This window comes from Carcharhinus amblyrhynchos, chromosome 25 (genome assembly GCF_965287045.1).
Source record: "Carcharhinus amblyrhynchos chromosome 25, sCarAmb.v2.hapA, whole genome shotgun sequence".
Classification (NCBI taxonomy): domain Eukaryota; kingdom Metazoa; phylum Chordata; class Chondrichthyes; order Carcharhiniformes; family Carcharhinidae; genus Carcharhinus; species Carcharhinus amblyrhynchos.
This window is the reverse complement of record NC_137348.1, coordinates 1151509-1223597: the sequence shown is the minus strand read 5'-3', so window position 1 is coordinate 1223597 and position 72089 is coordinate 1151509. Positions and strand designations below refer to the sequence as shown.

The 72089-nt window shown below is 45.7% G+C and overlaps 2 protein-coding genes across 3 annotated transcripts in view; both read right to left on the bottom strand.

The window, feature by feature from the left end:
- Window positions 1-4713, bottom strand: part of LOC145358301 (MFS-type efflux pump MSMEG_3705-like) — a 33625-nt gene extending 28912 nt beyond the window's left edge. The window contains exons 1-3 of the mRNA XM_080212211.1: window positions 4459-4713; window positions 1318-1436; window positions 196-343 (exon numbers count right to left, since the gene is read on the bottom strand). Of these exons, the coding sequence (XP_080068337.1) occupies window positions 196-343; window positions 1318-1436; window positions 4459-4673 (482 nt within the window). The 5' untranslated portion in view covers window positions 4674-4713. The remainder of the gene's footprint in view (window positions 1-195; window positions 344-1317; window positions 1437-4458) is intronic.
- A 9224-nt stretch (window positions 4714-13937) lies between these two features.
- Window positions 13938-71527, bottom strand: wdr5 (WD repeat domain 5). 2 transcript variants are annotated; one of them, XM_080211887.1, is made up of 14 exons: window positions 71217-71527; window positions 52588-52792; window positions 51856-51964; window positions 50999-51072; window positions 49210-49299; window positions 47737-47826; window positions 34853-34936; window positions 32545-32600; window positions 31244-31290; window positions 30443-30518; window positions 26403-26436; window positions 21133-21207; window positions 20317-20404; window positions 13938-15782 (listed from the first exon to the last, which is right to left on the bottom strand). In XM_080211887.1, the coding sequence occupies exons 2-14, from the start codon at window positions 52663-52665 to the stop codon at window positions 15682-15684; spliced, it is 1002 nt and encodes a 333-aa protein (XP_080068013.1). In that variant the 5' UTR covers window positions 52666-52792; window positions 71217-71527; the 3' UTR covers window positions 13938-15681. The 2 variants fall into 2 exon arrangements, with proteins under 2 accessions (XP_080068013.1, XP_080068014.1); XM_080211888.1 differs by having other exon boundaries at window positions 71415-71508.
- Window positions 71528-72089: the final 562 nt, after the last annotated feature.

The following is a 72089-nucleotide window of genomic DNA, read 5'->3' as shown; positions in this document are numbered from 1 at the left end:
TCTCTCTCTCCCAGAGAGATGGAGCGAGTGATTGTCCCAGAGTTTTGTCATTGAGATCTAACTCCAAACAAAGTCATGAGGATTGTGTGATGAGAAATGTTCAGAGTTAGTGACCATTGATTGGGGCCCAGGGAGACGGACGGGGATGGTAGACAGTTGGTGAAGGTCTGAGGAGGTGGATGTTGGAGATATTACCTGATCCCTTGCCCGAAGCGTAGAATCAACAAGTGCCAGTAATGTTTGGCAAATCCCATCAACAATGTCATGAGGCTCCAGAGGAAGAGGCTTGCCGACAGGAAATTCTTCCGATTGACAGAATCCGCCATAAATCCAATGGGAATTCCTGAGGCAGAAACATGGTAGGATCGCATTAATACAGAATGGCAGGACCCACGGGCAAAGGTGGAAATCCTGGAAAACCTCTGGCATCAAAACCCCTACAGACACAGATTAAAGTGAGCAGTGACCACACCCAATCCCTGTGCTGCTCAACCAACCCAGGGTCCAGAGGAAAGTGTTCAAAATCAGCAAGAGTTCCTGTTCAGTGACAACAAACAAACGTGGAGGAGGCTGGGATTGCCTGAAATCTCCTCCAGATCTACAAAAAAATCCAATTCTACAGGATATCAGGACATCTGGATAAAGCGGTTAAGCATATGGTATACATGCTTTTATTAGCCAAGGCACAGAGTTTAAGAGCAGGGAGGTGATACTGGAACTGTATAAAACGAAGGTTAGGCCACAGTTAGAGTATTGTGTGCAGTTCTGGAATCTACGTTCTGGGAGGGATGTGATAGGAGTGGAAAGGACGCAGAGGAGATTTACCAGGATGTTACCTGGGCTGGAGAGTTTTAGTTCTGAAGAGAGATTGGATAGACTGGGGTTGTCTTCCTCAGAGCAGAGGATACTGAGGGAGACATAATTGAGATGTATAAAATTATGAGGGGCACAGATAGACAGGAAGGAACTTTTCCCCTTGGTGGAGGGATCAATGAACAAGGGGCAAAGATTTAAGGTGAGGGACAGGAGGTTGAGAGGGAATGTGGGAAAAACCTTGTCACTCAGAGGGTGCTGGGAGTCTGGAACTCGCTGCCTGAAAGGGTGATGAAGGCAAAGACCCTCATAACATTGAAGAAGTATTTAGATACTCACTGGTGACGGTGAGGCACAGACGGATATGGGCCCAGCACTGGGAAATGGGGTTAGAATGGTTGGGTGGCTTATCTTTGACCAGCACAGACATGATGGGTCGAGGGGTCTTTTCTGTGCCGTGGACCCTCTATATCTCTGTGAATGATGTTTTATTGCGACACTGACCTGTGAAGGTGTAAACGAGAATGAAGACAGGACCAGCAATAACCTGATATTCCCATCCAGATCCATCATAGTTCCACTGACATGACTGCGTCTTGTTCTCATTCAGGAGAGATAGGCAGCTGGGAATGAACAGGAGCTTCAATTATATAAAAGAATAAAATTCTCTGAATTCACTGTCTCTCTGACAATTCTGTTCCATTGACTTTCTCCCCAGGGCTAAACAATATCCAATCATCTCATTCAGCGTAGAGGGAAGTAGAGAAAAAACAGGGAACTATAGCCCAGTGAGCCTAACATCGGTACCAGGGAAGTTGCTGGAGTCCATTATCAAGGATTTTATAACTGGGCATTTGGAAGGCAGTGGGATAATCAGACACAGTCAACCCGGATTTACAAAAGGGAAATCATGCTTGACAAATCTATTGGAATTTTTTGAGGATGTAACTAGTAGAGTTGACCGAGGAGAACCAGTGGATGTGGTTTATTTAGATTTTCAGAAGGCTTTCGACAAGGTCTCACATAACAGACTACTGTGTAAAGTTAAAGCGCATGGGATTGAGGGTAATGTCTTGAGATGGATAGAAAACTGGTTAGCAAATAGGAAGCATAGAGTTGGCATAAATGAGTCATTTTTTGATTGGCAGTCAGATACTCGCAGGGATCTGTGCTGGGACCCCAACTGTTCACATTATATATTAATGATTTGGAAAAGGGAACTGAATGTATTATCTCCAAATTTGCAGATGATACAAAGTTGGGTGGGAGGGCGAGCTGTGAGGAGGATGCAGAGATGCTTCAGCGTGATTTGGACAGGCTGTGTGTGTGGGCATGTCCACAGCAGATGCAGTATAATGTGGATAAATGTGAGATTATCCACTTTGGTGGCAATAATAGGAAGACAGGTTATTATCTGAATGGGTGTAAATTGAGAGAAGTAGATACTCAGTGAGACCTTGGAGTCCTCGTGCATCAGTCACTAGAAGTAAGCGCACAGGTACAGCAGGCAGTAAAGAAGGTAAATGGTATGTTGGCCTTCATAGCGAGAGGATTTGAGTTTAGGGATAGGAATGTTATACTGCAAATATATAGGCTGTTGGTGAGACCACACTTGGAGTATCGCGTACAGTTTTGGGTCTCCTTATCTGAGGAAGGATGTCCTTGCTATAGAGGGAGCACAGATAAGGTTTACCAGGCTGATTCCTGGGATGGCAGGTCTGTCATATGAGCAAAGACTAAATCAGTTAGGCTTATATTCACTGGAGTTTAGAAGAAACTTATAAAATTCTAACAGGATTAGACAGGGTAAATTCAGAAAGCATGTTCCTGATGGTGTCCAGGACTAGGGATCGTAGTTTGAGGATAAGAGTATATCTTTTAGAACTGAGGTGAGGAGAATGTCTTCACCCAGGGGTTGGTGAATGTGTGGAATTCACTCCCACAGAAAGTAGTTGAGGCCAAAATGTTGTCGGATTTCAAGAAGAAATTAGATATCACTCTTGGGGCTAAAGGGATCAAAGGATATGGAGGGAAAGGGGAAATCAGAATATTGAATTTGATGATCAGCCATGATCACAATGAATGGTGGAGCAGGCTGGAAGGGCCAAATGGCCTCTTCCTGCTCTACTTTCTATGTAACACAGCCATTAATCAGTCAAACACCATTCGCAGTCACAATCTTTCACTATACTGAATCCCACCTCTCACTGCTCTGTCTAACTAATTTCGTTCATTTCTCAAAGTGAACCTTCACCTCAATGTCTAAAAAACAAAGAAGCTAATAGTAAAAGGTTTAATTAATTTATTAAGAGAGAGGCTGAGGGACATGTGAAGCATTAAAGATACACACAAGTCACTAGTTGATTGAAACTGCAGTGTTGAGGGGGTGCCGCACTGTCAGAGGGTCAGTGCTGAGGGGGTGCCGCACTGTCAGAGGGTCAGTGCTGAGGGGGTGCCGCACTGTCAGAGGGTCAGTGCTGAGGGGGTGCCGCACTGTCAGAGGGTCAGCGCTGAGGGGGTGCCGCACTATCAGAGGGTCAGCGCTGAGGGGGTGCCGCACTGTCAGAGGGTCAGCGCTGAGGGGGTGCCGCACTGTCAGAGGGTCAGCGCTGAGGGGGTGCCGCACTGTCAGAGGGTCAGCGCTGAGGGGGTGCCGCACTGTCAGAGGGTCAGCGCTGAGGGGGTGCCGCACTGTCAGAGGGTCAGTGCTGAGGGAGTGCTGCACTGTCAGAGGGTCAGTGCTGAGGGGGTGCCGCACTGTCAGAGGGTCAGTACTGAGGGAGTGCCGCACTGTCAGAGGGTCAGTACTGAGGGAGTGCCGCACTGTCAGAGGGTCAGTGCTGAGGGAGTGCTGCACTGTCAGGGGGTCAGTGCTGAGGGAATGCCGCACTGTCAGGGGGTCAGTGCTGAGGGGGTGCCGCACTGTCAGAGGATTTGAAATTAAATCAATCACCTACAAATCACTTTGCACCTTTTCCTGGCACTAAGCTGATTCCTCTGGAAAAACGGGGCTGAGAACATTGGGTCTCACCTCAAATAGATGCAATCTTACTGGCTCACCGCACTGATCGTGGCCAATGAACCAAAGTCTGTGTCAAACAGGAACTGCTACATCAATGGCTTCAGAACCAAAACCATTTGGATATTTTCACTTTCTACTTAAGTTGAAAAATCCCCATGAAAAAAATGTTTCCACGAGCCCTCATGTTCATAATCCCGCTCTCCCCATCCTCACCTCGCTCTCCCCATCTTCACCTCGCTCTCCCCATCCTCATTCCCGCTCTCTCCATCCTCACCTCGCTCTCCCCATCCTCACCTCGCTCTCCCCATCCTCATTCCCGCTCTCTCCATCCTCACCTCGCTCTCCCCATCCTCATTCCCGCTCTCTCCATCCTCACCTCGCTCTCCCCATCCTCATTCCCGCTCTCCCTATCCTCATTCCCGCTCTCTCCATTCTCAGGCCACATCTCCTGCCTTTTCTCACCCAGATTTCTCCAAACTCCACCTCTCCTTCCAACATTCCCATGGTTTCCAGCTCTGATTACAGATGTCCCAGATGTTTGACTTGGTGACATCCAGCTATCCACCTCTCTCCCCATAGCCAGGTTTCATGTCCCATTGCTGGGTCTTTGACTCTGTACTCACCTGTCCTGAGAGCTGGCATTGCGACACTGTGTCCTCTGCCCCACACTGTCTCTGGGAAGGCAGCTCTTATCTCCAAACTTAATGTCCTGTGCTAGGGGCTGAATTACAATGGCCAGGATATAGCGGTCCAGTTGATTGAGGAGGTAAGTGAGCAGGAGGCAACTCAGCACGTGAAGCGGGTAGACACCAGCTTGGCAGATACCCAGACACCCCATCACGCTCAAAACCCAATTCAGCTCACGGCATCTCTCAATCCCCTCGGCAGAAACCTTTCCCCAAAATGACAGCAGCTCCAGATGGTGTCAAATAATTAGTGAAACACTGAGTTTCACTTCCTCAATCAAACTCTAACCAAAAACTGAAAGTCCACAAATATAGAACAGCAAGAGAGAGAGACAACAAACCAGCCAACTGCCAGAGACCCCAATCCCCAGACACAATAACTGCCAGAGACCCAACCCCCAGACACAGGCAGCGGACGAGAACCATAAGAGCTCAGAGCAGGAGGAGGCCATTCAGCCCCTCGAGCCTGCTCCACCATTCAATACAATCATGGCTAAACTTGTCTCTGCCTCAACTCCATTTTTCTGCCCGTTCTCCATAACCCTTCAGCCGTTTACTGATTAAAAATCTGTCTCCTTAAATTTACTCAATGTCCCGGCACCCACTGCACTCTGTGCTGGTGAATTCCAGACTCACCATCCTCTGAGAGAAGTAATTCCTCCTCATCTCTGTTTTAACTCTGTCACCCCTTATCCTAAAACTGGGACCTCTTGTTCTAGATTGTCCCACAAGAGGAAACATCCTCTCCGCGTCTCCCTTTGTCAATCCCCCTTATCATCCCGTACACCTCAATTAGATTGCCTCTCATTCTTCTAAACTCCAGCGAGTATCGGCCTGAACTGCCCAATCACACTATATAATGATAAACGCCTCATCTCTGGAATCAGTCCAGTGAATCTCCTCTGAACCACTTCCAATGTAACTACATCCCTCCTGAAGAAAAGGGACCAATACTAGAACAAAGATAAAGAAAATTACAGCACAGGAACAGGCCCTTCGGCCCCTCCAAGCCTGCACCAACCATGCTGCCCGACTGAACTAAAACCCCTACCCTTCCGGGGACCATATCCCTGTATTCCCATCCTATTCGTGTATTTGTCAAGACGCCCCTTAAAAGTCACTACCATATCCTCTTCCACTACATCCCCTGACAACCGTTCCAGGCACCCTCCACCCTCTGTGTAAAAAATCTGCCTCATAAATGTCTTTTAAACCTTGCCCCTTGCACCTTAAATCTGTGCCCCCCTAGTGATTGATTCTTCCTCTATACACTGGACACAGTATTCTAAGTGTGATCTCGTTAATGCTTTCTACGTTGCGGCAACACTTTACTGCTTTTATATTCTAATCCTTTAGCAATAAATGCCAAGATTCCATTTGCCTTCCTTATTACTTGCTGTTCCTGCTTATTAATTTTCTGCGCTTCATGCACAAGGACACCCAGATCCCTCTGCACCAAAGCACTCCAAGGTTTCTTTCTATTTAGATAATCATTTTCCTTTGTGTTTTTCCTACTGCAATCACCCATGATCATTGCCGTCCCTTTCTCACAAGCCTCAGTATTTTTTGGTTTATACTGTGTGCCACTGCAAACTACTGCTTGGGAACCGATAAATCACTCCCACCAATGATTTTTTTCCCTTGTTATTTCTTATTACTACCCAGACTGATTCCATGCCTTGGCCTACAGTGCCTATATCATTTCCCACTGCAGCACCGATCTCTTCCTTAACCACCAAATCTACACCACCTCCTTTTTCTTCAGCCCATCCTTCAGGAATACCGAGTACCTTCGGATATTCAATTCCCAAACCTGGTTTCCCTGCGTTTCAGTAATCACCACCAAATCTGACCCATTTATCTCACTTTGCATTGTTAACTTATTAATTTCATTCCAAATGCTTCGTGCACTCAAACACAAAGCCTTTAAGTTTGTTTATTATCCAATTTCCTCCCTCTTGTACATGGTGTTAAGGGAAAGATCCTGGCATGGATAGAGGATTGGCTGACTGGCAGAAGGCAGAGAGTGGGGATAAAGGGGTCTTTTTCAGCATTGCAGCTGGTGATTAGTGGTGTGCCTCAGGGGTCAGTGCTGGGACCACAACTTTTCACAATATACATTAATGATTTGGAGGAAGGAACTGAAGGCACCGTTGTTAAGTTTGCAGATGATACAAAGATATGTAGAGGGACAGGCAGTAATTGAGGAAGCAGGGGGGCTGCAGAAGGACTTGGACAGATTAGGAGAGTGGGCAAAGAAGCAGCAGATGGAAAACAATATGGAAAAGTGTGAAGTTATGCACTTTAGAAGGAGGAATGGAGGCATAAACTATTTACTAAATGGGGAAATGCTTAGAAAATCAGAAGCACAAAGGGACTTGGGAGGCGTTGATCAAGATTCTCTTAAGGCTAATGTGCAGGTTCAGTCGGCAGTTAGGAAGGCAAATGCAATGTTAGCATTCATGTCGAGAGGGCTAAAATACAAGAGCAGGGATGTACTTCTGAGGCTGTATAAGGCTCTGGTCAGACCCCATTTGGAGCATTGTGAGCAGTTTTGGGCCCTGTATCTCAGGAAGGATGTGCTGACCTTGGAAAAGGTTCAGAGGAGGTTCACAAGAATGATCCCTGGAATGAAGAGTGGTTGAGAACTCTGGGTCCTTACTCATTGGGAGTTGAGGAGGGATCTTATTGAAACTTACAGGATACTGTGAGGCCTGGATAGAGTGGACGTGGAGAGGATGTTTCCATTAGTAGGAAAAGCTCGAACCAGAGGGCACAACCTCAGGCTAAAGGGACGGTCCTTTAAAACAGAGATGAGGAGGAATTTCTTCAGCCAGAGAGTGGGGAATCTGTGGAACTGTTTGCCACAGAAGGCTGTGGAGGCCAGGTCATTGGGTGTCTTTGAGACAGAGATAGATAGGTTCTTGATTAATAAGGGGGTCAGGGGTTATGGAGAAAAAGCATGAGAATGGGGATGAGAAAAGTATCAGCCATGATTGAATGGTGGAGCAGACATGATGGGCTGATTGGCCTAATTCTGCTCCTATGTCTTATGGTTTAAGTCCTGGGTGCAATATGACTTTCATATGACTTGTTGCTATTTTTGCTTTCTGTTGACACTCAGACTCATCACTAACCTGCACTCCAACTTTTAACTTTGACTTTTTAATTTTCCAAACAAATGAACTCTGACCCCAACTATTTAGTTTAAATTCCTTTCTATTAGTCAGATGAACACTGATCTCAGAAATATCCCACGGAGACAGAGACCTGGGAGGGACCCTACCCGCCTCCCCGCCCCGGACACAGACACCTGGGAGAGACTCTACCCCCCAGACAGGCATCTGGGACAGACCCTCCCCCCGACACAGACATCTTTGAGAGACCCTACTGCCAGGCACCTGATAGAAAACCTACCCACTGCCCCCCAGCAGGCACAGGCACCTGGGAGAGACCCTACTCTGAGGATGAGAAAGGGGACCTAGTGGTAGGGGATGGGGATATGGCTAAGGTATTGAATAACTTTTTTGTTTCTGTCTTCACGGAGGAGGACGTGAATAATTTGCCGGGTGTTAGTGATGGAAAGGTGGTAGGACTGGAGGGTCTTAATGACATTACTGTTACTAGAGAGGTGGTGCTCGACAGACTGGAGGGGCTGATTGTGGACAAGTCCCCAGGACCGGATGGAATGCATCCGAGGGTTCTGAAAGAAATGGCGGAGGTGATAGTGGATGCCTTGGTGGTTATTTTCCAGACGTCGCTGGATTCCGGGGAAGTGCCGGATGATTGGAAAACAGCTAATGTTACGCCGTTGTTTAAGAAGGGTGCCAGGCAAAAGGCGGGGAATTATAGGCCGGTTAGTTTAACGTCTGTGGTAGGTAAAATGTTAGAATCCGTCATTAAGGAGGAAATTGCGAGGCATCTTGAAGGGAATTGCTTGATAGGGCAGACGCAGCACGGTTTCATTAAAGGGAAGTCGTGTCTGACAAATTTACTGGAGTTCTATGAGGATGTGTCTAGGGCAGTGGATAGAGGAGAGCCGGTGGATGTGGTCTTTCTGGATTTTCAGAAGGCGTTTGACAAGGTACCTCACAAGAGGTTATTGAAGAAGGTCGAGGGACATGGAGTTGGGGGTAGGGTGTTAGCGTGGATAGAGGATTGGTTGTCAAATAGGAGGCAGAGAGTGGGGGTCAACAGGTGCTATTCGGATTGGCGGGTGGTGACTAGTGGAGTGCCCCAGGGGTCGGTGCTGGGGCCTCAGCTTTTTACCATTTATATAGATGATCTGGAGGAGGGAACCGAGTGTAGGGTGTCGAAATTTGCTGATGACACCAAGATTGGGGGAACGGCAAATTGTGCGGAGGGTGTGGAGAGTCTGCAGAAGGATCTAGATAGGCTGGGCGAATGGGCCAGGAAATGGCAAATGGAATTTAATGTTGGCAAGTGTGAGGTGGTCCACTTTGGTAGGAAGAATGGTAGGAAGGATTATTACTTACGTGGGGAAAAACTGCAGCAGGCGACGGTGCAGAGGGACCTCGGGGTCCTTGTGCACGAGTCGCAAAAACCCAGCTTGCAGGTGCAGCAGGTGGTCAGGAAGGCGAATGGGATGCTGGCCTTCATAGCGAGGGGGATTGAATATAAAAGTAGGGAGGTCTTGCTGCAGCTGTATAGGGCATTGGTGAGGCCGCAGCTGGAGTACTGTGTGCAGTTTTGGGCGCCGTACCTGCGCAAAGATATTTTGGCCTTGGAGGGAGTGCAGAGGAGGTTTACTAGGCTGATACCGGAGTTGAGGGGGTTGAGCTATGAGGAGAGGCTGAATAAACTAGGCTTGTACTCGTTAGAGTTTAGAAGAATGAGGGGAGATCTCATTGAGACGTATAAGATGATGAATGGGATGGATAGGATAGAGGTGGAGAGACTCTTCCCGCTCAAAAAAGACAGTAGGACTAGGGGGCACAGCCTCAAGATAAAGGGGGGGCGGTTTAGAACGGAGTTGAGGAGGAACTTCTTCACTCAAAGGGTGGTGAATCTCTGGAATTCTCTGCCCGTTGAAGTGGTGGAGGCTGCCTCGCTAAATATTTTTAAGACGCGGGTTGATGGGTTTTTGATAAGAGAGGGGATTAAGGGTTATGGGGAGAGGGCAGGAAAGTGGAACTGAGCCACGACAGATCAGCCATGATCTTATTGAATGGCGGGGCAGGCTTGAAGGGCTAGATGGCCTACTCCTGCTCCTATTTCTTATGTTCTTATGTTCTACCCCCAGACACAGGCACCTGGGAGAGACCCTACCCCCCAGTCACAGACACCTGGGAGAGACCCTACCCCCCAGACACAGACACCTGGGAGAGACCTCCCCAGAGACAGATAGTTGGGAGAACATAAGAACATAAGAAATAGGAGCAGGAGTAGGCCAACTAGCCCTTCGAGCCTGCCCCACCATTCAATAAGATCATGGCTGATCTGTCTTGGCTCAGTTCCACATTCCCGCCCTCTCCCCATAACCCTTAATCCCCTCTCTTATCAAAAACCCATCAACCCGCGTCTTAAAAATATTTAGCGAGGCAGCCTCCACCACTTCAACGGGCAGAGAATTCCAGAGATTCACCACCCTTTGAGTGAAGAAGTTCCTCCTCAACTCCGTTCTAAACCGCCCCCCCTTTATCTTGAGGCTGTGCCCCTTAGTCCTACTATCCTTTCTGAGCGGGAAGAGTCTCTCCACCTCTATCCTATCCATCCCATTCCCCCTCCATAGAGACAGCTGAAACCTTCCCAAGACAAAGAGAACCCATGACCCTTACTGCCTAAAGCACAAGGGCAGCAAATATATAAAAACACCACCAACTGTAAGATCCCCTCCATGCCACACAACCATCCTGACTTGGAAATCTATCACCATTCTTTCATATCACTGGATTAAAATCCTAGCATTCCCTCCCTAACAGCACTGCACATGTACCTACACCAGATGGAACCAGCGCATTCAAGAGGCAGCTCACCACCACCTTCTCAAGGGGCAATTAGAGATGGGAAATAGACGCTGGTCTGCCAGCAACACACATATCCTGGGGAATGAATTAAAGAGCACAGTGTAGGCCAATAGCAATGGGGGTTCAGATCATGCAGGCTGGATGGTGTTGAACTGCTTAAGTGTCATTGGAGCTGCTTCATCCAGACCAGTGGAGAGTGTTCCATCACACTCCTGACTTGCGCCTTGTTGATGGTGGACAGACTTTGTGGAGTCGGGAGATAAGGCCAAAGGGCCTGTTTCCACTCTGTATATCTCTATGATCCTGAGTTACTCATCACAGAAATTGAAGTCTGTGATAAGCTCCTTTATGACGTGGAGATGCCGGCATCGGACTGGGGTAAACACAGTAAGAAGTCTCTCAACACCAGGTTAGAGTCCAACAGGTTTATTTGACAGTAAACCCACAAGCTTTTAGAACATAGAACATTACAGCGCAGTACAGGCCCTTCAGCCCTCGATGTTGTGCCGACCAGTGGAACCAATCTAATGACCCTCTAACCTAAACTATTCCAATGTTATCCATATGCCTATCCACTGACCATTTGAACGCCCTTAAAGTTGGCGAGTCCACAACTGCTGAAGGCAGGGCATTCCACGCCCTTACTACCCTCTGAGTAAAGAACCTATCTCTGACATCCATCCTATAATTACCACCCCTTAATTTAAAGCTATGTCCCCTCGTGTTAGCCATCACCATCCGAGGAAAAAGGCTGTCACTATCCACCCTATCTAACCCTCTGATCATCTTGTATGCCTCAATTAGGTCATCTCTTAACCTTCTTCTTTCTAACGAAAATAACCTCAAGTCCCTCAGCTTTTCCTCATAAGACCTTCCCACCATACCAGGCAACATCCCGGTAAACCTCCTTTGCACCCTTTCCAATGCTTCCACATCTTTCTTATAATGTGGCGACCAGAACTGTACGCAATACTCCAAGTGTGGCCGCACCAGAGTTTTGTACAGTTGCAACATGACCTCATGGCTCTGAAATTCAATCCCTCTATCAAGAAAAGCTAACACACCGTACGCCTTCTTAACAACCTGGGTGCCAACTTTCAGGCAGCTATGCACATGTACACCTAGATCTCTCTGCTCGTTGACACTACCAAGAGTCCTTCCATTAGCCCTATATTCTGTATTCCTGTTACTCTTACCAAAGTGAATCACCTCACACTTTTCCGCATTAAACTCCATTGCCACCTCTCGGCCCAGCTCTGCAGCTTATCTATGTCCCTCTGCAAACTGTAACATCCATCCTCACTGTCTACAACTCCTCCAACTTTGGTGTCGTCAGCAAATTTACTAACCCATCCTTCTACACCCTCATCTAGGTCATTTATAAAAATGACAAACAGCAGTGGCCCCCAAAACAGATCTTTGAGGTACACCACTTGTAACCGAACTCCAGGTTGAATATTTCCCATCAACCACCACCCTCTGTCTTCTATCAGCTAGCCAATTCCTGATCCAAACTGCGAAATCACTCTCGATCCCATGCATCTACATTTTCTGCAATAGCTTACCATGGGGAACCTTATCAAACGCTTTGTTAAAATCCATATACATCACATCAACTGCCTTACCCTCATCCACTTCTTTGGTCACCTTTTCAAAAAGCTCGATAAGGTTTGTGAGGCACGACCTACCCTTTACAAAACCGTGTTGACTATCCCTAATCAATTTATTTCTCTCATTTTGGAATGCTGTTTGTTCATCAGGTGAGTGGAACTTTTCACTCACCTGACAAAGGAACAGCGTTCTGAAAGCTTGTGGGTTTACTATCAAATAAACTTGTTGGACTTGAACCTGGTGTTGTGGGACTTCTTACTGAAAGAGTTCCTTTAACCATGGTAGTTACGTGACTGGTCCAGTTGATTTTGGTTGCCTGGATTGATGATGTTAATATTATTGAATCATGAAAGATCTCTCGTTGGAGGTGGTCATTGTCTTGTCGACTAAGAATGTTACTTGCCATTTATTAGTCTTGGATATTGTCCAGGTCTTACTGCATTTGAATATGGACTGCTTCAGTATCTGAGTCGTCGCGAATGGTGCTGAACATTGTGCAACCGTCAGCGAACATCCCCACTTCTGATCTTATGATGGAAGGAAGGTCATTGATGAAGCAGCTGAAGATGGTTGGGTCTAGGACACTGTCCTGAGGAACTCCTACAGTGATATCCTGGAGCTGAGATGACTGAGCACTAACCACCACAACCATCTTTCATGCCAGCTATGACTCCAACCAGCAGGAAGTTTGCCCCAAATCCCACTGACTCCAGTTTCACTGGGCTCCTTGATGTCACACCTGGTCAAATGCTGCCTTGATGTCACAGGCTGTCACTCTCACCTCGAGATTTATATTATAACCATGCTCTTTTTAAAGCTCCAATGGGCCTGAAACTAAGTTGTCCTGGCAGTCTTTCATCTGAATTGGGATTGGGGAGTGGAATCAGCTCCGGTTCCATTCCAGGGACTGACAATTTCATCTTGCTGTGTGAGAGGATGTAATTAATGGTTCTCTTTGATGCCCACGTGGACAGTTACCACAATGATACAGATAGGTCACAAAAGGTAGAAGTGTCAGAGAGTTTTCCAGAGAGGATCAAAACCCGGGATTTCAGCACTCAGGTGACCCATCAATTTGTTGATGTCTGCAGCTAACCAGGAAATGTCACTGAGGATCTGTGGTCTGGTGTGGAGCAAGTTCCAGTGAACATCATAAAACTTCAGAACAGGTACCAGTTTTATTGGAAGGTCCAGCATCAATGGGAGTCTATCATTTGCTGTCAGTCAGCAGTGTTGGTAGTGGGCAACACCCCAACTTGAGGAAAGTCCAGGAAAGATGTGGCCGCTTCCTCCACAAAGTAACAACTCCAACTGTAACTGAGACCATCTGCCCAGAGATTCCCTCTCCCCACACCCCCAATGGCACAACTATTCACAGCATGAGCTGGCACAATTTATTGCATTGTTAACCTCAACATTAAACTGTAATTGCTTCCCCCAAATACACAATAAGAGTGAGTGTCAGTATGTGTGGGACCTGTACCCCAGTGAGTCAGTGTGTGGGAGCCGTACCCCATTGACAGTCAGCGTGTGTGGGAGCCATACCCCAGTGAGAGTCAGCGTGTGTGGGACCCGTACCCCAGTGAGAGTCAGCGTTCGTGGGAGCCATACCCCACTGAGAGTCAGTGTTGATGGAATGCGCATGTGTTAGTGACAGACTTGCATCCACTAGTCTTGAATCTCAATGTTACACTATGAGAGTAAGCTGATGTTGAGTTGCGCTGTCCAATCACATCCTGTGTATTAAAATTGCTCACAGTGAGATTTATTTCTCGATGACGTATCGCTTTCCTCTCCAACAATAAACAAACACACAGGTTTTTATGTTCAAACCTCTTGTATTAATGGGAAATCAAGGGGAAAATTACACCTAAACCTCAGATAGCTGGAAGTCTTGACCCCAGCAGAGATCGTCACAACTATTATTCACAGGCAAGGGGAAGTTATTCCCTCAGTGTCTTTGTATTACACAGTACCATCAGCAACTCAGACAAATATTAAAGGATATTGGCTGTACACAACCAAAACCCGGTACAAAGCGTTGCCCAGGAAAAGCTGTCAGCACTGGAGCTCACAGGGAAAGTGTTGGGGCAAAGCCACATTTCAGCACCAGTCAAATCTTTTAATCGCCCGATACCTTCCTGCAAACAAACTCCACAGAGTTTGCCATCAATTGCCTCTGTAGCTCATGCAGTTACTCAAACTGGACAATCAGGAAGTCCCTTGTTCCATGGCTGGTCTGTGACATCAGCTCATTTCAAAGCTGGACTCCATTGTCCAGGCATGGAAGGTTCTGCTCAAGAGCAGAAACCTTGGCCAGTTCAATTTTCCCCATCCTCAGCTCAGTGACTGAGACTGGTCACAGCTATCACTCACCTACACTCAGCCAACAGAGCCAGGAGCAAACAGGGCCTTGTGTGTTCCCCGAGTCCCACACAAGAGCTACTCCTACCCTGATCGAACAGCTCCCCATTGCCGTGTAGTCTCAGAATGGTGGATTTGCAGGTTTGAGGTTGCTATGAAGATCAGTTCTTCTCATAGTTTGAAATTGGGACTGAATGATCAGAACCACAGGCTGATTCCCAGTGACAACAGGACCCCTCCACAAAACCAGTAGTGATGACAAGAGCCCAGAGTTACAAAGATTAATCATCTCCTGTGACACACTGGTAGATCTGGTGACAGTGGGAGCTGTTCCAATCCAGGTGCAGGATGATTATTCACTGCCAATGGACTGTCTACCAACACTGTGAAAATGGGTAGGGAGATATCCAACACCGGTCCAGTTTTATTTGATGGTTCGAATTAGGACAATCACAATTGATACCAGCCTGTGACACTGATTCCTTAATGAGCTCATGTCCAGGGAACACGCAGGATAGTCGGTGTGCTGTGGGTAATGCTGGAACAGATCTGGACATAACAGCATTGAGGGTACGTTCACTAGGGAATCTTCCTGCATGACACACTCAGAGGCTGGGCAGGGGCTCAGCAAACCAGAACCTGATGGCAGGACTATCCAAGGTGACAGGAATCAGTGACCAGTTAGTACAGTCAGGCAGTTACCTAGGGCCACAGCTGGAACAGCACTGGGGAATAAGGACGGGGGCTAGAGTGGATCTGGAGACAAAGAGACACACAAAAAAGGAATTTAAAAGACAAAGATGGTTACCTGGCTAATTTAAACTGACAGCCAACCATCAACATCAAGGTTACAAAAACATTTTATCAACAACTAAAACTGCTTTTAAAAAATGAGTTTTCACAGGAATCGAGTTGGGGGAAAAAACCATAAGTGATTTGGTCACTTAAAAACTTCAGTAAGGTGTGTGTGCATGCACGAGTGTGTGTGCACGTGTGTATGTATTTAAGCGTACAATAATTTGCTAAGTGTTTTGAATCCACAGTAAAAATGGGATTTGTTCCGATGCTTCCACTCAGTCTGTAATCCCGTCACCAGTTCAGCAGAGTCTGCACAGTCTCAGACAGGAGTTCAAGGGGCCTGTCCCCATGTTGGACAGGTTGGGACAGGATGTCTTTCTCAAAGTGGAGACACTGCTCTCTAACAGTCACTCCTCCACAATTTGATTGTCTTGTCATTCTCCAACGCTGCCGATGCGATGATGTTCTCTGTTGGGTGACAGGCTGTGGAGATCACAACATCTGGAATGGAACCAGCAGAGACTTAATGAGACAAACCTCTCTGATAAATGTCACAACCCCTGAAATGAGTCGAGACATGTTGGAAACTCTGAATTCATCACTAAACTTCCACTCAGTCACCACAAGGCAGCCAGTTTGATTTGGGCCATGGTTTCATGACACCAGTGGCTTTATCTGACACTGAGGATGACACTGTCCAGAACACAGGGAATAGCTACATAATCAGAGCTGGATCATTCGGGGCTAATACCAGAAAGTACTTTTTCACAGAGCTGAATCTCCACCTACACTAACACTTTCAGTTGTGGGTAACTCAGCTCAGTCCAGAGGAATTAAGCTAAACTAAAACTAGTTCCAACTAAAAGCACACAGATGCAATTGAAGAAAACGAGAGTTCTCAGCCTAAGTTAATTAACGGGAGATAATGTTCAAAACTCAGGCCTCCACAGCACCGTTATTTCATATGTGGCACCCAATGATACCCTCAGGGTGTGCAGAAGTTACAGACATCAGCAGCAAAGTTTTCAAATAAACTCCAGTCTTTTTTAGCTCTTGTTAATTTCCATTTCCTCATTATATCGCCCATACTTTGTACATCGCGACCACAAGATTCTCTTCCTCTTCTCAAACATCTGATTTCTTTCCTGCGTCGTGATGTAACGAGTTATATTCCTGAGAAATTTGTACTGGGGCTTTCAGACATTTAACATTTGCATCAATGACTTGAACGAAGGAGTAGAAGGTTGTACATACAAGCCTGCTAATAACAGCACACAGAGCAAAAAAAACTTGTAAAAGTTCTGATGAAAAGTTAACTGTTTCACTGCACGGATTTCCAGAATTCACAATATTTTGCTTGTGAGAAGTTGTAGAGAATGATAGGAGTCGCGATTGGTACTGCACACCTTGCATTCATCAGCCAACATCCCCACTTATGACCTTTTGTTTGATGGAAGGTCATTGATGAAACAGTTGAAGATGGTTAGGCCGAGGACACTCGATTGATTCCAGGGATGAAGGACTTGCCTTACAAATTGAAATTGAGCAGTTTAGGCCTTTACTCGCTGGAGTTTAGAAAAGCAATTGATCTAATGGAGGTTAACAAGATGCTAAAGGGGATTGATAAGTTTGATGCAGACAGAATGTTTCCCCTTGCTGAGTATTGTACAGCTAGAGGCCACAGTTTCAGGCTAAGGGGAGGCAGATCTAAAATACAAATGAGGAGTAATTACTTCACTCAAAGGGTTGTGAATCTGTGGCATTCACTGCCCCAGTTCACAGTGGAAGCTGGAACACTAAACAAATTATAACATTAAGAACGAGGAGCAGGAATAGGCCACCTGATCCCTCGAGCCTGCTCCACCATTCAATAAGATCATGGCTGATCTTTTCATGGACTCAGCTTCACTTACCCACCCGCTCACCATAACCCCTAACTCCTTCACTGTTCAAAAATTTATCTATTCTTGCCTTAAAAAAATTCAATGAGGGAGCCTCAACTGCTTCACTGGGCAGGGAATTCCAGATTCACAACCCTTTGTGTGAAGAAGTTCCTCCTCAACTCAGTCCTAAATCTGCTTCCCCTTGTTTTGAGGCTATGCCCCCTAGTTCTAGTTTCACCCGCCAGTGGAAACAACTTCCCTGTTTCTACCTTATCTATTCCCTTCATAATCTTATATGTTTCTATAAGATCTCCCCTCATTCTTCTGAATTCCAATGATTATAGTCCCAGTCTCCTCACTCTTTCCTCATAAACCAACCATCTCAATTCTGGAATCAACCCAGTGAATCTCCTCTGCACCCCCTCCAGTGCCAGTATATCCTTTCTCAAGTAAGGAGACCAAAACTGTACACAGTACTTCAGATGTGGCCTCACCAGCACCTTATACAGCTGCAACATAACCTCACTGTTTTTAAATTCCATCTTCTAACAATGAAGGACAAAGTTCCATTTGCCTTCATAATTACCTGCTGCACCCGCAAACCAATTTTGTGATTCATGAACAAGGACACCCATGCACCCATTTAAGAACAAAAATGGATAGGTTTTTAGTAGAGTGATGAAGGGTCATAGGGAGTGGGCAGGAAGGTAGCGATGAAGCTGAGGGGAGATCAGCCATTATCCTACTGAATGGTGGAGCAGGCTCAAGGGACTCCTAATTCTTACATTCATGTTATATTACTAGCAGGCAGCACGGTAGCACAGTGGTTAGCACTGCTGCTCCACAGCTCCAGGGATCTGGGTTCGAATCCCAGCTCGGGTCATTGTCTGCGTGGAGTTTGCACATTCTCCCTGTGTCTGCATGGGTTTCCCCCCACAGTCCAAAGATGTGCGGGCTAGGTTGTTGGCTATTCTAAAAATTGCCCCTTGCATCCCAGGATGCGTAGGTTACAGGGATTAGTGGGTAAATATGTAGGGATATGGGGATAGGGCCTGGGTAGGACTGTGGTTAGTGCAGACTTGATGAGCCGAATGGCCTCTTTCTGCACTGTAGGATTCTATGATACCTGAGAATCTCCTGCACTGATATCCTGGAGTAGAGATAATTGACCTCCAACAACCACAACCATCTTCCTTTGTACCAGATGGAGTCAGGGCATTAGGAAGCAGCTCTTCATACAAAGGACAGTGGAAATCTGGAACTCTTTCCGCAAAGGCTATGGGCTAAGTGCTGGTAGACGGGATTAGGTGGGAGTTCAAGTGTTTCTCGCGAATCGATGGGCCAAAGAGATTCTTCGCAATGTATGATTCCATTAAAATGCTGCTGAGGCTGGGGGTTAATTGAAAATTTAAAAACAGATTGAAAGGTTTTAGTTGGGCATGGGGAGTAAATGTTAAGGAATCAAGGTGGATAAATGGCGTTATGAGACATCAGCCAATGTCTCACTGAATGGAGAAACAGGCCTGAGGGCAATACTCCTGTTCCCATGTTCCTTGTTTTGTAAAGCGTTGAGGGTTTTAATTTTATTTGCTCATGTTGCTAAGAGTCAACCGAGACAGAAAGTAGAAGGTCAAGCCTCACTCCACACGACAAATACTTCAGTGAAAGTGGGGAGTGTTTGTATCATTTTTGAGAACAGTGTTTGATGTACGCTGTATGGACACGAGATCCCACATTTCAGACTGGTCAGAAAAATAAAAGCTCATGGGACCCAAGGGAAGTTGGATCCAAATTGACTCAGTGGCAGAAGGGTTATGGCTAGTGGCAATTTTTGAGATTGGATGGCAGTTTCCAGTGGAATTCCACAGGACTCAGTACTGATCCTTCAGTGCTTGTGGTATATATCAATGAATTAGACTTAAATATAGGGATGTGGATAAGTACTACTGTCTCACAGCACCTGGGACCAAAGGTTCAATTTCAGCCTTGGGTCATCGCCTGTGGGGAGTCTGCACATTCTCCCCATGTTTGCATGGGTTTCCCCTGGTTTCCTCCCACACTCCAAAGGTGTGTGGGTTAGGTGGATTGGCCATGCTAAATTGCCCATAGTGTCAGGGGCAGAGAGTTTAGCAGGGTAAATATGTGGGGTTATGGAAATATGCCCTGGGTGGAATTGTGGTTGGTACAGACTCAATGGCCCGAATGGCCTCCTTCTGTACTGTAGGGATTCTATGATTCTAAGTTTGCAGAGATGATACAAAACTGGTCATTCAGTTGATAGTGAGGGAGGAAACTGGAGACAACAGGAAAATACAAACAGACTAGTCAAGTGGGAAGCAAAATGGCCAATGGAATTGAAGTATGAGATGATGAATTCGGGAAAGGTGGGCAAACCAATGGAACACATAAAACATGGCAGGATTTCAGAGTGTAACGGAACAGTGGGACTCTGGAGTGCATGTCCCCATATCGCTGAGGGTAATAGGACACGTAGGTAAGATGGTTAAGAAGTCATAGGGAACACTTTATTCACTGAGGCCTGAGTGGAAGAACACAGAGGTTCTATTAGAATTATACACAACACTAGTTGGGCCACAACTAGAGTACTGAGTCAAGTTCTGGTTTGTGCATTAGAAAGGATTTGACCACTCTAGAGATGATAGACAGGAGGTTTCTGACAATGGCGCAGGAATGGAAAATTTCAGTTCATAGCAGTTTTGGATAGGTTGGGATTGTTTTCTTTGGAGCACTATAGGTTCAGGGGAGATTTAATTGAGGGTTAGAAAATTACAAGGAGCCAAGATAGAATGACTAGAAATGAACTATTTCCATTATTAGAGATTAATAAGCAGAGGGCATAGATTTAAATGGTTGGTGGAAGAATTAGAGGAGAGTTGAGTGCTTTTTCTCACCCAGAGGGTGGTGGAGATTTGGAACTCTTTGTCTGAAAGCGAGGTAAAGGTAGAAACTTTAAAAAGACACTTAGAAATGCACTTGAGGTGCTGTAACCTACAGGACTATAGACAGATGGAAGGTAAGAATAGACTGGACGGTACAATTTAGCCAGAACAGATACAAAATGCTGTAATTCTATGTCCTAATGTGTCCAATCATAAGATTACTGTTCACAGACAAGGGAGTGGACTACTCACCTGTATGTCCCTGTAATTTCTGCACTATCTCCTTCGTCTGCAGGTTCCAGATGTATACAAAGTTATCCTCAGAGCCTGATACAATCCACTTCAAAAAGAAAAATCAGTTATTCATCAAAAAAGCACAATATTTAACACAATTCACAGCCTATCAATATTTCCTTTTCTTTCTTCCTCCCTTATACATATACTTATCCAGCTTCCCCATAAAGGTATCCCTGCTATTCCCCTCAATCACTCCCTGTAGGAGGGAATTTCACATTCTCTCCACTCTGGATAAAAGGAGTTTCTTCCGAATTCCCAGCTGGTTCAGTGACGATCTGATATTTGATTACAGTCCTGTAGTCCACAAGTAGAAATATTTTCAGCTAGGATCACGTGGATCAAGCCCAAGACAGGAGATGAGAGTCCTGTCTTGTCAGCTTGGATCGGGAATGTTCCAACTTGTTGGTACTCTGAATTGGCTTTAATTTGACTTGATTGGATTGGAGTAAAGTAAACAAAAAAAAAACATTTTCTCTATGTCTATCTGATCAAACATCTTCAGAATTTTAAAGGCTTCTACAAAGTCTCCCTTCAAGTCCTCACTCCTCAGCAGAGAAGAGCGCCTGGCTTTCCTGAGATTTAGAACTTACTATCTTTGCAAATCTTTCCCTAGTGCCTGTATATCTATTCTGGAATTTGGTGACCTGAAATGTGCACTGTTAACTGTGGTTAAATCTACATAGATTCTACAAAAGGGGAACCTAGCTGCACTCCTGTAATAAAAACTGGGTGACTCCAGTCACAGAATGAAAGACAAACTGTTGGACTTACCTTGCCACCAGTAACAGAGAAGTTGGCGAATATGCAATACTTCTCATTCTTGTGCCCTGTGTAGGTCTTTAAACACTGAAACATATGCAGTAAGTGTCAGTAACTCTTCACAGCCAGACAGTGATGCACACCACCAGCAAACAACATCAGCTGAAGCACTGGGTGACACAGGCAGATGAATAACTACTCTCTCCCACCACGAAGATGATACAACTAAAATATCAAGTCTCAAAGTCTGACCCTGGTGTTTCTGTGCATCTGTGATAGAGGGCACCTGAACTCAGAGGGTATCCCACAAGAAGGTGCTTGCAGGCACTCACATGCTTGTTTGGCTCTGGGACTGCAGTGAAGGTCCTGGTTGCTCGAGGGTCCAGAGACCAGCAGGTACAGGAAGGCGTGGATTGTTCAAACAATCATCTGTCCCTTCTTGCTCACGCCAGCCCTCTCCCCACAGCCCTGCTAATTTCTTCTTTCCAAGTATTTCACCAATTCCCTTTTGAAAGTTATTAAATCAACTTCCACTTCCCATTCAGGCAGCACCTTCCAAATCATAAACTCACCGTGCTAAAAACAAACTCCCAGCTCCCATCATCAATCCTAGTCTCAGGCTCTGAGCCTGAGGTCACACGTTACAAGTTCTACAGCCAGCCGAAGATGATGGCACTGATCAAACAACTGGGCAGTGGTCTGGTTTATAAATGGACTCATCGTGGGCAGAAGGGGGAATCTGCCTAAGTGCCAGGGACCCTGAGTTCATTCCACCCTTGGGTGAGTGTGTGTGAAATTTGCACGTTCTCCCCATGTCTACATGGGTTTCTTCCAGCTGCTCTGGCTTAGAAACATAAAAACTAGAAGGAGGCGGCCATTTGGCCCTTCGCGCCTATTCCGCCATTCATTTTGATCATGGCTGATCATCAAATTCAATATCCTGATCCCCCACCTTCCCCCCATATCCCTTGATCCTTTTAGCCCCAGAAGCGATATCCAATTTCTTCTTGAAATCAGGCAATGTTTTGGCCTCAACTACATTCACCACCCTCTGGGTGAAGGAACTTCTCCTCACTTCAGTTCTAAAAGGTTTACCCCTTATCCTCAAACTATGACACCTAGTTCTGGACTCCCTCACCATTGAGAACATTCTTCCTGAATCTACCCTGATGAACTCTGTTAGAATTTTCTAAGTATCTATGAGATCCCTCTCACTCATCTCAACTCAAATGAGCAGAATCCTAATTAGTCTCTCCTCATATGACAGACCTGCCATCCCAGGAATCAGCCTGGTAAACCTTAGCTCCCTCTATAGCAAGGACATCCTTCCTCAGATAAGGATACCAAAATTGCACACAGTACTCCAGCCTATACAACCAACACCCCAATCAACTACAGCAAAACATCCCTATACTTAAATCCTCTCGTTATGAGGCCAACATACCATTTGCCTTCTTTACTGCCTGCTGTACCTGCACGCTTACTTTCAGCAACTGATTCAGGAGGATGCCAAAATCTCATTAATTAACCAACTTTCTCAATTTACACCCACCCAAGTAATCTGTCTTCCTATTATTGCCACCAAAGTGGATAATCTCACATTTATCTACATTACATTGCATCTGCCATGCAGGTACCCACACACTCAGCCTGTCCAAATCACACTGAAGCATCTCTGTATCCTCCTCACAGCTCACCCTCTCACCCAACTTTGTATCAGATGCAAATGTGGAGATAAAACATTCATTTCTCTTTTCCAAATCATTAAAATATAATGGGAACAGTTGGGGAGCCAGCACAGATCCCTGCAGAACCCACTAGTCACTGACTGCCAATCAGAAAAAGACCCATTTATGCCAACTCTTTGCTTCCTATCTGCTAACCAGCTTTCGATCCATCTCAAAACATTTCCTGTAATCCCATGTGCTTTAACTTTACATAGTAGTCTGTTATATGAGACCTTGTCAAAAGCCTTCTGAAAATCTAAATAAACCACATCGACTGGTTCTCCTCGGTCAACTCTATTCGTTACATCCTCAAAAAATTCCAGTAGACTCGTCAAGCATGATTTCCCTTTTGTAAATCCGGGTTGACTGTGTCTGATTATCCCACTGCCTTCCAAATGCCCAGTTATAAAATCCTTGATAATGGACTCTAGCAGCTTCCCTAGTACCGACGTTAGGCTCACTGGTCTATAGTTCCCTGTTTTCTCTCTACCTCCGTTTGAATAGCAGGTTTACGTTAACTGTCCTCCAATCTGTAGCAACCAGTCCAGAGTCCAAAGAACTTTGGAAAATAACCACCAATGGGTCTATTTAGTCTTTAGTCTATTACTAAAGAGGTAGTGCTGGGTAGGCTAATAGGACTAAAAGTAGACAAGTCCCCTGGTCCGGATGGAATGCATCCCAGGGTACTAAAAGAAATGGCAGAAGTAATAGCAGATGCGTTAGTTATAATTTATCAAAATTCACTGGACTCTGGGGAGGTGCCAGCTGATTGGAAAACAGCTAATGTGATGCCACTGTTTAAAAAAGGAGGTAGACAAAAGGCAGGTAACTACAGGCCGGTTAGCTTAACGTCCATAGTTGGGAAAATGCTAGAATCCATCATTAAAGAAGAAATAGCAGGACACCTGGAAAAGAGTGGTTCGATCAAGCAGACGCAGCATGGATTCATGAAGGGGAAGTCGTGTTTGACGAATGTACTGGATTTTTATGAAGATGTAAAGAGTGTGGTTGACAGAGGGGAACCGGTGGATATGGTGTTTTTAGATTTCCAGAAGGCATTCGATAAGGCACCTCACAAAAGCTTGCTGCAAAAGATTAAGATACACGGAGTTGGGGGTAAGGTGTTAGCGTGGATTGAGGATTGGCTATCTAACAGGAAGCAGAGACTTGGAATAAATGGGTGCTTTTCCGGTTGGCAGTTGGTGACTAGTGGCGTGCCGCAGGAATCGGTGCTGGGGCCTCAACTGTTTACCATATACATTGACAATCTGGAGGAGGGGACCGAGTGTAGGGTAACAAAGTTTGCTGATGACACAAAGATGAGTGGAAAAACGAATTGCGTGGAGGATGAGGAAAGACGGCAGAGAGATTTGGATAGGCTAAGTGAGTGGGCGAGGATCTGGCAGATGGAGTATAATGTTGGCAAGTGTGAGGTTATCCGCTTTGGAAAGAATAATAGTAAAATGGACTATTATTTAAATGATGAAAAATTACAACATACTACTGTGCAGAGGGACCTGGGGGTCCTTGCGCATGAATCGCAAAAACCCAGTCTGCAGGTGCAGCAGGTGATCAAGAAGGCAAATGGAATGTTGGCCTTTATCGCGAGGGGGATAGAATATAAAAGTAGGGAGGGCTTGCTGCAACTGTACAGGGCACTGGTGAGGCCACAACTAGAGTACTGTGTGCAATTTTGGTCCCCTTATTTGCAAAAGGATACATTGGCCTTGGAGGGAGTGCAGAGAAGGTTCACCAGCAGAGAAGGTTCACCAGGTTGATACCGGAGATGAGTCCAAAGATGTGCGGGTTAGGTTGATTGATCATGCTAAAATTGCCCCTTAGAGTCCCAAGGTGCTTAGGTTAGATGGATTAGTGGGTAAAATATGTAGGGATTTGAGGGTAGGGCCCAGGTGGGATTGTGGTCGGTGCAGATTCGATGGGCCGAAGGCCCTCTTTCTGCACTGTAGGGTTCTATGCTTCTATGAGGGGGGTTAGATTAGGAGGAGAGATTGAATAGATTGGGCCTGTACTCGTTGGAGTTTAGAAGGCTGAGGGGGGATCTTATAGAGACATATAAGATAATGAAGGGGCTAGATAGAGTAGAGACAGATTATTTCCACTTAGAAAGGAAACAAGAACTAGAGGGCACAGCCTCAAAATGAGGGGGAGTCAATTTAGAACAGAGTTGAGGAGGAACTTGTCCTAGAGGGTAGTGAATCTTTGGAATTCTTTGCCCATTGAAGTAGTGCAGGCTACCTCGTTAAATGTGTTTAACACACAGGTAGAGAGATTTCTGATCGATAAGGGACTTAAGGGTTATGGGGAGCAGGCGGGTAAGCGTTACTGTACCACTTTCAGATCAGCCATGATCTTATTGAATGGCAGGGCAGGCTGGAGGGGCCAAATGGCCTACTCCTGCTCCTATTTCTTATGTTACGTTCTTATTTCCAGGGCCACTTCCTTCGGTACTCTGGATGAAGATTATCAGGGCCTGGAGATTTATCCACCTTCAATTTCCTCCAAACCATTTCTCTACTAATGCTGATTTCCTTCAGCTCCTCATTTAAACATGTTTCTCTCAGCACTTCTGGCTCATTACTTACACCTTCCTTTGTCAAGACTGAAGCGAAGTGCAAATTTAATTCCTCGGCCATTTCTTTGTCTACTGTTATGAATTCGCCCGTTCCTGACTGTAAGGGACCTACATTCATTTTTGTCCATCTTTTCCTCTTTACATATCTATAGAAACTTTTACACTCAGTTTTTATTCCCTCTCACTCCAAAGATATGCAGATTAAGTGGACAGGCCATGCTAAATTGTCCCGCAGTGTCACAGTGAAGTGTAGGTTAGATGGAGTAGCCATGGTAAATGTGCAGGGGTGTGGGGAGAGGGCCTGGGTGGGATTTTCTTTTAGAGAGTTGGTGCAGACTCAATGTGCCAGATGGTCTCCTCTGCATTGTAGGAATTCTATGAAACACTAACTAAGTCACATACTATACAGTCTGTGTGTGTGTGTGGGACCTGTACCCCAGACAGAATCAGTGTGTGTGGGACCCGTACCCCAGTGAGAGTCAGTGTGTGTGGGACCCGTACCCCAGACAGAATCAGTGTGTGTGGGACCCGTACCCCAGACAGAATCAGTGTGTGTGGGACCCGTACCCCAGTGAGAGTCAGTGTGTGTGGGAGCCGTACCCCAGTGAGAGTCAGTGTGTGTGGGAGCCGTACCCCAGTGAGAGTCAGTGTGTGTGGGAGCCGTACCCCAGTGAGAGTCAGTGTGTGTGGGAGCCGTACCCCAGTGAGAGTCAGTGTGTGTGGGAGCCGTACCCCAGTGAGAGTCAGTGTGTGTGGGACCCGTACCCCAGTGAGAGTCAGTGTGTGTGGGACCCGTACCCCAGTGAGAGTCAGTGTGTGTGGAACCCGTACCCCAGTGAGAGTCAGTGTGTGTGGAACCCGTACCCCAGTGAGAGTCAGTGTGTGTGGAACCCGTACCCCAATGATTCAACTGCAGAAACAAAAAGATTGGAAATACAATCCATTGGTCTTGTATCACGTACCTTTCCTTTACTGTAGTCCCAAAGTTTCAGAGTGCTGGAAAAGAGAGAATTACTTAAGTTGGTAAAAGAAATTTAACAATTTCTCAAATGGGATCAGGATACCAGTCACAAATAACAGCTGTTCCTTCCCTGGTCCAGAGAAGCTCACTCCCCCTTATCTCGGATCATATTTTCAGGATCCTTAGGAGGAGGAGGCCCAACCCCAAGTCATGGTCTACTTTGGCACCAAAGACATAGGTAGGAAAAGGGGTGGGGATGTAAGACAGAAATTCAGGGAGTTAAGGTGGAAGCTTTGAGCTAGAATGGACAGAGTTATTATCTCTGGTTTGTTACCTGTGCGACGTGCCAGCAAGGAGAGGAATAGGGAGAGAGATAGGGGGAGAGAGAGAGAGAGAGAGAGAGAGAGAGAGAGAGCAGTTGAACACGTGGCTACAGGAATGGTGCAGAAGGGAGGGATTCAGATTCCTGGATAATTGGGGGCCATTCTGGGATAGGTGAGACCTTGACAAACACCTGAACCAGAGGGGTACCAATATCGAGACCCGGGGGGGGGGGGGGGGTAATTCAGCAGAGGGATGGGAACCTGAATTGTCGCTCCTGTGTACAGGAGGTCATGAATAAGGTTTCAAGGTTGTGGGAATGTAGCGGCAGGCGGGAAGGTGGTTTGAGATGTGTCTATTTCAACACCAGGAGTATCCGGAATAAGGTGGGTGAACTTGCAGCAGAGCTTTGTTCCTGGGACATTGATGGAGACCATTTTGGAGACATGGATAGAGCAGGGACAGGAATGGTTATTGCAGGTTCCGAGGTTTAGATGTTTCACTAAGATCAGGGAAGGTGGTAAAAGAGGGGGAGATGTGGCATTGTTAGTCAGAGACAGTAATACAGTGGCAAAAAGGACATTTGAGGACTCATCTACTGAGGTAGTATGGGCTGAGATTAGAAACAGGAGAGGAGGTCACCCTGCTGGGAGTTTTCTATAGGCCTCCAAAAAGTTCCAGAGATGTACAGGAAAGGATTGCAAAGGTAATTCTGGATAGGAGCGAAAGTAACAGGGTAATTGTTATGGGGGATTTTAACTTTACAAATATTGACTGGAAAAACTATAGTTCAAGTACGTTAGATGGGTCAGTTTTTGTTCAATGTGTGCAGGAGGGTTTCCTGACACAGTACGTAGATAGGCTAACAAGAGACAAGACCACATTGGATTTGGTACTGGGTAATGAACCAGGCCAGGTGTTAGATTTGGAGGTACATGAACACTTTGGTGATAGTGGCCACAATTCGGTTACATGTACATTAGCAATGGAAAGGGATAGGTATATACCGCAGGGCAAGAGTTACAGCTGGGGGAAAGGAAATTATGATGCGATTAGGCGAGATTTAGGATGCATAGAATGTGGAAGGAAACGGCAGGGGATGGGCACAGTTGAAATGTGGAGCTTGTTCAAGGAACATCTATTGCGTGTCCTTGATAAGCGTGTACCTGTCAGGCAGGCAGGAAGTGGTCGAGCGAGGGAACCGTGGTTTACTAAAGAAGTTGAATCACTTGTGAAGAGGAAGGATGTGACTTACGTCAAGATGAGACGTGAAGGCTCAGTTAGGGTGCTTGAGAGTTACAAGTTAGCCAGGAAGGACCTAAAGAGAGAGCTAAGAGCCAGGTGGGGACATGAGAAGTCTTTGGCAGGTAGGATCAAAGAAAACCCTAAAATTTTCTATAGGTATGTCAGGAATAAAAGAATGACTAGGGTAAGATTAGGGCCAGTAGTAGGAAGTTGTGCATGGAGTCCGGAGGTAGGAGAGGCACTAAATGAATATTTTTCGTCAGTATTCAAACAGGAAAAAGACAATATTGTCAAGGAGAATACTGAGATACAGGCTATTAGACTAGATGGGATTGAGGTTCATAAGGAAGTGGCGTTAGCAATTCTGGAAAATATGAAAATAGATAAGTCCCCTGGGCCGGTTGGGATATATCCTAGGATTCTCTGGGAGGCTAGGGAGGAGATTGCAGAACCTTTGGCTTTGATCTTTAGGTCGTCATTGTCTACAGAAATAGTGCCAGAAGACTGGAGGATAGCAAATGTTGTCCCCTTGTTCAAGAAGGGGAGTAGAGACAACCCTGGGAATTACAGACCAGTGAGCCTTACTTCTGTTGTGGGCAAAGTTTTGGAAACGATTATAAGAGATAGGATTTATAATCATCTAGAAAGGAATAATTTGATTAGGGATAGTCAGCACGGTTTTGTGAAGGGTAGGTTGTGCCTCACAAACCTTACTGAGTTCTTTGAGAAGGTGACCAAAGAGGTGGATGAGGGTAAAACAGTTCACGTGGTGTACGTGGATTTCAATAAAGCGTTTGATAAGGTTCCCCATGGTAAGCTATTGCAGAAGATATGGAGACGTGGGATTGAGGGTGATTTAGCGGTTTGGATCAGAAGTTGGCTAGCTGTAAGAAGACAGAGGGTGGTGGTTGATGGGAAATGTTCATCCTGGAGTTGAGTTACTAGTGATGTACTGCAAGGATCCGTTTTGGGGCCACTGCTGTTTGTCATTTTTATAAATGACCTGGATAAGGACGCAGAAGGATGGGTTAGTAAATTTGCGGATGACATTAAAGTTGGTGGAGTTGTGGACAGTGAGGAAGGATATTGCAGGTTACAGAGGGACATAGATAAGCTGCAGAGCTGGGCTGAGAGGTGGCAAATGGAGTTTAATGCAGAAAAGTGTGAAGTGATTCACTTTGCAAGGAGTAACAGAAATACAGTGTAATGGGCTAATGGTAAGTTACTTGGTAGTGTGGATGAGCAGCGAGATCTCGGTGCCCATGTGCGTAGATCCCTAAAGGTTGGCACCCAGGTTGATAGGGTTGTTAAGAAGGCGTAGTGTGTTAGCTTTTATTGGTAGAGGGATTGAGTTTCGGAGCCATGAGGTCTTGTTGCAGCTGTACAAAGCTCTGGTGCGGCCGCACTTGGAGTATTGCGTACAGTTCTGGTCACTGCATTATAGGAAGGATGTGGAGGCATTGGAAAGGATGCAAAGGAGATTTACCAGGATGTTGCCTGGTATGGAGGGAAGGTCTTATGAGGAAAGGCTGAGGGACTTGAGGCTGGTTTCATTAGAGAGAAGACGGTTAATAGAGGCATATAAGACGATCAGAGGATTAGATAGGGTGGACAGTGTGAACCTTTTCCCTTGGATGGAGATGGCTAGCACGAGGGGACATAGCTTTAAATTGAAGGGTGATAGATATTGGACAGATGTCAGAGGTAGGTTCTTTACTCAAAGAGTAATAAGGGTGTGAAATGCCATGCCTGTAACAGTAGCGGGTTTGCCAACATTAAGAGTGTTTAAATAGTCATTGGATAAACATATGGACGATATTGGAATAGTGAAGGTTAGATGGGTTTTAGATTGTTGCACCGACCTGTGAAACCATCGAGGGCCGAAGGGGCTGTACTGCGCTGTAATGTTCTTTACCAGCCCAGCTCACTAACTATTCCTCATAACGACAAGTCTGATATCAGCGAAAGGATCACCTCCAACACAGAGATTTGAAAATCTAAATCTAATGCACCGCCCTGGACACTGGGGCTCCCAACAGCAAGAGTGCAGCTCGCCCTGGACCCCATTTCAACATGTCCAAGCAGAAGCTGCAGCAATAGCAATGTTTTATCAGGCTCAGTGTTACCCAGCTACTGGGATTAATCACAGGCAGGGTCAGGGTGCAGTGTCAGAGTGACAGGCAAGGGCAGGCTGTGCCAGAACTGTGGGTGGGGGGGTTTTGGCACAACAGCAAGGTTAGGTGGAACAGTATTGGGTGATGAGGTCAGGTGGGACAACCACTCTGGTCTCCTGCTGCACAGAATGAGATTTCTGCTCCCTTAACAAGGAGGTTGTGGGATGGAGAAGTAGAAGCCCCTGGCAGAGATTCCGAGTCCAGGAAGAATGTTTCCACGTGCTTTAATCAGGAACACCATTACATCAGTACAGGACTGGGCTACATTCGGTGAACAAAGCAGTCGGGACCAGTTCCTTACTTGTCAAGTGTTGCTGCCAGGATGTATTTCCCGTTTGGGGAGAATTTCACAAAGGACACAGGAGGATTATCATCATCTGTGGAGAGAAAGGCAGTGTTAATGTGAAGCTGAGATTACTCACTGACCCCAATGCTAGAGTGAGCAGACTGGACTAGAACCAGCCCCAGATAGCAGACGACTGCAATATCAGCAGAACGCATGCAGATCAATTAACTTGTCCCTGGATCGTTGGTTAATGGGCCTTGCAGACCCGAAAGATTCGAGACATTCCTGCCAGCCAGAATAGGGTTCCTGCTCCTGACCACTGTCTAGTCACCCCTGGGTTAGGGAGAGGGGAAATCAGCCTGAGTTCCTGCTCCTGATCACTGTTTAGTGACCCACATTAGAGAGAGGGGAAATCAGCCAGAATTCCTGTCCCTGAATACTGTCCAGAGATCCCCGCAATAGAGTGTGTGGGGAAATCAGCCAGGGTTCCTGCTCCTGATCCCTGCTCGAAAATATTTGAACAGGATCAAGCAAAGCTACACGATCCCAGATGAACAGCTTACCAATCCACATTAGTCTCACTGACTGGCCATTCTTAAGAGAGGGCTACAAAGGAGAAGGTGAGAGTAGATACCAGGGAGAGGGAGACAGCAGCTCAGAGGCTATAACAGCAATTTATATTTTGCTTTTTGTTAACCATGGTGTGGCTGGTTACAATGAACAGGGTCAACACCTCAGTGGTCAGTGTGCAGGGCTAGGCTTGCTCTGTTCCTCCACTGCTGCATGCCTCCCATCCAGAACCTCAGGATGACTTACCGATCAGTGTTTTAAGGCATTGGCCTGACGCAGTGTCCCAAATACGGCTGCAAGAACATAAAAAGAAGTTGTTTAAAAAGGATCGGTATCCAAAACTGCTTTCCTCCTTCAGACGCTGACCAACATTGTGCTTTCACCCATTCAACAAGGCTCAAACTGGGGTTTGACAAAGCAGACAGCAACAGGATAAGGGAGATTAAATAGAAACATTCAAAATACTGAGGGATATTAATCAAGTCAATCAGGTGTAGCTGTACCCCCTGGAAGGAGAGCCGGTAGTTAGAGGTTACAGATTTAAGATAACCGGTGAAAAATCCAAGGGCGGCGAGGCCTTTTTTTTTAAAAGCACCGCGACTGATCTAGAATGCGCTGCTCCGAAGGGCAGTGAAAGCAGATCCTACAGAATTTTCAAAATAGAACTGATAAATAACTGAGGAGAAATTTGCACAGCTGGAAATATTGGGATAACTCTTCGGCTAAAGCTGAACAGTCTCCTGCTGAAGTACAAGATGCTTTAATTTACGAAGTTGGCTGTTCTACATAGAACACAGAACACTACAGCACAAACAGGCCCTTCGGCCCACAAGTTGCGCAGATCATATCCCTACCTACCAGGCCTATCTGTAACTCCCAATCCCATTAAATCCCATGTACTCATCCAGAAGTCTCTTAAAAGACCCCAGCGAGTTCGCCTCTACCACCACTGACGGCAGCCGATTCCACTCACCCACCACCCTCTGAGTGAAAAACTTACCCGTAACATCTCTGTACCTGCTCCCCAGCACCTTAAACCTGTGTCCTCTCGTAGCGACCATTTCAGCCCTGGGAAATACCTCTGAGAATCCACCCTATCTATACCTCTCAACATTTTATAAACCTCTATCAGGTCACCTCTCATCCTTCATCTCTCCAGGGAGAAGAGACCCAGCTCCCTCAACCTATCTTCATAAGGCATGCCTCCCAATCCAGGCAACATCCTTGTAAGTCTCCTCTGTACAACACCAGCTCCAATCAGAAGCTTCAATTCTGCGGCCAAACCTGCAGCAGCCAGGGTAAAAGGTTAATGGATGGCACAGAATCACAGCAACATATCTCTGAACACCTACTGCTGGTGATAGAGACAATTCCATTTAAACCTATGGTTTCAGAGCCAATTACAACAGTGACTACGTTTCAAAACTACAATTTGGGACATCTGCAATCAGTGACATTGTCGCCCAGATTCCAGCCACTTTATGCACTTTAGCAAATAAACATGCAGCACAATTCAAAGTACTGATTGCAATCAGAGTAATACTTACCATAGCCCATCATAACTACTGGAGACAATGAGAGATCCGTCCCTGTTGAAGTGTACCTGAGGATGAATGCAACACACGTCCAATCAAATGAAGAGTCATGGCAGTAGCACAAATTCCCACAAGGTGGCAGTATTTCACAGTGATACTGATTCAACAACCCCATGCACAAGGAGCTCAAAAGCAGATGGTTGTTCCAGCCACAAAATAATCTCAACTGCAGTACAAATCAGGGCACAGGCTCCGGGGTCAAATATAATTTTGTGCATTGGTTCACCCACTGATGCAGACCACAGGCAGTCTGAATGCCCCTTCATTAAAGTCAGTAAGAAGTCTGACAACACCAGATTTAAGTCCAACCGATTTATTTGATAGTAAACTCACAAGCTTTCGGGGTTTGTCCCTTCGTCAGATGGATGGAGTTCTGGCCTCAGACAGAGCATATAAAGCACAGACAGTTTACAGATTACTGATTAGAATGCAAATCTTCACACCTGATCTGCTTTTCAAGTCTTAAAGAGGCCGACAATGTGAGTGGAAGGAGCATTAAGCCCAGGTTAAAGAGATGTGTATTGTCTCCAGACAGTAGTGAGGTTTTGCAAACCCAGGCAAGTCACGGGGATTACAGGTAGTGCGACATGAACCCAAGATCCCTGTTGAGGCCGTCCTCACGTGTGCAGAACTTGGCTATCAGTCTCTGCTCAGCGACTCTGAGCTGTCGTGTGTTGTGAAGGACACCTTGGAGAATGCTTACCCAAAGGTCAGAGGCTGAATGCCCGTGACCGCTGAAGTGTTCACCAACAGGAAGGGAACAGTCTTGCCTGTGATTGTCGAGCGATGTTCATTCATCCTTTGTCGTAGTGTCTGCAGGAAAAGGATGTCCCGAAGCAATGGTACATTGGGGAGACCATGCAGACGCTACGACAACGGATGAATGAACATCGCTCGACAATCACCAGGGAAGATTGTTCCCTTCCTGTTGGCGAACACTTCAGTGGTCACGGGCATTTGGCCTCTGACCTTCGGGTAAGCATTCTCCAAGGTGGCCTTCACGACACACGACAGCGCAGAGTCGCTGAACAGAGACTGATAGCCAAGTTCCGCACCCATGAGGCCGGCCTCAACCAGGATCGTGGGTTCATGTCACACTATCTGTAACCCCCGTGACTTGCCTGGGTTTGCCAAACCTCACTTACTGTACTGTCTGAAGACAATACACATCTCTTTAACCTGGGCTTAATGTTCCTTCCACACACATTGTCGGCCTCTTTAAAACTGGAATAGCAGGTTAGGTGTAAAGACTCTCATTCTGATCAGTAATCTGTAAACTATCTGTGCTTTATACGCTCTGTCTGAGGCCAGAACTCCCCATTCATCTGACGAAGAGGCAAACCCTGACAGCTTGCGAGTTTACTATCAAATAAATCGGTTGGACTTTAACCTGGTGTTGTCAGACTTCTTACTGTGTTTACCCCAGTCCAACACTGGCATCTCCACATCTTCATTAAAGCCACAGAGACAGTGCGTATTCTCCAGGATAACAGCAGGGATGACAGAATACAGTTTGAGTTGAGATACGTGACTGTTAAACTTCAACGGAGGCGCCAAGAGGTCACAGATGAGACCAGGAAAGGCTGGAAGACCTGGGAGAAGGAGGGGGAGGGTGACAGGGACAAGACTGGATAAAGATGTACAAAGTGCAGTAAAGGCGAAGATAGTAATAGTTACAGAAATGGAGCATGAAAAGGATTATATTCACTGGAGTTTAGAACAGAAGGGATCTTGTAGAAACTTATAAAATTCTAACAGGGTTAGACACGATAAATTCACTAAGAACATTCCTGACGGTAGGGGAGTCCAGAACTAAGGGTCACAGTTTGCATATAAGGGATAAATCTTTTAGAACTGAGGCGAGGAGAAATTTCTTTACTCAGAGGATGGTGAATGTGTGGAATTCATTACCACAGAATGCAGTTGAGGCCAAAATGTTGTCTGATTTCAAGAAGGAATTAGATATAGTTCTTGCGACTAAAGGGATCCGGGAGGAAGGGGGGTGAAATCAGGATACTGAATTTGATAATTGGCCATGATCAACGTGAACGGCAGAGCAGACCCGAAGAGCCAAATGGCCTCACTCTGCTTCTCGTTTCTGTTTCTATCACCCTCTCCTGCACTGCTATTGTCTCTGGTTTGAAGTACTGCTTGAAAGACAAAGCATCAGGAATAGTGAAAAGTGTAAAACGCAAATCCAACATTCCCCCGCCTCTGCTTCCTCAGTGAGGCAAACAAATTAGCAAACCCCAGCACTTACAGCAGATACTGGATCAGAATGCGCTGGCAGCGTCTTTAGGCATTTCCCAGTCTTCACATCCCAGATCCTAACACTCTCATCAAACTGTGGACACAAAAATGTTAAATTCAAAATTAACCAAGGTTTCAAGTGGAGAAACGGGAGGCTACAGTTCAGCTACATGGATTGTCAATGATTCCTGGAATGAGCGATGATAGGGTTCCATCAGTAACTCGATCAGACCAACTCTGAAGCTTCAGTGTGTGGTCAGAATCAGAAAAATGTGATAAAAAAATAAAGTGAGAGAAGATGTAAAGCTGAAGGTTTTAACAGAAAGAAAAGAACGCTGTTTGCACATGTACATTCACCTAACAATAGTTTTATTCCAGCAGCTTTCCTGCACAGAGCACGAAGTAAAAGCAGCAGCCTTTGGCAACACCCTAACTGACATCAAATCAGCTCTTAAAGCAACCTACACATCTTTTAAATATATAACATCTCTGTCCCTTTACTTCTGTGGTTATGAGAACAAATTACTAGCATGTTAAACGTGGGATCAATGATATTCCAGACTGTGCTAAGCATCATTAATTATTGCAGACAGCCAATGAGATAGTATACAAGAGGTCCTCCTGATCGACTATAAGAACATAAGAACATAAGAAATAGGAGCAGGAGTAGGCCATCTAGCCCTTCGAGCCTGCCCCGCCATTCAATAAGATCATGGCTGATCTGTCGTGGCTTAGTTCCACATTCCTGCCCTCTCCCCATAACCCTTAATCCCCTCTCTTATCAAAAACCCATCAACCCGCGTCTTAAAAATATTTAGCGAGGCAGCCTCCACCACTTCAACGGGCAGAGAATTCCAGAGATTCACCACCCTTTGAGTGAAGAAGTTCCTCCTCAACTCCGTTCTAAACCCCCCCCCCCCTTATCTTGAGGCTGTGCCCCCTAGTCCTACTGTCCTTTCTGAGCGGGAAGAGTCTCTCCACCTCTATCCTATCCATCCCATTCATCATCTATGTTCTGGAATTTGGATGTCCAGGACCCTAGAAGTATGATTTGGAATTTCAGTAGACATTTCTACTCTTGGAATCAATTCTGCATCATTCTCACATAATATAGTCACAGGGACACAATCATTGGGCAACTTAGGTTCAACGAAGCGTTTGACAGCAACATTCACAACGTTCAGGACGAAAGAAGTCGGTGCTTCTGGAGATGATTCTGAGAAATCATTCCAAGATGAAAACAATTGGTCAGTGTGGCATTGCCAAACTATTTCATCTTCAGTTTGAACCATGTAAGAAACTGGACCTGTTTTTGCTAAAACTATAATTGGTACCCATTTCTCACTCATGGCATAATTACACATTAACACAAGAGTTATAGAATCATAGAGGTTTACAGTATGGCCCAACTTGTCCATACCACCCAGATTTTACCACTAAGCTAATTCCAATTGCCTGCATTTGGCCCACATCCCTCTATACCCATCTTACTCATCTAACTGTCTAAGTGCTTTTTAAAAGACAACTGTACCAGCCTCTACTACTGCCTCTGGCAGCTCATTCCAGACACACACCACCCTCTGAGTGAAAAAATTGCCCTTCTGAACCCTTTTGTATCTCTCCCCCCCTCACCTTAAACCTATGGACTCCTCTACCTTTGGGAAAAGATGCTGACGATCTAGCTGATCTATGTCCCTCGTTATTTTATAGACCTCTATTACATCACCCTTAATATCCCCTACACTCCAGAGAAAAAGTCCCAGTCTATCCAGCCTCTCCTCATAACTCAAACCATCAAGTTCCAGGAGCATCCTTGTAAATCTTTTCTGCATTCTTTCTATTTAATAATATCCTTTCTATAATAGGGTGACAAGAACTGTACACAGTATTCCAAGTGTGGCCATACCAATGTCTTGTACAACTTCAACAAGATGTCCCAACTCCTGTATTCAATGCCCTGACCAATGAAACTAAGTATGTCGAATGCCTTCACCACTCTGTCCACCTCACTTTCAATGTGAACAAAGAACAAAAAACAGCCCGGGAAAAAGGCCCTTCGGCCCAACGAGCCCGCGCCGCCATTTTCACACTACCAGTCCCCCTCCCTCTACCCATGACCCTTATGGCCATCCACATTGAGGGAAACTAATTTAGGGACAATTTATTTCTTCCAATCAGCTTAATAGCATATCTTTGGGGTGTGGGAGGAAACCGGAGCACCCGGAGAAAACCCACGCAAGCACAGGGAGAATGCGCAAACTCCCACAGACACCGGCCCAAATCCATGTGTCTGCACAGCAAACAGTGATAGTCACTGAGCTGTCGTCTTGCCCAGTATCTGTTTAAGCACACACTAACGACATGAAGCACTAGGCCAATCTCAAACAACCAAGAGCAGCCCAAGTACGACCCATCGTGTGTATGCCCCTCGTTGGACAACAAGGCGGACCGACTTAAAACCTGTGAATGAAAAGAGAAGAAACATTATTATCATACCATATCCATTTACCTTAACAGGGACGCCCCAATGCTAATGACCCCTATTTAAAACAATCTCCTATATCCACCCATCTCCAACCCACTCATGTGCCTAAGTTACTCTTAAACAACTCCAGCGTGCCTGCCTCCACCACCTTACTTGGCAGAGCATTCCATACCCCCACTACCCTCTGTGTGAAAAACCTCCCTCTAATATCTGTGTTATACCTCTCGCCCCTCACCCCAAGCCTGTGGCCCCTCGTACTGTGTGTCTCTATCATTGGAAATAGCTTACCTCTGTTTGCTCTATCTATCCCCTTCATAATCTTATATACCTCTATTAGATCCCCCCTCAGTCGCCGTCATTCAAGGGAAAAGAGCCCCAATTTGTTCAATCTTTCCTCATAACCCAGTCCTTCCATACCAGGCAACATCCTGGTAAACCTCCTCTGCACTCTCTCCAGAGTCTCCATGTCCTTCCGGTAGTAAGGCGACCAGAACTGGACGCAGTACTCTAAATGCGGCCTAACCAACGTTCTGTACAACTGCAGCATTAGACTCCAGCTCTTATATTCTATACCCCTTCCTATAAAGGCTAATATACCATAGGCTTTCTTCACAACCTTCTCCACTTGTACTGCCACCTTCAAAGAGTTGTGCACTTGCACCCCCAGGTCTCTCTGCGATTCTATACTCCTTATGGGCTTACCCTTTATCATATAACTCCCCCCTACATTATTCCGGCCAAAATGCATCACCTCACATTTATCTGGATTAAACTCCATTTGCCATGTATCTGCCCAATATACCAGCCTATCAATATCCCATTGTATTGCCAGACACTGCTCCTCACTGCCTGCCAATCTAGCCATCTTGGTGTCATCAGCAAATTTGCTGATCACACCACTTACTCCTTCTTACAAGTCATTTATATACACTACAAAGAGAAGAGGTCCCAGTACTGAACCCTGCGGCACACCACTAGTGACAGACCTCCAGCTAGAAAAGGACCCCTCCAATATTACTCTCTGTCTCCTCTTAGCAAGCCAGTTCTCAACCCATCTAGATACCTGGCCACCTATCCCATGAGCCTTAATCTTTTCTACCAACCTACCATGAGGGACTTTGTCAAACGCCTTACTGAAATCCATACAGACGACGTCAACGGCTCGTCCTTCGTCGACCGTTTTTGTCACCTCCTCAAAAAATTCTACCAGATTTGTAAGGCAAGACTTACCCTTTACAAAGCCATGCTGCGTATCCTTAATCAGATCGCAATGCTTTAAGTGCTCATACATCCTCAATATCCAGAGACATCCAGGGTTCCCTACCTTTACCTTGCCCTTCACTCCAAGAGGAGTGTGTTTAACCTGAACCCTGGTTAACACACTTTGGAAAGTCTCCCACATACCAGACGTCCCTTTGCCCAACGAGACTCTCCCAATTAACTTTTGAAAGTTCCTGCCTGATACCATCAGAATTGGCCTTGCTCCAATTTAGAATTTTGACTTTTGGGCCAGACCTATTGCTCTCCATAGCTACCTTAAAATTAACAGAATTATGGTCACTGGTTCCAAAGTGATTCCTCACTAACACTTCTGTCACCCACCCTTCCTTATTTCCCAAGAGGTCAAGTTTTGTCCCGTCTAGTTGGGCCATGATGTGGGTATGCTGGCGTTGGACTGGCGTAAACACAGTAAAAAGTCTGACAACACCAGGTTTTAGTCCAACCTATTTATTTGATAATATACTCACAAGCTTTCGAGGGGACTGCCTCTTCGTCAGGTGAATGGAGAGTTCTGGCCTCAGACAGAGCATATAAAGCACAGACAGTTTAGAGATTACTGATTAGAATGCGAATCCTTACACCTAACCTGCTGTTCAAGACCTGAAGTGGCTGATAATGTGAGTGGAAGGAGCACTGATCACAGTTTAAAGAGATGTGTATTGTCTCCAGACAGTACAGTAAGTGAGGTTTTGCAAACCCAGGCAAGTCACGGGGGTTACAGATAGTGCGACATGAACCCAAGATCCCTGTTGAGACCGTCCTCATGTGTGCGGAACTTGGCTATCAGTCTCTGCTCAGCGACTCTGCGCTGTCGTGTGTCGTGAAGGCCGCCTTGGAGAATGCTTACCCGATGGTCAGAGGCTGAATGCCCGTGACCACTGACGTGTTCGCCAACAGGAAGGGAACAGTCTTGCCTGGTGACTGTCGAGCGATGTTCATTCATCCGTTGTCGTAGCGTCTGCATGGTCTCCCCAATGTACCATGCTTCGGGACATCCTTTCTTGCAACGTATCAGGTAGACAATGTTGGCCGAGTTGCAAGAGTATTTACCATGTACCTGGTGGATGGTATTCTCACGTGTGATGATGGTATCCATGTCGATGATCCGGCATGTCTTGCAGAGGTTGCTGTGACAGGGTTGTGTGGTATTGTGGTCACTGTTCTCCTGAAGGCTGGGTAGTTTGCTGCGAACAGTGGTCTGTTTGAGGTTGTGTGGTTGTCCGAAAGCAAGAAGTGGGGGTGTGGGGATAGCCCTGGCGAGATGTTCGTCTTCATCAATGATATGTTGAAGACTCCGGAGAAGATGTCGTAGCTTCTCCGCTCCGGGGAAGTACTGGACGACGAAGGGTACTCTGTCCACTGTGCCCTGTGTTTGCCTTCTGAGGAGATCGGTGCGGTTTTTCGCTGTGGCGCATCGGAACTGCCGATCTATGAGTCGAGCACCATATCCTGTTCTTATGAGGGCATCTTTCAGGGTCTGGAGGTGTCTGTCACGATCCTCCTCATCTGAGCAAATCCTGTGTATACGGAGGGCTTGTCCATAGGGAATAGCTTCTTTAACATGTTTAGGGTGGAAACTGGAGAAGTGGAGCATTGTGAGATTGTCTGTGGGCTTGCGGTACAGTGAGGTGCTGAGGTGACCGTCCTTAATGGAGATGCGTGTGTCCAAGAATGCAACTGATTCTGGGGAATAGTCCATGGTGAGTCTGATGGTGGGGTGGAATTTGTTGATATCATCATATAGTTGTTTCAGTGATTGCTCACCATGAGGCCAAAGGAAGAAAATGTCATCGATGTATCTAGTGTACAGCATCGGTTGAAGATTCTGCAACCGATGCTGTACACTAGATACATCGATGACATTTTCTTCCTTTGGCCTCATGGTGAACAATCACTGAAACAACTATATGATGATATCAACAAATTCCACCCCACCATCAGACTCACCATGGACTATTCCCCAGAATCAGTTGCATTCTTGGACACACGCATCTCCATTAAGGACGGTCACCTCAGCACCTCACTGTACCGCAAGCCCACAGACAATCTCACAATGCTCCACTTCTCCAGTTTCCACCCTAAACATGTTAAAGAAGCTATTCCCTATGGACAAGCCCTCCGTATACACAGGATTTGCTCAGATGAGGAGGATCGTGACAGACACCTCCAGACCCTGAAAGATGCCCTCATAAGAACAGGATATGGTGCTCGACTCATAGATCGGCAGTTCCGATGCGCCACAGCGAAAAACCGCACCGATCTCCTCAGAAGGCAAACACAGGGCACAGTGGACAGAGTACCCTTCGTCGTCCAGTACTTCCCCGGAGCGGAGAAGCTACGACATCTTCTCCGGAGTCTTCAACATATCATTGATGAAGACGAACATCTCGCCAGGGCTATCCCCACACCCCCACTTCTTGCTTTCGGACAACCACACAACCTCAAACAGACCACTGTTCGCAGCAAACTACCCAGCCTTCAGGAGAACAGTGACCACAATACCACACAACCCTGTCACAGCAACCTCTGCAAGACATGCCGGATCATCGACATGGATACCATCATCACATGTGAGAATACCATCCACCAGGTACATGGTAAATACTCTTGCAACTCGGCCAACATTGTCTACCTGATACGTTGCAAGAAAGGATGTCCCGAAGCATGGTACATTGGGGAGACCATGCAGACGCTACGACAACGGATGAATGAACATCGCTCGACAGTCACCAGGCAAGACTGTTCCCTTCCTGTTGGCGAACACTTAAGTGGTCACGGGCATTCAGCCTCTGACCTTCGGGTAAGCATTCTCCAAGGCGGCCTTCACGACACACGACAGCGCAGAGTCGCTGAACAGAGACTGATAGCCAAGTTCCGCACACATGAGGACGGTCTCAACAGGGATCTTGGGTTCATGTCGCACTATCTGTAACCCCCGTGACTTGCCTGGGTTTGCAAAACCTCACTTACTGTACTGTCTGGAGACAATACACATCTCTTTAAACTGTGATCAGTGCTCCTTCCACTCACATTATCAGCCACTTCAGGTCTTGAACAGCAGGTTAGGTGTAAGGATTCGCATTCTAATCAGTAATCTCTAAACTGTCTGTGCTTTATATGCTCTATCTGAGGCCAGAACTCTCCATTCACCTGACGAAGAGGCAGTCCCCTCGAAAGCTTGAGTATATTATCAAATAAATAGGTTGGACTAAAACCTGGTGTTGTCAGACTTTTTACTGAGTTGGGCCATCCACAGACTGAATGAGAAATTCCTCCTGAATACACTCAACAAATTTCTCTCCATCCAACTCTCCAATACTATGGCCGTCCCAGTCAATGTTGGGAAAGTTAAAATCTCCAACTATTATCACCCTATTTTTCTTGGATCTGTAATCTCCTAACTTATTTGCTTCTCAATTTCCCACTGACTTTTTGGGGGTGTATAGTACATCCCTATCAAAGTGATTTCCCCCTTCTTATTTCTCTGCTCTACCCATATGGACTCAGTGGTCAAACCCTCGGATATATCCCCCCGCAGTATTGTTGTGATCTTTCCCCTAATCAAAAGTGCAACTCTTCTTTCTCTCTTACCTCCTGTTCTATCTTTCCTATAGCATCTGTACCTGGAACATTGAGCTGCTGGTCCCTCCCTTAGCCATGTTTCAGTAATAGCTACAATATCCCAGTCCCACGTATCCATCCATGCCCTGAGTTCATCTGCCTTGCCCGTCAGGTCTCTTGCATTGAAATAAATACAGATTAATCTGGACTTCCTTTGCTCTCTTTCTTGCTTTTGTCTGATCTCTCTGGTACTAGGATTACTGGGACTACCTTTACTACTTAACTCACTTTTTACTTTGTGCTTTCCTTAACCTTCTCTTCTGTCTCCCTTCTGCTTTGGATCCCACCCGCTGCCAAATTAGTTTAAACCCTCTCGAGTGGCTCTACCAAATCTCCTGATATTTGTCTCCCTCCAGTTCAGGAATAATCTGTCCCTCTTGAACAGAGATCCCAATGATCCATGAACCTAAATCCCTGTCCCCTGCACCAGCTCTCAATCCATACATTCATCTGCCTAATCTTCCTATTCCTACTCTCACTAGCACAAGGCACTGGCAGTACACCATAAATTACCATCCTTGAGGTCCTGCACTTTAGCCTTTTGCCTAACTATATTCACTCTTTAGGCTCTCATCCCCTTTGTACAATATGTACAACAACCTCTGGCTGCTCACCCTCCCCCTTAAGAATGTCCTGAAACTGCTCAGAGATGTCCTTGACACTGGCACCTGGGAGACAACACACCATCCTGGAGTGAACCGAGCACCCATCATTTTGAGATTGTTGTTAACATTCTACTTCCTCTGAAATTTCTGGAGGTACTAACCCACAAATCAAACACAATTCTCAACTTTCTCTTAAGAAGTAGTAGCGCAGGTGAACTTTGGGTCATTGCACGAATGGACTTTCTATAAGATGCCAAACAGCTATTCACACAATGTGATATGTTTCAAGGGTTGTACGAATCTTCCAGATAATCCTCAAATTCTTGTGAAGTAAACAGTGAACATCAATGCTGCCAATCTGTTTTGGTTTACCAATTCTTGCAAGGATTTTGTCAATTTTTTTCAGTTGTTTGTCCAGATGTAATATTAGTTTAATTATGACTAAGGACATGTATCCCTCAAACAGACCAGCAAAATCTACATGAAATCATTGCCACGGCATTTGAGGCCATTCCCATGGGTGTAAAGGAGATAGTGGTGATGTATTTATTCATGCACAGGATTTACACTGTTTCACTTTCTCTTCAATCTGAGTATCCTGGCCCAGACACCAAAACGAACTACATACTAATTCCTTCATCAGGATTACACCAGAATGTCCTCCGTGTGGTTGTTCAAGAACTCTTCCACACAGACTGGGAGCAATGATCACTTTGATTCCCCACAATATATACCCACCTTGAACAGTCAGCTCAAACTTTATGTTTCAAATCAAGACGTGGACAATGCATTCCAGCGACTAACACAGAAACAAGAGGAAGAGTAGGCCATTCAGCCCTTCCAGCCCGCTGATCATCAAATTCCTTTTGCTCCTTTCAATACCGTATCCATTATCTTCCCCATTAAAGGATCACTTCTAGTATATCTCTGAAGTTGAGAAGCTGTCACAGGTAAATGATCTACTAGCAAGGAGTAACGGTAGCTTTGGATTAAAGTGAACTAACATTTCAGACCTCTGCAAAGCATCTTTGACATCCTTGTATGCTTTCTTGCGTTCTGTTGTCTAGTCCCTTGATTGTTCCTTACATAACAAATTACGCAATGGCTTCAATAATGTAGCTAAGTTCTGAATAAGTTTGTCATAATTTAATAATCCTTAAAAGGGCCTTAATTGCGTCACATTTATTAGGAGTGGTGTTTCTAACAAAGCATCCATCTTTTTAGGTACTTTATGTTGGCCTTTACTCTCAATAATTTGACTCTAATACTGGACTGACATCTGTGTTTCTTTCTGACTCAGGCTATCTGCTTGAAGATGTCCCAGTGTTGCTTCTAAATTATTCAGGTGCCCTGTTCACTGGAGCCTGTAATTACAATGTCATCCAGGTAAAATTGTATACCACACAGGTCACTTAAAATCTGACACTGATCATTGGAATAGGCCTGTGCAGATGTTATTCCAAATGGCAATCTTTTATCACATACACGACCTTACGAGTAATAATGTTAAGCATTGGTTGAGATTCAGAGGCTACATTCATCTGTAAATATGCTTGTGAAAGATCAATCTTGCTGAATTTCTGCTCACCTGAGGACCCAACAACACTGGATTTATGATGGTTTTAAAATTATCACAAAAACAAATATGGTTTGATGGGAGTAGCCCAGTCAGTCGTTATAACTGGCTCTCACACACCAGTATTAACAAGCCATATTAATTCTTCTTCGACCTTGGGATGGATTGCTAATGGCACCAGTCTTGCTTTGAGGCATTTTGGTTGACTATCAGACTTCATCTTGAGTGTCACTTAACCTCCCTTCATTGAACCAAGTGTTTCTTTGAATACACTCTAGTGTATTCAGAAGGTGCTGGCCGTCTGTTTTGGCATCGACCAATCCATTGATGGCACTCCAGTTAAACTTTATCTTCTCCAACCACGATCTCCCAGAGTTGGAAAATTACCACAGGCCACATGGAGCAATAGCTCTGCTGTTTGTCCACTCAACTCTGTAGTGACTATGATGTAACCTTTTAACGGCACAATCTCTTCCCTGTATGTCCTTAAAATCACACCAGCTGCTTTTAATGTAAGCTGCTTTAGCTTTTGTCGGTGTGTAGTCTCAGGAATTAAAAGATACTGCAGTACCAGATTTAATCTCCATCCTAATAGATTGTATGCTTAATTTTGAAATCACTAGTCGTAATTCTTTCCTTCCATGTTGTAAATTATTTTTGTAGAATGCAACTTGTTCTTCTTCTTGAAGATACCCAGATTATTCTTCTGAATATTCTTGTCAGGGGAAGCTGGTCTAGCTCAAAAAGCTTTTGCAATGGGGCCCATTTTGCCACATTATTGCATTGGCTTTCTTGTTCCAGCATTCACTCACTGAATGGCCCATTTTGGCATATCTATGATATGTTTGTTGCTGTTTTGACTTCCTTTGGACAGTTCCCAGCTTGTGGGTCTTCATTGCTGCACCAAATTGTGAAGTCTCTTTAGCAACCAGTTCCATCAACAGTGATTTCTATGGTTGGCTTTAACGTCAAAGCAAGTTCGTTACGCACTCAAGTAGTATAGGTTTGGGGAATTAATGGGGTAAATATATAGGATTACGGGGATAAAGCCTGGGTAAGACGCTCTGCCAGACAGTCGGTGTAGACTTGATGGATCAAATGGATTCCTTCTGCGCTATTGAGATTCCATGATTCTTTAGGTAGCCTTATTTTGGAGACCACAAGCTAGAAAATCTCGAAGGGTATCGCCTAACGACTCACCAAACTAAATATTGTACTAGCCCTTTGAAGGTTGCCACAAAGCAAGCAATGCTTTCGCCTTCCCCTTAATTCCTTTAGTGGAATCTGAACCATTCTGCTACGATCAGTAGCTTTGGAGAACAATGTTCTTCAAAGATCTTTATTAAATAATTAGTTCTGGTTCCTAGTTTTGCTGGATGAACCAAGTTCCAGAGCAAATTAAAAGTTTTGCTTCCTACTGTACTGAGAAAAGCTGGCACCAGCACCTTGTGTTTAAGTTCATTCACTTGTCCAAAGCGAAAGGACCATAGATGTGATTTGATCCACCGTTTCTCTTGCAGGTTAGTGACTCAAGAAGGTTGAGTAATTTTTTTTTAAAAAACAGCCTTCCCAGTCCTCTTTTTTAATATGAAGACTGTTGACTTGGATGCAAATTTTTTCCAAATGACCACATCTGTACTGCAAAGCATTCCTCTTTTCAAGTATGCCAGATAGCACCTGGAGTCTCACCCTTCCCTGGTGGGAAGAACTTCTTCTTTTAAAACAGCACTGACAGCATTTTCTGACTTGGCCTTTCTGCACTGTTGTCGCTTTGAGTTTTTTTTATTACTGTCACGTGTATTGGAATACAGTGAAAAGTGTTATTTCTTGCGCGCTATACAGACAAAGCATACCATTTAAAGAGTGCATAAGGGAGAAGGAAAGGAGGGTGCAGAATGTAATATTGCACTTACAGGTAGGGTGAAGAGAAAAGATCAGCTTAATATAGGGTAGGCCCATTCAAAAGTCTGATGACGGCAGGGAAGACGGTATTCTTGAGTTGGTTGGTACATGATGAGACTTTTGTATCTTTTTCCCAACAGAAGGTGGTGTTAAGAGAGAACGTCCAGAGCGCACGGGGTCCTTGATTATGTTGGCCGCTTTTCAAAGGTAGCAGGAAGTGCAGATGGAGTCTGGATGGGAGGTTGGTTTTCGTGATGGACTGGGCTTCATTCACAACCCTTTGTAGATCCTTATGGTCTTGGTCAGAGCAGTAGCCATACCAAGTTGTGGCACGCTGGAAAGGATGCTTTCTATGGTGCATCTGTAGCAGACATGTTGAATTTCCTTAGCCTTCTGAGAAAATACAGGCATTGGTGGGCTTTCTTAACTATAGTGTCAGCATGGGGGGGACCAGGACAGGTCACTGGTGAACTGGACACTTAGAAACCTGAAGCTGTCAACCGCTGCCACTTCATCCCCGTTGATGTAGACAGGGGCATGCTCTCCACTATGCTTTCCGAAGTCGATGACAATCTCCTTTGTTTTACTGACATTGAGGGAGATTGTCGTCGCACCAGTTCACCAGATTCGCTCACTCTTTCCTGTACTCTGTCTCACCCATTGTTTGAGAACTGACCCACTACAGTGGTGTCATCAGCAAAGGAAATCGCATTGGAGCAAAATTGGCTTCTCTCCAGCCTTCCAATATTTAAAGTGTGAGCGCCTAGAGCAATTTTCAACTTAGGATTTTATCGCGATATAACAAAATCCTGACTCACCAATTTCCTTTCTGTCATTTTCTATGTTGGGCGTTGTGGGTTTTGACAAAAAGAAAGTCGTTTCCACACGTAGACTCAACTAACAACAGATTTTATTCCAGCAGCTCTTTCCTGCAGAGTACAAACTGAAAGTAAAACAGCAGCCTGTGGCAACACCCCAATGACATCGCCATCAAATCATGTCATCAGCTCTTAAAGCAACCTGCAATCCTTTTAAATATATAACGGAAGATGATGACTTCACTGCTTTTTGATGCAGGAATCAATGAATAACCTAGCTTCAAACAAGTTAGGGTAGAGGCAGCAGAGTTTCAGATTGAGAACTTCTAGAACCCAGTGAGAGTCAGTGTGTGTGGGATTCATACCCCAGTGAGAATCAGTGTGTGTGGGGAACCCATACCCCAGTGAGAGTCAGTGTGCGTGTGACTCGTACTCCAGTGAGAGTCAGTGTGTGTGGGGCCAGTGCCCCAGGGAGAGTCAGTGTGTGTGGGACCCGTGCCCCAGGGAGAGTCAGCGTGCGTGGGACGCTCTGGATCAACAACTGGTAAATGTGCAGTTTAATGCTGCAAACAACAAAACAAAGACCTGGGCATTAAAGTTACTCACCGATCCTGAAACAATCAGATTGGATTGAGGGTTGAAGTTACAACAGAAAACGTAGTTGCTGTGACCTTTCAGAGTCTTCAAACATTTGCCCTGAAATCAAAATGCAACTGGAGCTCAATTCATCACAATGAGAGACATGCAAATCCACTGCACCTTTCGCACACTTCCACTGTCCCAAAAATCTTTAACAGCTAACATCAGCATTTTTGAAGTGCCTTCGCTAGTATAATACAGAAACCTTGACAACCAATGCGTGTACAGCAAGATCCCTCAAAAATGAATGGAAAAATGACCACAATCTGCTTTTGTGATGTTTGGTCTGGATAAATATTGGCCAAGACGTTGAGGAAAACTCTCCTGTTCCACTTCAAAATGTGGACATCAATCTTCCACGTTCACCTGCAAGGGCTGACAGACTGCAGTTTTATTGCCCCCTTTTCAAAAAAATGGCAGATTTACCAAAGATAAATATTGACTGGGACACAGCTCCCATTTGAAACAGTGCCCAGGGGATCTTTTACATCACCCTCAGATTGGGGTTTAACAACTTATCTGAAATACAGCACCCCAGATGGTGCAGCCCCCGCTCAGTGCTGACTCCCCCCACTAAAGCTGAGCCAACAGTGCAGACCGCTGTCCAGTGCTGAGCCGCTGACAGTGCAGCTTGTGGCCATTTGCCTAATGCTATAGTTCCATCAGTCTGTGCAGATCCTTTTGGCTGCATCAGAACAAGGGTTCCCATTCCACTGGGATAGGTGTTATGTCGTGGAAAATCTGTAACCAAGGGTGAGGAGCAGCAGAGCAAGTGGTTGTACAATCGTGGGCTTTGTTTGCCACTAATATCATGTATTATTGGCCTGCTCTTGGGATGTTTCTTGGGGACGCAGTCAACCAGACTCTGTGAAACTGATGTCATGTGTCAGCCAGAATGGGTAGGGTCCTGGTTGGGTCTTTTTCATAAGTCTGCTAATCTTCCTTGTCATTGTTCTTGTGCCAGTTCACAGGTATTTACTGCATATGGGATTTGCACTGAGTGGGCCGGGGCTGGGAGAGATAAGCAGCATCAGAATAATGGTTTAATATCATAACCTTTAGACTATCGCCTTGTGCGAGAAAGCAAGCGGAACCCTGCATCCTTGGCAGAGCTGATTGGGAGACAAAGAACAATCTGCAGACCAGTATAAATACCTCATTGTGTTCTGATCACCTCCCAGGAACAGATTCAAAAGCAGAGGGGCTTCACTGAATACAATATATTTAAAAGGGGAGCAGTTAAGTGAGTGAAATAAAGCTGACGTCACTTGTCCATTATTCAGTCAGGGGTTAAATTAAAGGTCCTAAGCATTACAGTTTGCCTCATCGGCCCCAGGACAGAGAATGAAGCCTGACTTCTAACTACTACTTCCTGGCATTCTGGAAGCTACTGATAACTCACTCCTATATCCCATGATCAACACAACCTGGCTCGCTTACCGAGTTCACGTCCCATATTTTGAGGGTTTTGTCATCTGAAGCCGACACCAGCAGGTTGGAATCTGTGGACCAGGCAACGTCTGAGATTCCCTATTTCAAACCAAATAACAAGTATTTAAAAATATCCCTAGTTTATCTGTGTAAATGTAATAGAAGTCCACTGGCAAAGGCAATCTGCACGAGGAAACATCCAGCAAGCACACACAGAACTCTGCCATGCACCTCACAACCAATGAAGAACATCTGTCTATGTGACATCTGTTATGAGGACAAATGGCGGGGAAATTGTGGACAGAAATATCACAGACAGCAAATGAGAGAAATAATGAGATTATCAGGTGATGGGCAGGGTGGATTGAACTAATTTGAACAGAGATAGGGGACCAGAATGAAGCAGAGGGAGAACCAAGGTGCACAGAGGACAAGGAGAGATAAGCAGCATTAGAATAAGTTTAGTTAATGTTTCAGATCAATGACTCTTCATCTATACAGAAAAAAAGGAAGAAATGTAACAGATTTTGAACCAATGCAGAAACCAGGGGGGAAGAACAAAAGAGGTCTTTAATTAGGTGAATGACAGGAGATTAAGTGACTAAAGGCTTGGTGGACCAAGACAGTCAAAATCAAAAGACAAAAGTTTAAAATAGGAACAGAAGCATCATCAAAACCCAAAAACCCAGGTTAGAGTTTCATGATCTGAAATTGCTGAACTCAGTGTTATGTCTGGAAGGGCTAAAAATGCCTGATCAAAAGATGTGGTTCTTCAGTTTAAGAAAAGGGAACATCTGATAAATATTCAGTTCATAAAGCAGTTGAGAAGCAAAGTGAATAAGGCGCAGAGTGGAAATGAAAAAGGAATGATCAGCAAAGAGAGGGTTCAGAAATCTTTCAGTACCACAAATACTAAAAAGGGTGGAGCTGATGAGGAACCAAAGGAGATAACGGCACAGCCAAGCAACTACGTGAGGACTTTGCACCTGTCTTCAACAGAGAAGATAAGCTACTAATATCACAAGGCGGCTGAAGCCATGAAGAAACTGAACGGAATAAAAAAATCAATTTCATAAAATGGTTGGCAATGCTCCAAGTGTAAAGTCATCCAGTTGGAATGGAATGCTTCCCAGGTTGCTGAGGGAAACAGAATTAGAAATAGCAAGGTTCTGGCCACAATCTTTAAATCCTCATTAGATATGGGGTTGATGCTCTCCAGGGAAGAAAGGATTGCCTGTATTCCCTGCCTATCCAAAGAGAAAATTCTTTTAAAAATTGGAGCACTACTGAGGAAAAAGCAAGGAGGGAACTAGTTGGATAGCTCCTTCAAACAGACAGCAGAGTAATGAGAAGTCAAATGGCTTCTCTGTGTTATTGGATCATATTCTCTGAAATGTCTTGGATAAATGTTGTTCAGACCACCAGCGAGCATTCTTCCTTAACTAGTGCTGGGAGGTCTTTGACATCACCCAAAAGGTCAGAGGGCCTCAGTTGAACTGACAATTTGGGCACATGCTGTGGGTCAGAACAGAATGTCAACTCAAATGAAATGTTTAAATCCTGAAGCAGGAACTGAAGTCACATTGCTTTGCACTCAAGGCAAGAGGGACATTTCATTGCTTTAAGCTGTTACAGAGAGCACCTGGAGAGTTACCCACTCAATGCAATTTGGACACTCGCTGACCATCACAGTACAACAGGAAAAGACAGTTTTGGTTTTATTGAATGAATCTCAGTAATGGCTACTAACAGGTTACAGAGAGCAGAGAATGGCTGCATTTGTACTTTGCATACTCACCAGTTTGTGTCCCAATATGGTCTTCTCAAACTTCCCATCGTAAGCACCCCATATTTTAATCAATTTATCAGCAGCTGTGGAGTAAGATACAAACTCGGTTTCAGGTTTGAGTTAGAGAAACAGTCTCATATTGCCCAGAGAGCTGCTCAATTCATTCAGCCCACTAGCTTAGATTATTTATTAATGTTACAAGTAGGCTTACATTAATACCACAATGAAGTTATGGGACTGTGTCACGGGAGCAAGCAGGTGGGTGGGAGGAGTCACGGGAACGAAGGCAGGGGTGGGAGCAAGGGGATAGGATGGGAGCAAGAGGGTGGGAGGGGGTGCTAGAGCGAGGCAGGGGTGGGGGAACGTTGCAAGAGCGAGGCGGGGTGGGGGAGTGGGAGCAAAGGAGAAATGGAAAGATGATCAGCCTGAACAGATTCCAATGGTGGCGCTGTGAAGAGAGGCAGGGTTAAGAAAAGACTGAGAATAGATTGCTACTGATGCTGACTAGCCTGTTGAAATTCCCTGCCTAATGAAGAGCAGCTGAGGTACTGGCTATGAGGCTCGAACTTGAGCTGAAGATCTCCTCTTGCCAGAGTTACTGCATTCAGAAAGAAGATGTCCGGCCTGGGTGATGTCCATCCTAACTCAAGGGCATTGCAGACCCATGTTGCCTCCAGCCCTTTTCTCAGCCCAGGTGGAATCAGCTGGCTCAATGCCACCAGGGGTGAACCGTTAAGATGCTGCCCACACCTTGCAGAGCATTTAGCCACTAACTGCTGGAACCAATTCCTGAAACCCTACATTGAATTTTGCCCCTTATACAATCACTGATTTTAGTTACCAAACAAAAGGAGAGATTTACTTACAGGAACTCGCAAGCCATTCTCCATTTGGACTGAACTTCACTGATGACACAGCCTTTGTGTGTCCGGCTAGCGTGAATTTCAAGGTGTAGTTGGGTTTCACCGCAGAAGGCTGTTATTCAAACACACAGGAGAGATTATACATAAAGCTTGACTTATACCCCATTCACCACAAACACACAGCGGTAGCAGGGTGCACCATCTACAAGAAGCACTGCAGCAACAAACTCAGGCTCCTTTGGCAGCACATTCCAAACCTGTGATCTTTCCCACTAAGGAGGGCAAAGGCAGCAGGCACATGGAAACACTACCACCTGCAAGCTCCCCTCCAAACTACACATCATCCTCACTTGGAAATACATTGCTATTCCTTCATATCACTGAATCAAAGCTTAGAATCCCCTCTCTAACAGCAGATTGGATGCGCCTACTCCACACGGACTGCAGCATCCAAGGCGACAGCTCACCTCCTACTTAAGATTTAATTAAGGATTGGCAATAAACGCTGGCCCAGTTAGCGACATCGATATCCCATAAACAATAAAAACAAAAATAGCTGCTGAAACTTTCTACTGGAAAGCAGCCTGCATCAGCATCAATGGTTATGTCGGCCAGAGTGCAGTGGACAATCCCGGATATTGGAGTGGAAGTTAAATCTACAATCTCTGACTGTGCTACCCACTGAGCTAACCACTTGGCTGTCCAAACATCCTGTAAATATCTTTTATTATTCACCTTGTTTTGATTGGAAGAGGAAGGTGCCGACTGCGTTTTTGTGCACTCAGATTCAGATTTTTTGTCTTCAGTTGCCATCGTTGTCAAGCATACAAGCCTGGAAAGTTCTGGTGTTTCAATGGATCAGGGCACAGCTTCTGCCAAACTTCAGCAAAATAAAAACACTGTTCTCAGGTACAGACAGTGTGAACAGGGTCTCTGAAAACTGGAGAAGAACAAAAAACGGGCAGTCAGAAACAGTTCAAGTTCACATGGATAACACGATGGGACATGAAGCTCAGGGAGCTGTAATCACTTAACCAACCTCTGAGCAAATCAGCCAGGAAACAGCTTTAAATGACCATGAAACAAATTATTCACTTAGATCCCATTATGTACGTATCTTAATGTTCTCATCTTACTGTTAATGTACACATCTTATGTTCTTAATACACTCCACCTCATGCTCAAAATTAATACATTCCACCCCACACTCAAATTCACTTTTGAGATGGAGAAATCAAACATATTTCCTGTTCTTGATGTGCTGGTTGAGAAATCTGTTAATAGGTTCCCAACTACTGTTGGCCACTACCATCAGTCACTATAAACACTGGAATCCATATAGCTCCACACATTATAAAATTAGCCTTATCAGCAATTTTACAAATACAGCCCCAGCCATTTGATCACTTTGCAAGCTTGATGCAGAAATATAGCACATTAAAACAATCCTGCTATTCTGATCAGATCACTGATCGTTGCACAGGCTCACAAATGGATTGAAGGCCACCATTTTCAAACCTGAAAAGTACCTGATCTGCTGTGGCTTCCTTCTACATTGCAAAGATTCCATGATTCTGTGAAATTACCCTGGAAAGGATAAGTATCTCAAAAACGTGAACAGGTTAAGCAAGCTTTTTCACACTGTCAGCACTACAAGTGGTATTTTCCACAAACGGGATGCTGCCACCAATCCAAAAAGACAATCTAGAGTGTGGTTCCTTTTCAGCAACACACACGCTTCAATGAGACAATTCCATGGCACACCCACCTTTTCTCAGCTGAACTGATTACACGTAAACACCCCTGCACAATGTGAACTGCCAATGATCAATCACATATCAGGGGCGAGGCACAGGGTGTGCCACAATTCAAGTAATTCTCTACAAAGGAAGTGTTTCCTCATTGTAGGGCCATTCATCCCATGTACTCAGTTTAATTCAGCATTCAGACTGAACTTCAGTCTAATTTAAAGACACTATATTCAGTATAACAATAATTCCAGCGAAAATGGTGAGAGGTATTAAACAAAATGATATTCCAATCACAATGCCAACCAGAAAACAAGAAACAACACATGTAGTTGTGCTGTAATAACTGGTGCCCACACTGGATAAAAACAACCTCTTATGTTTACCAAGTTAAATGTCAAACCTAAATAAAGTTAGTTTGTTAAAAATGTGTAGTTGTCCATTTTGGCAGGACCAATGGGGTGAACGAGTACACTATCAAGGGCAGGAGTCTTAGTAGTGTTGAAGAGCAGAAGGATCTTGGGGTTCGGGTCCACAGGACTCTTAAATCGGCCTCGCAGGTGGAGGATGTGGTCAAGAAGGCGTATGGTGTACTGGCCTTCATTAATCGAGGGATTGAGTTTAGGAGTCGGGAGGTAATGCTGCAACTTTATAAGACCCTTGTCAGGCCTCACTTGGAGTACTGTGCGCAGTTCTGGTCGCCTCACTATAGGAAGGACGTAGAAGCTATTGAAAGGGTACAGAGGAGATTTACAAGGATGTTGCCTGGATTGGGAGGCATGCCTTATGAAGATAGGTTGAGGGAGCTGGGACTCTTCTCCCTGGAGAGACGAAGGTTGAGAGGCGACCTGATAGAGGTTTATAAAATGTTGAGAGGAATAGATAGGGTGGATTCTCAGAGGCTATTTCCCCGGGTTGAAATGGTCGCTACGAGAGGACACAGATTTAAGGTGCGGGGAGGCAAGTACAGAGGAGATGTTAGGGGTAAGTTTTTCACTCAGAGGGAGGTGAGTGAATGGAATCGGCTGCCATCAGTGGTGGTGAAGGCGAACTTGCTGGGGTCTTTTAAAAGACTTCTGGATGAGTATATGGGATTTAGTGGGATTGGGGGTTATAGATAGGTCTATGGATTGGTAGGTGTTGATGTGATCGGCGCAACTCGTGGGCCGAAGGGCCTGTTTGTGCTGTAGTGTTCTATGTTCTATGTTATAATATACATGTACATGCTTGTTATGGTGAGATGAGAATTTACTTTCAGTCCTGAACAAGATATCAACTATTTGATCTCCTTTAACAACACACGATATGCATTGACTTCATTTTGTGTTACACTCTAATATTCCCCGTCATGTCTCAAAGGATAAGCAATACATTTAATATTAGATATACTTCACAAAGATTGTTTTCAGTGGGTCTTTACACAATATGACGATACACTTGGTGTAAGAACTCCAAATCAAGGTGTTGTGTTATTTATTGTTGGAATTTTCATCCAAAGTATTTGATTCCTTGCTAATGCTGAACACGTGCGAGAACAATTAGCTAAACAGTATGAGAATAAATATAAGTGCATATATTTCCCCAACATCTTTCTATTTTGTATCATTGAGGATAGTTTAATTAAATACATTAGAATCATAGACGTTTACATTGTGGAAAAAGGCCCTTCGGCCCAACTTGTCCACTGCCTAAATAAAACCCTGCAGCCTGGCGAGGCAAACTGCAGCCAGTCACTTCCTTTCAACTTTCTGATGCTTGCTTAAAGACAATGGGGAGAAGTTTCCGTGATGGAAAATGACCTGGTGTGACTGCACTCCCTGGTTGAAAGGGCCCTGAAGTGATAGGCAGGGCTTGTTTGCAGTGGTAGACTTACACTTTGTGGGGCTCCGTGAAGATTGTCTAAACTATGTTAGAGTTTGTGGGTTTTAACAAAAAGATGCAGCTTGTACATTTATATTCAAACTAACAACTTTTAATTGTACAGAGTAAAAACTAAAAGTTAAAGCAAGAGTCTCTGAAACCCCAATGACATTACCATCAAATCATATGATCAGCTTTTAAAGAAATCTGCAACTACTACATTATATAACATCCCTCCCCTACTTCTTTGGTCATGACAAGAAATTACTATGATGCTATATATAGAATCAATAATACTCTAGACACTGTACTATGCACCAGTAATCATCACGCACAGTCAATTAAACAGTCGATCAGGACATCTATTTCTCTTTTGTTTAGAACATAGAACACTACAGCACAAACAGGCCCTTCGGCCCACGAGTTGCACCGATCACATCAACACCTACCAATCCATAGACCTATCTATAACCCCCAATCCCATAAAACCCCATATACTCATCCAGAAGTCTTTTAAAAGACCCCAGCGAGTTCCCCTCCACCACCACTGATGGCAGCCGATTCCATTCACTCACCACCCTCTGAGTGAAAAACTTACCCCTAACATCACTTCTGTACTTTCCTCCCCGCACCTTAAATCTGTGTCCTCTCGTAGCGACCATTTCAACCCGGGGAAATAGCCTCTGAGAATCCACCCTATCTATTCCTCTCAACATTTTATAAACTTCTATCAGGTCGCCTCTCAACCTTCGTCTCTCCAGGGAAAAGAGACCCAGCTCCCTCAACCTAACTTCATAAGGCATGCCTCCCAGTCCAGGCAACATCCTTGTAAATCTCCTCTGTACCCTTTCAATAGCTTCTACGTCCTTCCTATAGTGAGGTGACCAGAACTGCGCACAGTACTCCAAATGAGGCCTGACAAGGGTCTTATAAAGTTGCAGCATTACCTCCCGACTCCTAAACTCAATCCCTCGATTAATGAAGGCCAGTACACCATACGCCTTCTTGACCACCTCTTCCACCTGCGAGGCCGATTTAAGAGTCCTGTGGACCCGGACCCCAAGATCCTTCTGCTCTTCAACACTACTAAGACTCCTGCCCTTGATAGTGTACTCGTTCATCCCGCTGGTTCTGCCAAAATGGACGACTACGCATTTATCTGCGTTGAAGTCCATCTGCCACTTCTCCGCCCAGTCCTGCATCCTATTTATGTCCTGCTGCAACTTTTGACATCCTTCCAGACCATCCACAACACCACCAACCTTTGTGTCATCAGCGAACTAACTTACCCATCCCTCCACTTCCTCATCCAGGTCATTTATGAAAATGACAAACAGCAAGGGTCCTAGAACTGATCCCTGGGGCACTCCACTGGTGACTGACCTCCATTCAGAAAAAGACCCATCCACAACCACTCTCTGCCTTCTGCAGGCAAGCCAGCTCTGAATCCACAAGGCCAAAGGCCCTTGGATCCCATGCCCTCTCACCTTCTCAAGTCTTGCATGGGGGACCTTATCAAACGCCTTGCTGAAGTCCATGTACACCATGTCCACGGCACTTCCTTCGTCAATGTGTTCAGTCACATTATCGAAGAACTCAACTAGGCTCGTAAGGCACGACCTGCCCTTGACAAATCCATGCTGACTACTCCTGATCATGTCAAACCTCTCCAAATGCTCGTAAATCTTGTCCCTCAGAAGCCTCTCCATCAGCTTACCAACCACTGAGGTCAGACTCACTGGTCGGTAATTTCCCGGGCTATCTCTGTTCCCTTTCTTGAAAATAGGGACTACATCCGCAATCCTCCAATCTTCCGGAACCTCTCCCGTCTCCAGTGACGACGCAAAGATCATCGCCAGGGGCTCTACAATCACTTCACTCGCCTCCCACAGTATGCTGGGGTACATCCCATCTGGTCCCGGCGACTTATCTATCTTGATAGAATTCAAAAGTTGTAACACATCCTCCACCTTAATATCCACAAACTCAATCTTTTCCATCTGCTGCAAATCCGTAGCAAAATCTCCCAGATCAGCTTCCACCGTGAATACTGAGGCAAAGTACTCATTAAACACCTCTGCCATTTCTTCTGGTTCCACACAGACCTTTCCCCCTTCACCTTTTATAGGTCCTATCCCTTCTCTTCTCATCCTTTTACCTTTCACATATTTATAGAAGGCCTTGGGATTCTCCTTAATCTTACCAAGGTCTTCTCATGACCCCTTCTGGCTCTCCTAATTTCCCTTTTAAGCTCCTTTCTACAGTCCTTATACTCCTCAAGATCCTTAACCTCTCCTAGTTCCCTGAACCTTTTGTACACCTTCCCTTTCCTCCTGACTAGGTTCAACACAGGTTTGATGTGATAGAACATAGAATAATACAGAACAACACAGGAACAGGCCCTTTGGCCCACAACATTGTGCTGAACACAACACCAAATTAAACTGATCCCTTTGCCTACCCTTGCTCCATATCCTTCTATTCCTTGCATATTCACATGCTTATCCAAAAGTCCCTTAAACACCCTATCGTTTCTGCCTCCAAAACCACCCCAGCAGCCCATTCCAGACACCTACCGTTCAGTTAAAAATTTGCCCCTCATCTTCTTTGAACTTTCTCCCTCTCACCTCAAGCGCGTGCCCCTAGTATTAGACATTTCAACTCTGGGAAAAAGATTCCGACGGTCAATCTTATCTATGCTTCTCATAATTTTATAGACTTCCATCAGGTTTCCCCTCAGCCTCCACTGCTCTAGAGAAAACAACCCTAGTTTGTCCAGACTCTCCTTATAGCTCAGGCTCTCTAATCCAAGCAGCATCCTGGTAAACCTCGCCTGCATCCTCTCCAAAGCCTGTACATCCTTCCTGCATTGTGGTGACCAGAACCAAATGCAGCCTAACAAAGTTTTATAAGTTGCAACATGATATCCTGATTCTTGTACTTGGTACCTCAACCAATAAAGGCAAGCATGCCATATATCCTCTTTACCACCCTATCTACTCATGTGGCCATCATCAGGGAGCTTTGGACTTGAACCCCAAGATCCCTCTGAATATCAATGCTGTTCAGGGTCCTGCCATTAACTAGATACTTACCCTAAACATTTGATCTCCCAAAGTGCAGCACCCCACACTTGCTTGGATTAAACTCCATTTCACATTTCTCTGCCCATATCTGCAACCGAACAATAGAAGTTCATGTGACATAGGAGCAGAATTAGGCTATTCGGCCCATTGAGTCTGCTCCGCTATTTGATCATGGCTAATATGCTCCTCACCCCCATTTTCCTATCTTTCCCTATAACTCCTCAACCCATTACCAATTATAAATCTGTCTAACTCCTCCTCAAAGTTACTCACTGTCCCAGTATCCACCGCACTTCTAGCAAGGATACAAAAATCTTTGTCAGGGTGCCTACAAGCTCCTCTTTTGCCTCTCTCAGTAACCTGGGGTAGATCCTACCGGGCCTGGAGCTTGGCTGTCTTTGACTCTGGAATTTGATTTGGAACTTTGGTGGACACTTCTTCTCTTGGAACCAATTCTGCATCATTCTCGCGCAGTAATAGCACAGACACAATCATCAGGCAACTCGGATCCAGTGAAGATTATTGTGTAGTATTCACAACAGTAAGGACCAAAAATGTTGGTATTTTATGCCACTTGTAAGGATATAAAGTATACAACTGTGGTCTATTTCTTATTCGTATATAGGGTTGACACTGTCCCACATTTTCTTCAATCTGAGAATCCAGACCCAGCCGCCAAAACTAACCACGTGCTAATTCCTTCATCTGGACTGTAGCCAGATGCCTTTTATGTAGTTGCTCAAGGACTCTTCCATGTAGGCTAGGAGGAATGATCACTCAGATTCCCCACAATAGACACCACCTTGGACAGTCAATTCAAGCTTTATTGACACACATTGTTTCAAATCAGGATGCAGCTACAGTTCCCTTCAATACCATATGCATCACTTTCCCCATCATGGGATAATTTCTGTATGTCGTTGAACTTGAGAAGCTATCACAGGCAAATTATCTACTAGAGAAATAAAGAATACTAGTAAAACTAGATGGTGGCATCTGCTCAATAGGTAAAATTGTGATAACATATCGGCATTAGTGTGACATTCTGACTGACAATACGAAGTGTGCAGATAAGATCAATGAGCATCTTTGCAATCAATTCTTCTGTTCTTCAATTCCTAACACCGAGAACAGTCTCAGATTGCTGATTAAGTCTTGAGGAAAGTGCTTTTTTCTGATATTACAGGATTATTCAAACTGTTTAACTCAAGCAAATAAGCAAAATCCAGCACGTGACAGCACTCCTAGCATTCACTGTCGTAGGGACACTGCCTACAGTAAAAACTGACAAACCCATCGGTGACTGATTCACACCCTATTTATCTTTGTGGCCGCTTACACCAGGTTGGAGTCAATGATGCACAACCTCAGCAGCCTGTTGAGCTAAAACTGCATTTCAAATCCAGTCAGTTGTGCAGAATGTTTTCTTCAGTCTCCAGAACATACACCTTCTGTTGCTCCCTCACAGCCACACCCTGCAATGCCTCAAGCAGCCACACTGTTTTTCTCTTCAGGGTTTTTACCTTTCAGTTAAATTGAAGTCATCTCAGTCCAGGAAACCACAGGTAATCTGTTCCTGTGCATCACTGAGGTAGCACTGCATTGTCACAGATGCTGTCCTCTGGATGAGATGTTACCCAGTGATCCTGGCTACCACTACAAGTCCTAAAAACACCGCAGCTCTCATTGCTACAGGTGATATCCTCCCATCCCACCTTGGCCAAAGCTATTCCCAACTGAAAGCAGAAACTCACTGTTTCTCTCATTCTCAGTCTGGAATTTTGTTGTCTGCCACATTTGTCTGTACAGCAGTCACTGAACGCACCAAGACAAATCTGCACAATCAAATTCAGCTTTGCAGAACTATGTTTTTAAAGCAATCTTCAGCTAATCCTGAATGCCATCCAATTTGAATGAAAGAGACGCAAACCAACAACATCTTCCATTCCCCCCATTTTGACAGAGCCACATAAGACGGAACTTCTTGACCCTCTTACATATCACTCTATACCACCTCCTCTATCCCAGATTTCTCCTACATTTCCTTTTATATAGAACCTGGAATACAGAAAGACATTCTAAAGGAGCCTCAATACTCAGGCAGGCAAATTTACATAGCGCAGGGTAGAGGACTAGCTTAGCCTTGGAGGAGTGTGAACAAAGCACAAGTGGACAGAGGGCAAACAAAATGGTATTGGACACGTACACACAACTTGGAGTCAGTGAATAAATGTACAAGGAGTTGAAAACAGGTCAGGTTTTTTTAATTCATTCAGGGATGTCAGCATTACTGGCTGGACCAGCATTTATTGCCCATCAACTGAGTAACCCACATAGCCATTTCAGAAGCAGCTAAGAGTCAACCGCATTGCTGTGACTCTGGAATAATTCGTAGGCCAGACCGTGTAAGAATGGCAGATTACCTTCCTTGAATGACATTAGTGAAACAGATGGGTTTTTCTGACAATCATTTCGTAGTCATCATTAGGCCAATTCCAGATTTTTATTGAATTCAAATTTCACCATCTGCTGTGGTGGGATTCAAACCCACCTCGAAGGGGAGTCACACCAAGAGCAAGTCAAAAACACAAGTACATCCCAAGAGTCACATCCTGGGGATATTAATATTTTCACAAGTGGAGCCAGCACATGCCTTGACATTCTTTCATGCGAAAGTTTCATAAAAATGTAAACCTTTTCAAAACTTCTAGGATCAGTGCACAACAGTAAAACTGATTCAATTTAAGTGTAAATGATGACGGAATATCTATTGATAGATAACTGGGAGAGAGAATAAGGATCAATTTCAGAGAACTTGTCCAGGAATATGAGAAAAAAATGTTAAATATGGCAGCAAATAAATAATTGGACATTTTAAATAGATGATTAAGGGAGGTGCCCCAGGTTTAGGCTCTGTAGTGACAACTGAAACTGATCAGATGAGGAAAACAATTAAACTTCAAACACAAACTTTAGCTAAAACTTGTATCAATAGTACAAAAGGAAATCAAATCAAATTCACTCAGCTGAAAATTATTCAAGGGGCTAGCAGCTCAGTGCAAAGCTCCTGTCAGCAAACCAAAGAGTAAGCGAAACAGGATAATGATAAAGATATGTGGGTTAGGTAGATTGGCCTTGCTAAATTGTCCCTTATTGTCAGGGGGATTAGCTAGGGTAAATGGGTGGGGTTATGGAGATGTGGCCTGGGTGGGATTGCGGTCAGGTGCAGACTCAATGGACCTCCTTCTGCACTGTAGGGATTCAATGATACTATGACAAGGTGAAAGTGGAGGGGAGAGAGATTGTGTCCAGTTCTGGATGCCACACTTTAGGAAAGATGTGAATGCATTAGGGAGAGGGCAGAAAAGATTCACAGGAATGATTCCAAGGATGAGGAACTTCAGCTACATGAATCAATCGGGGAAATTGGGACTGCTCTTCTTGGAGAAGAGGTTGAGAGGGACTTAGATATTCAAAATCATTCAAAAATGAGGGGCTTGAACAGAGAAAAACTGTTGCCATTGGTGGAAGGATTGAGAATAAGAGGACACAGATTGAAGGTAATTGGCAAAAGACTTTCACAATTTCACTGCAGTGTTAATGTAAGCCTACTTGTGACACTAATAAATATAAACTTTACTTTAAAAGTAGCAATGGGGACATGAGGAAAACCTTCTTTATACAGTGAGTGATTAGGATCTGGAAAACACTGCCTGTGTGGTGGAGGCAGATACAGTTGAGGTATTTAAGAGGAAATTAATTGGATATCTGAAAACAAAACATGCACGGAAAGCAGGATGTGACACTAGGTGAATTGTGCTTTCAGAGGATCAGCAGAGAAACAACAGACTGAATGGCCTCCTTCTGGAGAGATTCTATTCTATTCAACCAATCTATGTTGAAGAAAGGCTTGATAGAAAATGAGGACTTTGGCTGGCCTTTCACATAATACAAGGGGAGAATGAGTGGTTGCAGTAACTATAAAGAATGTGGACCTGACAGAATGAATGGATCTCAAAATGGAAAGAGTATGAAATTCTAATGACTATGGCATGTCTGAATGTTAATGGAACAGGTGCTGACCACAATCTTTCAAGCATTCTTAGATATGGAAGCTGTACTTGAGAACCTCTTTACAAAAGGGAAAAAAAACAGAACAGGCAGTTTAACAGCGGCAGTGAAACTTCTCAAGGTCACATTATGGAAAAAGAATTAAACTCATTTTGAAAGGTGTGTGTCAATAAGGACAGTCTGCAATGATATATAAAAGGCAAGGTGTGCCTGACAACAATAACCAGAATTCTTTTAATAACAGAGCTAGGATCAGGAATAAATCACATTGCCTTTTCTGCAGATCATTACACTTATGGCTGATCCTGAGCTTTAACTCCACTTTCTCATTCACTTCCTACATCTTTCAATTCCCTAAGACATCAAAGAAGTGTGTTCCAGCTTTCAACAATGGAGCATCATCTGGGGACAGAATTCCAATGATTCACAACCAGAGTGAAGTAATTTCTCATCTCATTCCTAAATGATTGGCCCTTTTCTCCTGATGCTGTGGCCCCATGTTTTAGATTCCTCAACCAGCGGTTGTGGTGTGCCCACCTTATCAAACTCCTTCAGAACCTTTTATGTTTCAATGAGATCACCTCTCAGACTTCAAAAATCCAGAGAATATAGCCCTAATTCTCTCTCCTACTAAGACAGAACCTCATCTTGGGGACCAATTCAGTGAACATTTAGTGTAGCACATTTATTATACTGCCTTTGTTACAAACTCCAATAACATCTTGTTTAATCCCCTACCCAATGGTATAACTACTGTCACGAGGGCATATAAACTACTCCCAATGTTTTTAAGACTCCAGCTATTCCTAATTCCCATCCATATTGATTCTACTTTGACCTTCTGAGGCCAGATCCTTACTTACTGATGTCCCTGCATCATCCTTTATTATCAGGGTTACGAAACCTCTTTTGTCATTAACCAAATTTCAGAATTTTGTACACCCTGGAATATTAAATTCCCAACCTGGGTCAGAGTTTAGCCATATTTCTGTAATAGCGATGAGATCTAAATTACTTATTTCTATTTCTGCCACTATCCATCTCTCTTCTCTCTCTCATTCCAGATGCTTTGTGAATGCAGACAAAGAAGCTCTAATTTCATTTTTTTTTTAAATCTCTATTCCTGGCAATGACTATATTCACTTGCGTAAAGTACATGTTCTGTTATCTGCTCCATTCTGCTTGCCTTTAAAATGTGTTTATTAGACAAAAGTAAGGCTTACATTAACACTGCAATGAAGTTACTGTGAAATTCCCCTAGTTGCCACATTCTGGCGCCTGTTTGGGTCAATGCCCCTAACTAGTTTTTCAGTCTGAAGATAAAACCGAAGCACCAGAGGAAACGCACGCAGACACGGGGTGAACGTGAAAACAACACAGACAGTTGTTAATAAACTTAAATAAGTGTTCAGCTCTCTGTCCCATTCTGATTGCCTTTATCCATATTGCTAAACTGTTCTGTTGCTTCAGGTCCCTCCATTTGGGTTTCTATATCTCATTGCACTTGAACTCTCTCTCCCATGTTTATTGAGAAATTATTTAGAGGATGTTGCTGATACAGATTTTCAAAAGGCATTTGAGATGTTACATACGAGGCCTATTGACAAAACAAAAAGCACTCTTTATTAAAGGGAGAGTGGCGGCACGGATAGAAAACAGAACAGTGATTGATGAATATTTTCCTGATTGTATTGCTCCACAGGGGCAGTGTGGCAACAACTGCTCTTCTCACTGCAGAGTTATCATCCAGGAACAAAACATTAAAGTTCACAGATAACACAATAAGAGTGGTTAATCATAAAGGCGACTTTCAAAAACATGGTAAACTGAAAGAATTATCCCTCAGATGCTGAAATCCTGAAATGAAGACAAATGTGGAAAACACCGAGCAGTCAGGGAAAGTCTGTGGAAAAGAAAAGGGCAGCCATGCTTCAATAAGATGGGGGAAAAGGCGGTGAGAGGAAGGGGAGATGTGGGAGGGGGAAAACAGGGGGGGGGGGCAGAGGGGGAAAACGGGGGGGGGGGGGGGGCAGAGGGGGAAAACGGGGGGGGGGGGGGGGCCAGAGGGGGAAAATGGGGGGGGGGGGGGCCAGAGGGGGAAAACGGGGGGGGGGGGCCAGAGGGGGAAAACGGGGGGGGGGGGGGGGGGGGCAGAGGGGGAAAACGGGGGGGGGGGGGGCAGAGGGGGAAAACGGGGGGGGGGGGGCAGAGGGGGAAAACGGGGGGGGGGGCAGAGGGGGAAACGGGGGGGGGGCAGAGGGGGAAAACGGGGGGGCGGAGGGGAAACGGGGGGGGCAGAGGGGAAAACGGGGGGGGGGGCAGAGGGGGGAAAACGGGGGGGGGGGCAGAGGGGGAAAACGGGGGGGGGCAGAGGGGGAAACAGGGGGGGCAGAGGGGGAAAACGGGGGGGGCAGAGGGGGAAAACGGGGGGGGGCAGAGGGGGAAAACGGGGGGGGGGCAGAGGGGGAAAACGGGGGGGGGCAGAGGGGGAAAACGGGGGGGGGGGCAGAGGGGGAAAACGGGGGGGGGGGCAGAGGGGGAAAACGGGGGGGGGGGGGGCAGAGGGGGAAAACGGGGGGGGGGCAGAGGGGGAAAACGGGGGGGGGGGGCAGAGGGGGAAAACGGGGGGGGGGCAGAGGGGGAAAACGGGGGGGGGGCAGAGGGGGAAAACGGGGGGGGGGGCAGAGGGGAAAACGGGGGGGGCAGAGGGGGAAAACGGGGGGGGGCAGAGGGGGAAAACGGGGGGGGCAGAGGGGGAAAACGGGGGGGGGCAGAGGGGAAAACGGGGGGGGGCAGAGGGGGGAAAACGGGGGGGGGGGGGGCAGAGGGGGCAGACTTGAACAGAGAGAGAGTGCAGATAAACACATGGCTGCAGGGATGGTGTCGGAGGGAGGGTTTCAGTTACATGGATAATTGGAGCACATTCTGGGGAGTTTGGAATCTGTACAAACAGGACAGTTTGCACCTGAACCAGAGGGACACCAATAAATTGGGAGGGAAATTTGCTGTACTTCTTCAGGGGGGGTTTTAAACTACCTTGTCATGGGATGGGAAAAAGAGTGTAGTCCAGAAGGCAGTGTTGAGTGTTGTGAGGTACTGAGGAGGGTATCAAGGTTGCAGGAGCGTACTGGCAGACAAGGAAGGTGGGTTGCAGTGTGTCTACTTCAATGCAAGGAGCATCCGGAATAAGGTAGGTGAACTTGGTGCGTCTTGTGGCCAGTACGGAGACACGGTTACAACAGGGGACAGGAATGGTAGTTGCAAGTTCCGAGATATAGATGTTTCAGTAAGAGTAGGGAAGGTGGTAAAAGAACTGGAGGAGTAGCATTGTTAATCAAGGATAGTTTAATGGCTGCTGAAAGGCATTTTGAGGGGGATCTGCCGACTGAGGTAATATGGACTCAAGTTAGAAATAGGAAAGGATCGGTCATGTTGTTAGGAGTTTTCTATAGGCCCCCAAATAGTGATAGAGATGTGGAGGAGGAAATTGCAAAGCAGATTATGGATAGGTGTGGAGGTCACAGGGTAGTTATCATGGATGACTTTAACTTTCCAAATATTGATTGGAACCTTTATAGGTCGAATAGTTTGGATGTGGAAGATTTTGTACAGCGTGTGCAGGAGTGCTTCCTGACACAATATGTGGACAGGCCGACAAGAGGTGGGGCCAGATTGGACTTGGTACTGGGTAATGAACCTGGCCAAATGTTAGATTTGTTGTGGGGGAGTAAATTGGAGACAGTGACCACAATTCAGTGTCTCTCATTCTTGAAATGGAGAGGGATAGGGTCACACGGCAAGGCAAAATTTATAATTGGAGGAGGGGTAATTATGATGCAATTAGGCAAGAATTAGGGAGCATAAAATGGGAACAGAAACTGTCAGGAAAAAGCACAAATGAAAAATGGAGCTTTTTCAAGGAACAAATACTGTGTGTCCTTGATAGGTATGCCCCTGTCAGGCAGGGAGGAAATGGCCAAGTGAGGGAACCATGGTTCACAAAGGAGGTTGAATGTCTTGTCAAGAGGAAAAAAAGCGTATGTAAGGATGAGAAAACAAGGTTCAGTTGGGTCGGTTGAGGTTACAAGATAGCAAGAATGAGCTAAAAAAGGGGCTTAGGAGAGCTAAGAGGAGGCATGAGATGTCCTTGGCGGGTCGGAACAAGGAAAACTCCAAGGCTTTTTACTCTTCTTTCAGAAATAAAAGAATGACCAGGTTGAGGTTAGGGCCAGTCAAGTATAGTAGTGGGAATTTGTGCATGAAGTCAGAAGAGATAGGAGAGGTGATGAATGAATACTTTTCTTTAATGTTTACCAAGAAGAGGGGCCATATTTTTGAGGATGAGTGTGAGATACATGCTGATAGGCTGGAAGAGGTAGATGTTCTGAGGGAAGATGTATTAGCAATTTTGAAAAACCTGAGGGTCGATAAGTCCCCTGGGCCAGATGGGATACATCTTAGGATACTTTGGGAGGCAAGGGATGAGATAGCGGAGCCTTTAGCTTTGATCTTTAGGTCCTCACTGTCCACGGGGATAGTGCCAGAGGACTGGAGAGTGATAAATGTTGTTCCTCTGTTCAAGAAAGGAAATAGGAATGACCCTGGTAATTATAGGCCAGTCAGTCTTACTTCGGTTGTCGGTAAGTTAATGGAAAAGGTCCTGAGGGATAGGATTTATGATCATTTGGAAAGATGCAGCTTAATCCGGGATAGTCAACATGGATTTGTGAAGGTTAAGTCTTGCCTCACATATTTGATTGAATTCTTTGAGGAGATAAATAAGTCTGTGGATGGAGATAGAGCAGTTGATATTGCATACATAGATTTTAGTAAAGCATACGATAAGGTTCTCCATGGTCAGCTCATGAAGAAAGTAAGGAGGTGTGGGATCCAGGGAAATTTGGCCAATTAGATAAGTAACTATCTCATTGAAGACAGAGGGTGGGGACAGATGGAAAATTTTCCGACTGGAGACCAGTTATAATAGGTGTACACAGAGGTCAGTGCTGGGTCCTCTGCTATTTGTGATTTTTATCAATGATTTGGAGGAGGGGGCTGAAGGGTGGGTCAGATGATACCAAGATTGGTGGAGTAGTGGACAAGGTGAAGGGCTGTTGTAGGGTGCAAAGAGACATTGATAGGATGCAGAGCTGGGCCGAAAAATGGCAGATAGAATTTAATCCTGATAAGCGCGAGGTGGTTCATTTTGGTAGGCCAAACTTGAATGCGGATTACAGGGTCAACGGCAGGGTTCTGGGGAACGTGGAGTAACAGAGAGATCTTGGGGTTCATGTCCACAGATCTCTGAAGGTTGCCACTCAAGTGGACAAAGCCGTGAAGAAGGCCTACAGCGTGTTAGAGTTTATTAACAGGGGGTTTATTAACAGAGTTTAAGAGCCATGGGTTACGCTGCAACTGTACAGGACCTTGAAGAGACCACACTTGGAATATTGTGGCAGTTCTGGTCACCTCACTATAAGGAGGATGCGGAAGCATTGGAGAGAGTGCAGAGGAGATTTACCAGGATGCTGCCTGCTTTGGAAGTTAAGTCTTACCACCACCGAAGAAGGTTGAGGGAGCTGGGCTTTTCTTTTTAGAGCAGAGGAGGATGTGAGGCAATTTAATAGAGGTTTATAAGACGATGAGGGGGATAGATAGAAAGGACGTTCAGAGATTATTTCCTTGGGTGAACGTAGCTGTTACTAGGGGGCATAACTATAAGGTTCACGTTGGGAGATATAGGAGGGATGTCCGAGGTAGATTCTTTACTCAGAGTGGTTGGGGTGTGGAATACACTGCCTGCAATGATAGTGGAGTCGGACACTTTAGGAACTTTCAAGTGGTTATTGGATAGGCACATGGAGCAACCAGAATGATAGGGAGTGGGATAGAATCACAGAAAAACTACAGCACAAACAGGCCCTTTGGCCCACAAGTTCTGCCCATCTTAACTCTACCTACTAGGCTTACCTGTAACCCTCAATCCTATTAAGTCCCGTGCACTCATCCAGAAGTCTCTTCAAAGACCCTAACAAATTTGCTTCCACCACCACCGATGGCAGCCGATTCCACTCACCCACCACCCTGAGTGAAAAACTTATCCTTGACATCTCCTCTGTACCTACATCCCAGCACCTTAAACCTGTGTCCTCTTGTGGCAGCCATTTCAGCCCTGGGGTAAAGCCTCAGAGTTCACCTGATCAATACCTCTCATCATCTTACACACCTCTATCAGGTCCCTTCTCATCCTTCGTCTCTCTAAGGAGAAAAGATTGAGCTCTCTCAACCTATTACCATTAGGCATGCCACCCAATCCAGGCAACATCCTTGTAAATCTCCTCTGCACCCTTTCAATGGCTTCCACATCCTTCCTGTAATGAGGCGACCAGAACTGAGCACAGTACTTCAAGTAGGTCTGACCAGGGTCTTAAAGCTGCAGCATTATCTCCCGACTCCTATGCTCAATTCCTCGATTGATGAAGGACAGTACACCATACGCCTTCTTAACCACATCCTCTACCTGCAAAGTGTTGAGAGTCCTATGAACCCAGATCCCAAGATCCTTCTGATCTTCAACACTGCTAAGAGTCTTACCCCTAATATTATACTCCTTCATCCCATTTGACCTCCAAAATGGACCACTACACATTTATCCGAGTTGAAGTCCAATTGCCACTTCTCCCCTCAGTCTTGTATCCTATCTATGTCACGCTGCAACTTCTGACATCCCTCCAACTATCCACAACACCTCCAAACTTTGTGTCATCGGCAAACTTACCAACCCATCTCCCACTTCCTCATCCAGGTCATTTATAAAAATCACAAACAGCAAGGGTCCCAGAACAGATCCCTGGGGCACTCCACTGGTGACCGACCTCCATGCAGAAAAAGACCCATCCACAACCACACTCTGCCTTCTGTGGACAAGCCAGTTCTGGATCCACAAAGCAACGTCCCCTTGGATCCCATGGCCCCTCACTTTCTCAATAAACCTTGCATCGAACACCTTGCTGAAGTCCATATAAATCACATCTACCGCTCTTCCTTCGTCAATGTGTTTAGTCACATTTTCAAAAAACTCAACCAGGCTCGTAAGGTACGATCTGCCTTTAACAACCACCAAGATCCTTTTCCATGTGAATACCCAAGTAAAGTATTCATAGAGCACCTCTGCTAATTCTACAAGTTCTATACAAAATTTCCCACCTTCACATTTTATAGGTCCTATTCCTTCGCATCTCATCCTTTTACTCTTCACATATTTGTAGAACGCCTGAGAGTTTTCCTTAATCTTACCTGCCAAGGTCTTCTCATGACCCCTTCTGGCTTTCCTAATTTCCTTCTTAAGTTCCTTTCTACAAGCCGTACACTTTTCTAGATCCCTAACATTACCTAGCTCTCTGAACCTTTTGTACACTTTTCTTTTCGACTAGATTTGTTGCAACTTTCGTGCACCACAGTTCCTGTAACCTCCTTGTCTCATCGGAACGTTGTCGTGCAGAGCTCCAGACAAAAATTTCTTGAAAATCTGCCACCTCACTTTGGTACATTTTCCTGAGAATACCTCCTCCCTATTTACATCTCTAATTTCCTACCTGATGGCTTCGTATTTCCCCTTACTCCAGATAAACACTTCCCCAGCTTGCCTGATCCTATCCCTATGCCAACGCTAGTGTAAAGGAGATAGAGTTATGATCACTATCCCCGAGCTGCTCTCCCACTGAGAGATCTGACGCCTGTCCAGGTTCATTACCCAATAGCAGATCAAGTACAGCCTCTCCTTTTGTAGACTTATCCACACACTATCAGGAAACCACTTAACCTACGGATAGCTTGATATTGTTTTCGGACAAAGCTCAGCACATCGAGGGCCAAAGGGCCTGTACTATTCTATTTTTCTACGTTTGTATGAAATGGGGGGAGCCCCCACAGAGGAGGAAAAAACAGGGGGTGGGGAACATTGGGGGCAGGGGGGGAACACGACAAGAGGAATTGCGCGTTTAGGGGGCCGGGAAATGTGGGGATGGTGAGTGTGGGGGCCACAGGATTGGGGGTGGGAATGGGGCCCCCCCCTGCAGGGTTGGGCGGGGCCGCGGGGTTCAGGAGGGGGGTGGTGGCCCACGGGGTTCGTGAGGGGGGGGGGTGGCCCGCGGGGTTCGTGAGGAGGGGGGGGGGGGGGGGTGGCCCGCGGGGTTCGTGAGGGGGTGGTGGTGGCCCGCGGGGTTCGTTGGGGGGGGGGGGGGGTGGCCCGCGGGGTTCGTGGGGGGGGGGGTGGTGGCCCGCGGGGTTCGTGGGGGGGGTGGCGGCCCGCGGGGTTCGTGGGGGGGGTGGCCCGCGGGGTTCGGGGGGAGTGGCCCGCGGGGTTCGAGGGGGGGGGGGGTGGCCCGCGGGGTTCGGGGGGAGTGGCCCGCGGGGTTCGAGGGGGGGGGGGTGGCCCGCGGGGTTCGGGGGGAGTGGCCCGCGGGGTTCGGAGGTGGCAATGAGGGGCTGCAGCGTTGGGGGGGGTGGGGGCGGAGAATGGGGCACTTTTAGGCCTAGCGTTTGGTGCCGTTGGGACCCGGCTCGAGCCGCACTCAATCTTTGGGGCCTCCGCTGTTACCTTGGCTTGGCGCCGCCGCTCTCCCCGTGCAGCCTGGGCCTGGCGCCGCCGCTCTCCCCGTGCAGCCTGGGCCTGGCGCCGCCGCTCTCCCCGTGCAGCCTGGGCCTGGCGCCGCCGCTCTCCCCGTGCAGCCTGGGCCTGGCGCCGCCGCTCTCCCCGTGCAGCCTGGGCCTGGCGCCGCCGCTCTCCCCGTGCAGCCTTGGCCTGGCGCCGCCGCTCTCCCCGTGCAGCCTTGGCCGGGCGCCGCCGTTCCTTCAGTTCGATGTGGCGGGAGCGCCCAGTGCGCTTGCGCCGCGCCAAACCTGCGGCCTCCCGACAGAGACAACGAGCTGAAGCGACAATCAACAAACTCGCTGCTGGGACTCCTGCTGCAGCGCCAGTCCTCCCGCTGCTGGGACTCCTGCTGCAGCGCCAGTCCTCCCGCCGCACAAACCACTCCCTAATTGAACTAACCACCAGCTAAATAACTCATAAGAACTACGGGCAAGAGTAGGCTGTCTGGCCCCTGGAGTCTGCTCCGCCATTCAGTAAGATCATGGCTGATCTGTTTGTGGACTCAGCTCCACGCTAACCATAACCTTAATTTCTTTCCTGTTCACTCCTCAGTCTATCTTGGGTAATGATATGGCTGGGTACTGAAGGGGGGGATGCCTACTGTTGTTGAAAAGCCAATCAAACAACTAAGATGTGGCAGGAAGCATACCCTGGAAGTTTTTCTGACTATGGTAACACAGTCACAGAGGAGAAATCACAGACAAGAGGAGAAATCAAAGCATAAAGAAAAACTGAAGTTCAGTTGACAGAAACTATTTTTGATGAGTTAGTTGAGAAAGAACAAGATCAGGTGGAAGACAAAACGGGATTTCTATAGTT

Coding starts and splice junctions, on each gene's coding strand:
- wdr5 (XM_080211887.1), bottom strand. CDS start 52,665: ATGGCAACTGAAGACAAAAAATCTGAATCTGAGTGCACAAAAACGCAG. Junction 49,300..50,998: donor CCATATTGGGACACAAACTG/GTGAGTATGCAA, acceptor GGTTTGAAATAG/GGAATCTCAGACGTTGCCTG. Junction 20,405..21,132: donor TCTCTGTTACTGGTGGCAAG/GTAAGTCCAACA, acceptor TTCTTTTTGAAG/TGGATTGTATCAGGCTCTGA.